This window comes from Myripristis murdjan, chromosome 11 (assembly GCF_902150065.1).
Source record: "Myripristis murdjan chromosome 11, fMyrMur1.1, whole genome shotgun sequence".
Classification (NCBI taxonomy): Eukaryota; Metazoa; Chordata; class Actinopteri; order Holocentriformes; family Holocentridae; genus Myripristis; species Myripristis murdjan.
In genome coordinates, this window is record NC_043990.1 from 4,670,133 (window position 1) to 4,720,683 (window position 50,551).

Consider the following 50,551-nt stretch of genomic DNA (forward strand, 5'->3'; position numbering starts at 1 on the left):
ACTGCAATCTATTTACAAATATGAACAAAAGGGGTAAATAAAATAACTTAAACATTTTTAAAACACTTAATATTAACCAGGAGATCCTTCAATCTCAGTCACTTCACAAGAAGTGTAAATGAAATTTTCATGTATTTCCACATGCACACAATACATACAGTTTAGACACAATGACACTGTTGAATAGCAGTGTTCTGTTGCTCTTGATCACTTCATTACAAAGGAGGAATAAAATTTTGCATCCCTCAGAAACAGTGGAGGGTTAAATCATGCACACATAGAGCCATGTTTGCTGCCAAACATCAAAGCTTTTTACTCTTGAACCTTCCTCTCTATTTCCCCTGCTGTCTCACTCAATAGTCAATAAATAGCAGCAAACAGCAAATAGCAGCAGCTGCTCAGTCTCCTCAAAAAAGGACAAAAAAGACTAATTTAAACAAACATATTATGAATATGTTTCAGTTCCATTTATACTAAATACCTTTTGTGAAGCACAGCTGTTATCACAACTATTATGAATGAAATTAATCTCATTTTACTGTTTACTGCCGAGGAGGCAAGCACTTGTGATGCGTCCACTGCTGTTGTTGTATCAGGTGTTGTTGTTGTTGTTGTTGTTGTTGTTGTTGTTGTTGCCACTGCTGCTGTTGCCGCTGTAGCTGCTGTAATTGTTGGGACTGCTGATATTGTTTCCATTACTGTTGTAACTCTGAAGCCTGATGCTGCCATTGCAGATGCTGCTGCAGAGGTTGCTGCTGCCACTGCTGCAGCAGATGCTGCTGCTGTTGCTGCCGCTGTTACTGCTAACCTGGCCGCTGCTTCTTCTGGTGTTTCTGCATGTGGTACTGCAGCTATTTTTGCTACCATTGCTGATTTTCCTGCTGCTGTTGCTGCCGCTGCCGCTGCTGCTGCTGCTGTTGTTGATACTACTGTTGTTGCTTCTGCTTTTGTTTTTAATTCTGTCGCTGCTATTACATTTGGTGCCATCGCCAATGCTATTGCTGTGGCTGCTACAGCTGCTGCTTTATCTGCTGCTGTTGTTGCAGTTGATGCTGCTGTTGATGCTGCTTCCATTGCTTCTTCAATTGCCACTGGCATTTCTGCCTTTGCAGCTTTTTCTGCTGCAGCAGCTGCTGCTTTTGCTTCGGTTGCTGCTGCTGCTACTGCGTGTGCTGCTGCTGTTAATGTTAATGCTGTGTCTGGTGTTGCTGCTGTGATAGTTGAAGCTGCTCTTTCTGTTGCTGCTGCCATTGCCAGTGCTATTTCTGCCGTTGATGCTATTGTCATTATTGTTTCTGGTATTGCTGGTATGATGGCTGAAGGTGGTGTTGCACAAATTGCTGCTGCTGCTGCTGAAGCTGTTGTTGCTGCTGTTGCTGCTGCTGTTGCTGTTGCTGCCATTTCTGCTATTTCTGCTGTTGCAACTGGCTCTGCCGCCCTTGCAGCTACAGTCGCTGCAACAGCTGCTGCAGCAGCTGCTGCGGAAGCTGCTGTTGCTGTCTCTGCTGCTGTTGTCAGTGCTGTTGGTGCTTCTGCCTTGGCTAATTCTGCTGTTGTGGATACATTTGCTGTTGCTGCCTCTGTTGCTGCCTCTGTTGCTGCCTCAGCTGCTGCGGCTGCTGCTGTTCCTGCTATCTTTGCAATTGCTGCTAATGTTGTTGGTGTTGATGCTGTTGCTGCAGCAGTTACTGCTGCAGTTGCTGCTGCAGTTGTGGCTGCTGTTGCTGCTGCAGTTGTGGCTGCTGTTGCTGCTATTTCTGCTGCAGTTACCGCTTGTGCTATTGCTTGCTGTGCTGCAGATTGCACTAATGCTGCTGTTTCTGCTGCTGCTGCTGCTGTTGTTGCTGCAACTTTTGCTGCTGTTACTGCTGCTGCTGCAGCAGCCATTACTGCATCTATTTTTGCTTTGTCCTCTGTTGTTGTTGTTGCTGTTAATACTGCTGATGTTGTGGTTACTGCTACGGCTGTCGGCATTGATGGGGCTGTTGCTAAGGCTGCTCTTGCTGCTGCTGCTGTTGCTGTTGCTGCTGCTATTGCTGCTGCCATTGCTTCTCCTATTCTGGATTTTGTTGTTGCTACAGCTGCTGCTGCCGTTGCTGCTGCCATTGCTGCTGCAGTTTCTGCTGTCACTGATATTGGTGTTACTGTTGCTGCTGCTGCTATGGCTGACAATGCAGTTGCAGTTGCGGCTGCTGCTGTTGCTGCTGCTGTTTCTGCTGTTTTTGTGACTGTCACTGCTGCTGCTGTTTCTGTTGGTGTTGCTGTTTTTTCTGATTCTGCAACTGTTAATGCTGTTGTTGCTGCTGTTGCTGCTGCTGCTGCTGCTGTTGCTGCTGTTACAGATGCTTCTGCTGTTGCTGCTGCTAATGCTGCTGTTGCTGTTGGTGCTGTTGTTACTGTTGCCATTGCTGCTTTTGCTGCTGCTGTAGAAGCTTTTGCTGCTGTTGCTGTTGCTGCTGCTGCTGCTGCTGTGGCTGTTGCTCTTCCTGTCCCTGTTGTTGCTGTGGCTTTTACCACTGTAGCAGCAGCTGCTGCTGCTTTTGTGGCTGCTGTTAATGCTGAGGTTGCTGCTGTTGCTGCTGTTAATGTTGGTGCTGTTAATGCAACTGTAGCTGCTGCTGTAGCTGCTGCTGTTGCTGCTGCTGTTGCTGCTGTTGCTGCTGCTGTGGTTGCGATTGCTTCTGCCATTAACTTTACTTTTCCTGTTTTTCCTGTTGCTGCATTATTTGCTGCTGCAACTGTGGGTTTTGCTTGCACTGCCAATGTTCCATTTGACACGGGCGCTGCAGCTAATGCTGCTGTTGCTGCAGCTATTGCTGAGGTTACTGCAACTTTTGCTGTTGCTGCTGCCACAGCTGCCATTGCTGCTGCTCCCTCTGCTGTTGTAGCTGCTGCTGTTGCTTTTGCTGTGTCTGCTGCAGTTGCTGCTGTAGTTCCTGCTGTTATTGCCATGGCTGCTGCTGTTTCTGCAGCTGCTATTGCTGCTGCTAATCTTTCTGTTGTTATTGTTGCTGGCCCTGCTGATAATGCTGCTGCTGATAATGCTGCTGCTGTTGATGCTGCTGCAGTTGTTGCCACTGTTGCTGCTATTTCTGCTGCTCTTGCAGTTGCTATTGCTGCATTTGCTGCTGCTACAGGAGTTGCTGCTGTTGTTACTGATGCTGCCACTGTTGCTGCTGTTTTTGCTGCTGTTGCTGCTGCTGTTGCTGCTGTGGCTGCTGATACTGATGCTGCAGCTGTTGCTGCTGCAAATTCTGCTGAGCTAACTGGTACTGCTGGTGCTGCATTAACTGCTGCTGTTGCTGCCACTGCTGCGGCTTCTGCTGCTGTTATTGCTGCTGCTGCAGCTGTTATTTGTTCTGCTTCTGATGTTAATGCTGCTGCAGCTGTTACTACTGCTGCTCCTGCTGTTGCTGCAGTTTCTGCTGCTGTTCTTGTTGCTGCTGCAGTGGCTACTGTACTGGCTGCAGCTGCTGCTACTGCTGCTGCTGCTGTTGCTGCTGCTGCTGAAGCTCCTGCTGCTGCTCTTGCTGCTGCTCTTGCTGCTGCTGCTGCTGCTGTTGATGCTGTATCTGCATTTTCTGTTGTGAATTTTGTTGTTGCTGTTGCTACTGTAAGCGTTGTTGCCACTGTAGGTTGCATGGCTGTAGGTGTTGTTGCTGTCCCTTGTGTTGTTACTGTTCTTGCTGCAACTGCTGCTGCAGTTGCTGCTGTTTTTGCAGTAGTTGCTGCTGCCTTTGCTGTTGTGTCTGTCACTGTTGCAGCCACTGTTGCTATTTCTTTTGTCGTTGTTGCTGCAACTACTGCCGCTGTCTCTGCTGCTCTGTCTGCTATTGCTACTGCTGTTTCTGCAGCTGCGATTGATGATCTTATTGCAGATCGTGTTTCTGCTTTTGCTGCTGTTTTGAGTGTTGTGGCTACTGCTGTTAGTGCTGCTTTTACAACTGCTGTTGCATTTGCTGCTGCTGTTGCTGCTGCTTTTGCCTCCTTTGCAGCTGCATTGGCTGTTGTTGGTGATGGAGTTGCTGCTGTTGATGCTGCCTCTGCCACTTGTGCTGCTGTTCTTGCTGCTGTTGCTGCTGCTGTTGCTGCTGTTGCTGCTTTTATTGCAGCTGAAGCTGTATGTGCTGCTGCAGCTGCTGTTGCAGATTGTGCAGCTGCAGCTGCTGTGATTGCTACTCTTGCTGCTGCCTCAGCTGATGTAGCTGCTGTTGTTGCTGCCGCTGCAACTGTTGCTGGTGCTGTTCCAGCCAGCACCGCTTCTGCAGCTGTTGCCGCTGCCTTTGCTGCAGTTTCTGCTGCTGCTGATACCGCTGCTAGTGTGTCTGGTGTTAATGTTGCAGTAGCTGCTGTAGTGGCAGCTGCTGTTGCTGCTGCGGCTGCTGTTGCTGCTGCGGCTGCTTCTGCTGCTGCTTTTGCAGCCTTTGCTAATGGTGTTGCTGGAGATGTTTCAATTGTGGATTTTGTTGTTGTTGCTGCTGATATTATTCCCACTGTTGTTCTTATTTCTGTACTTGCTGTTGTTGTTACTTGGGCTGCTACAGCTCTTGCTGCTGCTGTTGCTGCAACTGCTGCAGTTACTGCTGCTTTTGCTGTTGTTGCAGTTGCTCGTGCCACTCCCGCTGCTGCCTCTGGTTTTGTTATTACTGACGTTGTGTTAGCTATTTCTACAGCCTTTGCTGCTGTGGCTGCTGTTGCTACTGCCAATGCTGCAGCAGTCTCTGCTGCTATTCTTGATTCTGCTATTGCTGCTGCATTTGTTGTCTGTTCTGCCCCTGTAGTTGCTGTTAATAATGCTGCTGCTGTATCTGCTGCTGCTTTTGCAGTGATTTTTGCTGCAGCTACAGTTTCTGCTGCAGCTGCTGCTGTTGCAGCTGGAGTTGTTGCAGATGTTACAGCAGTTACTGCTGTGGCTGCTTTTATTGCTGTTACTGATGCTGCAGCTGTTGCTGCTGCTAATATTGCACTTTCTGCTGGTGCTGCTGCTGATGCTGCTGATGCTGCTCTATTTGCTGCTGTTGCTGCTTCTGCTGCTGCTATTGCTGCCTTTACTGCTGCTGCAACACCATCATTTACTTGTGCTGTTTCATTAATTACTGCCTCTGCCAATGTTGTTGCTGCTGCTGCTCTTGTTGCAGCTTTTTCTGCTACTTCCGCTGCTCTTGCTGCTTCTTTGGGTGCTGCAGTGGCTGTTGCTGCCGCTGTTGCTGCTGCTGTTGCTGCTGTCGCTGCTGCTGCTGCTGCTGTCGCTGCTGCCGCCGCTCCTGTTGCTGCTCTTACGGCCATTTCTTTTGCTCTTTGTGATGCTGCTGTTGTTGCTGCTGTTTCTGTCATGTCTGCCTTTTCTGTTGTGAATTTTGTTGTTGTTGTTCCTACTGGAAGCGTTGTTGCAACTGTTGGTTGCATGGCTGTAGGTGTTGTTGCTGTTCCTTGTGTTGTTACTGTTCTTGCTGCAACTGCTGCTGCAGTTGCTGCTGTTTTTGCAGTAGATGCTGCTGTTTTTGCTGTTGTGTCTGTCACTGTTGCAGCCACTGTTGCTATTTCTTTTGTCGTTGTTGCTGCCACTACTGCCGCTGTTTCTGCTGCTCTGTCTGCTGCTGCTACTGCTGTTTCTGCAGCTGCGATTGATGATTTTATTGCTGATAGTGTTTCTGCTTTTGCTGCTGTTTTGAGTGTTGTGGCTACTGCTGTTAGTGCTGCTTTTGCAGCTGCTGTTGCTTTTGCTGCTTCTGTTGCTGCTGCTTTTGCCTCCTTTGCAGCTGCATTGGCTGTTGTTGGTGATGGAGTTTCTGCTGTTGATGCTGCCTCTGCCACTTGTGCTGCTGTTCTTGCTGCTGTTGCTGCTGCTGTTGCTGCTGTTGCTGCTTTTATTGCAGCTGAAGCTGTATGTGCTGCTGCAGCTGCTGTTGCAGATTGTGCAGCTGCAGCTGCTGTGATTGCTACTCTTGCTGCTGCCTCAGCTGATGTAGCTGCTGTTGTTGCTGCCGCTGCAACTGTTGCTGGTGCTGTTCCAGCCAGCACCGCTTCTGCAGCTGTTGCCGCTGCCTTTGCTGCAGTTTCTGCTGCTGCTGATACCGCTGCTAGTGTGTCTGGTGTTAATGTTGCAGTAGCTGCTGTAGTGGCAGCTGCTGTTGCTGCTGCGGCTGCTGTTGCTGCTGCGGCTGCTTCTGCTGCTGCTTTTGCAGCCTTTGCTAATGGTGTTGCTGGAGATGTTTCAATTGTGGATTTTGTTGTTGTTGCTGCTGATATTATTCCCACTGTTGTTCTTATTTCTGTACTTGCTGTTGTTGTTACTTGGGCTGCTACAGCTCTTGCTGCTGCTGTTGCTGCAACTGCTGCAGTTACTGCTGCTTTTGCTGTTGTTGCAGTTGCTCGTGCCACTCCCGCTGCTGCCTCTGGTTTTGTTATTACTGACGTTGTGTTAGCTATTTCTACAGCCTTTGCTGCTGTGGCTGCTGTTGCTACTGCCAATGCTGCAGCAGTCTCTGCTGCTATTCTTGATTCTGCTATTGCTGCTGCATTTGTTGTCTGTTCTGCCCCTGTAGTTGCTGTTAATAATGCTGCTGCTGTATCTGCTGCTGCTTTTGCAGTGATTTTTGCTGCAGCTACAGTTTCTGCTGCAGCTGCTGCTGTTGCAGCTGGAGTTGTTGCAGATGTTACAGCAGTTACTGCTGTGGCTGCTTTTATTGCTGTTACTGATGCTGCAGCTGTTGCTGCTGCTAATATTGCACTTTCTGCTGGTGCTGCTGCTGATGCTGCTGATGCTGCTCTATTTGCTGCTGTTGCTGCTTCTGCTGCTGCTATTGCTGCCTTTACTGCTGCTGCAACACCATCATTTACTTGTGCTGTTTCATTAATTACTGCCTCTGCCAATGTTGTTGCTGCTGCTGCTCTTGTTGCAGCTTTTTCTGCTACTTCCGCTGCTCTTGCTGCTTCTTTGGGTGCTGCAGTGGCTGTTGCTGCCGCTGTTGCTGCTGCTGTTGCTGCTGTCGCTGCTGCTGCTGCTGCTGTCGCTGCTGCCGCCGCTCCTGTTGCTGCTCTTACGGCCATTTCTTTTGCTCTTTGTGATGCTGCTGTTGTTGCTGCTGTTTCTGTCATGTCTGCCTTTTCTGTTGTGAATTTTGTTGTTGTTGTTCCTACTGGAAGCGTTGTTGCAACTGTTGGTTGCATGGCTGTAGGTGTTGTTGCTGTTCCTTGTGTTGTTACTGTTCTTGCTGCAACTGCTGCTGCAGTTGCTGCTGTTTTTGCAGTAGATGCTGCTGTTTTTGCTGTTGTGTCTGTCACTGTTGCAGCCACTGTTGCTATTTCTTTTGTCGTTGTTGCTGCCACTACTGCCGCTGTTTCTGCTGCTCTGTCTGCTGCTGCTACTGCTGTTTCTGCAGCTGCGATTGATGATTTTATTGCTGATAGTGTTTCTGCTTTTGCTGCTGTTTTGAGTGTTGTGGCTACTGCTGTTAGTGCTGCTTTTGCAGCTGCTGTTGCTTTTGCTGCTTCTGTTGCTGCTGCTTTTGCCTCCTTTGCAGCTGCATTGGCTGTTGTTGGTGATGGAGTTTCTGCTGTTGATGCTGCCTCTGCCACTTGTGCTGCTGTTCTTGCTGCTGTTGCTGCTGCTGTTGCTGCTGTTGCTGCTTTTATTGCAGCTGAAGCTGTATGTGCTGCTGCAGCTGCTGTTGCAGATTGTGCAGCTGCAGCTGCTGTGATTGCTACTCTTGCTGCTGCCTCAGCTGATGTAGCTGCTGTTGTTGCTGCCGCTGCAACTGTTGCTGGTGCTGTTCCAGCCAGCACCGCTTCTGCAGCTGTTGCCGCTGCCTTTGCTGCAGTTTCTGCTGCTGCTGATACCGCTGCTAGTGTGTCTGGTGTTAATGTTGCAGTAGCTGCTGTAGTGGCAGCTGCTGTTGCTGCTGCGGCTGCTGTTGCTGCTGCGGCTGCTGTTGCTGCTGCGGCTGCTTCTGCTGCTGCTTTTGCAGCCTTTGCTAATGGTGTTGCTGGAGATGTTTCAATTGTGGATTTTGTTGTTGTTGCTGCTGATATTATTCCCACTGTTGTTCTTATTTCTGTACTTGCTGTTGTTGTTACTTGGGCTGCTACAGCTCTTGCTGCTGCTGTTGCTGCAACTGCTGCAGTTACTGCTGCTTTTGCTGTTGTTGCAGTTGCTCGTGCCACTCCCGCTGCTGCCTCTGGTTTTGTTACCACTGACGTTGTGTTAGCTATTTCTACAGCCTTTGCTGCTGTGGCTGCTGTTGCTACTGCCAATGCTGCAGCAGTCTCTGCTGCTATTCTTGATTCTGCTATTGCTGCTGCATTTGTTGTCTGTTCTGCCCCTGTAGTTGCTGTTAATAATGCTGCTGCTGTATCTGCTGCTGCTTTTGCAGTGATTTTTGCTGCAGCTACAGTTTCTGCTGCAGCTGCTGCTGTTGCAGCTGGAGTTGTTGCAGATGTTACAGCAGTTACTGCTGTGGCTGCTTTTATTGCTGTTACTGATGCTGCAGCTGTTGCTGCTGCTAATATTGCACTTTCTGCTGGTGCTGCTGCTGATGCTGCTGATGCTGCTCTATTTGCTGCTGTTGCTGCTTCTGCTGCTGCTATTGCTGCCTTTACTGCTGCTGCAACACCATCATTTACTTGTGCTGTTTCATTAATTACTGCCTCTGCCAATGTTGTTGCTGCTGCTGCTCTTGTTGCAGCTTTTTCTGCTACTTCCGCTGCTCTTGCTGCTTCTTTGGGTGCTGCAGTGGCTGTTGCTGCCGCTGTTGCTGCTGCTGTTGCTGCTGTCGCTGCTGCTGCTGCTGCTGTCGCTGCTGCCGCCGCTCCTGTTGCTGCTCTTACGGCCATTTCTTTTGCTCTTTGTGATGCTGCTGTTGTTGCTGCTGTTTCTGTCATGTCTGCCTTTTCTGTTGTGAATTTTGTTGTTGTTGTTCCTACTGGAAGCGTTGTTGCAACTGTTGGTTGCATGGCTGTAGGTGTTGTTGCTGTTCCTTGTGTTGTTACTGTTCTTGCTGCAACTGCTGCTGCAGTTGCTGCTGTTTTTGCAGTAGATGCTGCTGTTTTTGCTGTTGTGTCTGTCACTGTTGCAGCCACTGTTGCTATTTCTTTTGTCGTTGTTGCTGCCACTACTGCTGCTGTTTCTGCTGCTCTGTCTGCTGCTGCTACTGCTGTTTCTGCAGCTGTGATTGATGATTTTATTGCTGATAGTGTTTCTGCTTTTGCTGCTGTTTTGAGTGTTGTGGCTACTGCTGTTAGTGCTGCTTTTGCAGCTGCTGTTGCTTTTGCTGCTTCTGTTGCTGCTGCTTTTGCCTCCTTTGCAGCTGCATTGGCTGTTGTTGGTGATGGAGTTGCTGCTGTTGATGCTGCCTCTGCCACTTGTGCTGCTGTTCTTGCTGCTGTTGCTGCTGCTGTTGCTGCTGTTGCTGCTTTTATTGCAGCTGAAGCTGTATGTGCTGCTGCAGCTGCTGTTGCAGATTGTGCAGCTGCAGCTGCTGTGATTGCTACTCTTGCTGCTGCCTCAGCTGATGTAGCTGCTGTTGTTGCTGCCGCTGCAACTGTTGCTGGTGCTGTTCCAGCCAGCACCGCTTCTGCAGCTGTTGCCGCTGCCTTTGCTGCAGTTTCTGCTGCTGCTGATACCGCTGCTAGTGTGTCTGGTGTTAATGTTGCAGTAGCTGCTGTAGTGGCAGCTGCTGTTGCTGCTGCGGCTGCTGTTGCTGCTGCGGCTGCTTCTGCTGCTGCTTTTGCAGCCTTTGCTAATGGTGTTGCTGGAGATGTTTCAATTGTGGATTTTGTTGTTGTTGCTGCTGATATTATTCCCACTGTTGTTCTTATTTCTGTACTTGCTGTTGTTGTTACTTGGGCTGCTACAGCTCTTGCTGCTGCTGTTGCTGCAACTGCTGCAGTTACTGCTGCTTTTGCTGTTGTTGCAGTTGCTCGTGCCACTCCCGCTGCTGCCTCTGGTTTTGTTACCACTGACGTTGTGTTAGCTATTTCTACAGCCTTTGCTGCTGTGGCTGCTGTTGCTACTGCCAATGCTGCAGCAGTCTCTGCTGCTATTCTTGATTCTGCTATTGCTGCTGCATTTGTTGTCTGTTCTGCCCCTGTAGTTGCTGTTAATAATGCTGCTGCTGTATCTGCTGCTGCTTTTGCAGTGATTTTTGCTGCAGCTACAGTTTCTGCTGCAGCTGCTGCTGTTGCAGCTGGAGTTGTTGCAGATGTTACAGCAGTTATTGCTGTGGCTGCTTTTATTGCTGTTACTGATGCTGCAGCTGTTGCTGCTGCTAATATTGCACTTTCTGCTGGTGCTGCTGCTGATGCTGCTGATGCTGCTCTATTTGCTGCTGTTGCTGCTTCTGCTGCTGCTATTGCTGCCTTTACTGCTGCTGCAACACCATCATTTACTTGTGCTGTTTCATTAATTACTGCCTCTGCCAATGTTGTTGCTGCTGCTGCTCTTGTTGCGGCTTTTTCTGCTACTTCCGCTGCTCTTGCTGCTTCTTCGGGTGCTGCAGTGGCTGTTGCTGCCGCTGTTGCTGCTGCTGTCGCTGCTGTCGCTGCTGCTGCTGCTGCTGTTGCTGCTGCTGCCGCTCCTGTTGCTGCTCTTACGGCCATTTCTTTTGCTCTTTGTGATGCTGCTGTTGTTGCTGCTGTTTCTGTCATGTCTGCCTTTTCTGTTGTGAATTTTGTTGTTGTTGTTCCTACTGGAAGCGTTGTTGCAACTGTTGGTTGCATGGCTGTAGGTGTTGTTGCTGTTCCTTGTGTTGTTACTGTTCTTGCTGCAACTGCTGCTGCAGTTGCTGCTGTTTTTGCAGTAGATGCTGCTGTTTTTGCTGTTGTGTCTGTCACTGTTGCAGCCACTGTTGCTATTTCTTTTGTCGTTGTTGCTGCCACTACTGCCGCTGTTTCTGCTGCTCTGTCTGCTGCTGCTACTGCTGTTTCTGCAGCTGCGATTGATGATTTTATTGCTGATAGTGTTTCTGCTTTTGCTGCTGTTTTGAGTGTTGTGGCTACTGCTGTTAGTGCTGCTTTTGCAGCTGCTGTTGCTTTTGCTGCTTCTGTTGCTGCTGCTTTTGCCTCCTTTGCAGCTGCATTGGCTGTTGTTGGTGATGGAGTTGCTGCTGTTGATGCTGCCTCTGCCACTTGTGCTGCTGTTCTTGCTGCTGTTGCTGCTGCTGTTGCTGCTGTTGCTGCTTTTATTGCAGCTGAAGCTGTATGTGCTGCTGCAGCTGCTGTTGCAGATTGTGCAGCTGCAGCTGCTGTGATTGCTACTCTTGCTGCTGCCTCAGCTGATGTAGCTGCTGTTGTTGCTGCCGCTGCAACTGTTGCTGGTGCTGTTCCAGCCAGCACCGCTTCTGCAGCTGTTGCCGCTGCCTTTGCTGCAGTTTCTGCTGCTGCTGATACCGCTGCTAGTGTGTCTGGTGTTAGTGTTGCAGTAGCTGCTGTAGTGGCAGCTGCTGTTGCTGCTGCGGCTGCTGTTGCTGCTGCGGCTGCTTCTGCTGCTGCTTTTGCAGCCTTTGCTAATGGTGTTGCTGGAGATGTTTCAATTGTGGATTTTGTTGTTGTTGCTGCTGATATTATTCCCACTGTTGTTCTTATTTCTGTACTTGCTGTTGTTGTTACTTGGGCTGCTACAGCTCTTGCTGCTGCTGTTGCTGCAACTGCTGCAGTTACTGCTGCTTTTGCTGTTGTTGCAGTTGCTCGTGCCACTCCCGCTGCTGCCTCTGGTTTTGTTACCACTGACGTTGTGTTAGCTATTTCTACAGCCTTTGCTGCTGTGGCTGCTGTTGCTACTGCCAATGCTGCAGCAGTCTCTGCTGCTATTCTTGATTCTGCTATTGCTGCTGCATTTGTTGTCTGTTCTGCCCCTGTAGTTGCTGTTAATAATGCTGCTGCTGTATCTGCTGCTGCTTTTGCAGTGATTTTTGCTGCAGCTACAGTTTCTGCTGCAGCTGCTGCTGTTGCAGCTGGAGTTGTTGCAGATGTTACAGCAGTTATTGCTGTGGCTGCTTTTATTGCTGTTACTGATGCTGCAGCTGTTGCTGCTGCTAATATTGCACTTTCTGCTGGTGCTGCTGCTGATGCTGCTGATGCTGCTCTATTTGCTGCTGTTGCTGCTTCTGCTGCTGCTATTGCTGCCTTTACTGCTGCTGCAACACCATCATTTACTTGTGCTGTTTCATTAATTACTGCCTCTGCCAATGTTGTTGCTGCTGCTGCTCTTGTTGCGGCTTTTTCTGCTACTTCCGCTGCTCTTGCTGCTTCTTCGGGTGCTGCAGTGGCTGTTGCTGCCGCTGTTGCTGCTGCTGTCGCTGCTGTTGCTGCTGCTGCTGCTGCTATCGCTGCTGCTGCCGCTCCTGTTGCTGCTCTTACGGCCATTTCTTTTGCTCTTTGTGATGCTGCTGTTGTTGCTGCTGTTTCTGTCATGTCTGCCTTTTCTGTTGTGAATTTTGTTGTTGTTGTTCCTACTGGAAGCGTTGTTGCAACTGTTGGTTGCATGGCTGTAGGTGTTGTTGCCGTTCCTTGTGTTGTTACTGTTCTTGCTGCAACTGCTGCTGCAGTTGCTGCTGTTTTTGCAGTAGATGCTGCTGTTTTTGCTGTTGTGTCTGTCACTGTTGCAGCCACTGTTGCTATTTCTTTTGTCGTTGTTGCTGCCACTACTGCCGCTGTTTCTGCTGCTCTGTCTGCTGCTGCTGCTGCTGTTTCTGCAGCTGCGATTGATGATTTTATTGCTGATAGTGTTTCTGCTTTTGCTGCTGTTTTGAGTGTTGTGGCTACTGCTGTTAGTGCTGCTTTTGCAGCTGCTGTTGCATTTGCTGCTGCTGTTGCTGCTGCTTTTGCCTCCTTTGCAGCTGCATTGGCTGTTGTTGGTGATGGAGTTGCTGCTGTTGATGCTGCCTCTGCCACTTGTGCTGCTGTTCTTGCTGCTGTTGCTGCTGCTGTTGCTGCTGTTGCTGCTTTTGTTGCAGCTGAAGCTGTATGTGCTGCTGCAGCTGCTGTTGCAGATTGTGCAGCTGCAGCTGCTATGATTGCTACTCTTGCTGCTGCCTCAGCTGATGTAGCTGCTGTTGTTGCTGCCACTGCAACTGTTGCTGGTGCTGTTCCAGCCAGCACCGCTTCTGCAGCTGTTGCTGCTGCCTTTGCTGCAGTTTCTGCTGCTGCTGATACTGCTGCTAGTGTGTCTGGTGTTAGTATTGCAGTAGCTGCTGTAGTGGCAGCTGCTGTTGCTGCTGCGGCTGCTGTTGCTGCTGCGGCTGCTTCTGCTGCTGCTTTTGCAGCCTTTGCTAACGGCGTTGCTGGAGATGTTTCAGTCATGGATTTTGTTGTTTCTCCTGGTATTGTTCCCACTGTTATTTTCATTTCTGTACTTGCTGTTGTTGTTACTTGGTCCACTACAGCTCTTGCTGCTTCTGTTGCTGCAATTGCTGCAGTTACTGCTGCTTTTGCTGTTGCTGCAGCTGCTCCTGCCACTCCAGCTGCTTCTTCTGGCTTTGTTCCTATGGACGTTGTGTTAGCTATTTCTACAGCCTTTGCTGCCGTGGCTGCTGTTTCTACTGCCAATGCTGCAGCAGTCTCTGCTGCTATTCTTGATTCTGCTATTGCTGCTGCATTTTTTGTTTCTTCTGTTCCTGTAATTGCTGTTAATAACGCTACTGCTGTTTCTGCTGCTGTTTCTGCTGCTGTTTTTGCTGCAGCTACAATTTCAGCTGCAGCTGCTGCTGTTGCAGCTGGAGTTTTTGCAGATGTTGCAGCAGTTGCTGCTGTGGCTGCTTTTATTGCTGTTACTGACACTGCAGCTGTTGCTGCTGCTAATACATCACTTTCTGGTGGTGATGCAGCTATTGCTGCTCTATTTGCTGCTGTTGCGGCTTCTGCTGCTGCTATTGCTGCCATTGTTGCGACTGCAGATCCAACATTTGCTGGTATTTTTCCTGTAATTACTCCTTCTGCTGCAGCTGCAGCTTCTGCTGCTTTTGTTGCAGCTTTCTCTGCAGCTATCCTTGCTCTTGCTGCCTCTATGGGTGCTGTGGGGGCTGTTGTTGCTGCTGCTGCTGCTGCTGTTGCTGCTGTTGCTGCTGCAGCTGCTGCTATTGCTGCTGCTGCTGATCCTGTTGCATTTGCTAGAGCTGTTTTCTCTCCTGCTTCCGTTGCTGTTACTACTTCTGTTGCTGTTGTAGACTTTGTTGTTGCTGTCAGTGTTGCTTCAACTCCTTCTTCCACTGTTGTTTCTGACATTCTTCTTGTTGATAATACTGTTACAAATTTTGTGGTTTTTGCCGCATCTATTTTTGAGGGAGAGGTATTTATGATAGTCGTTGTCACACCTGTGGTGCTACTTGTCACAGTTTTAGTCGTTTTGGGAGCAGCTGCTGTAACTTCTGGAGCAGCAGAGGTGGCTGAGACTGCTCTGGTAGGTGTTTGGCTAGCTGTATGTGCTCCTGCAGTTTTATTGGTTGTTTGACCGTCTGCAACAGTTCTTTCCTCAGTTGTGGATGTAGGAGTATGCGTGATAGTGGGAGACACAGTTGTGGTAGTTGCTGCAGCAGCTATGGTACTAGTTTCCACAGATGTGTTTGTTTTGGAAACAGCTGTTGTAGTTGCTGTAGCAGCAGTAGGTGTTGAGGCTACTGTGCTAGGTGTTTGTGTGGCTGTAGTTGTTGCGGCAGCCATGTTGGTTGTCTGACCAGCTGTAACAGTTGTTTCTTCAGCTGTGGATGTTGGGGTAAGGTTGACACTGGAAGACACAGTTGTGGTAGTTACTGGCACAGCTGTGGTAGTAGTTTCAATAGCTGTGGTTGATTTTGGAGCAGCTGCTGTAGTTGCTGGAGCAGCCATGGTTGTTGAGACTGCTCTGGTAAGTGTTTGGGTGGCTATTGTTGTTGCAGCAGCTGTGTTGATTGTCTGACCAGCTGTATCAGCTGTTTCTGCAGCTATGGATGCTGTAGTTACCACAGTTATGATTATTTTTGGAGCAGCTGTTGTAGTTCCCGGAGCAGCAGTGGGTGTTGTTGAGGCTACTGTAGCAGGTGTTTGAGTGGTTGTAGTTGTTGCAGCAGCTGTGTTGGTTGTTTGACCAGCTGTAACAGTTGTTTTTGCAGCTGTGGATCTTGTAGTTACCATAGTTGTGGTTGTTTTTGGAGTAGCTGTTTTAGTTCCCAGAACAGCAGTGGGTGTTTTGGAGGCTACTGTAGCTGGTGTTTGTGTGTCTGTAGTTGTTATGGCAACCGTGTTGGTTGTTTGACCAGCTGTATCAGCTGTTTCTGCAGCTATGGATGTTGTAGTTAACACAGTTGTGATTGTTTTTGGAGCAGCTGTTGTAGTTCCTGGAGCAGCAGTGGGTGTTGTTGAGGCTACTCTAGTAGGTGTTTTTGTGGCTGTAGTTGTGGCAGCCATGTTGGTTGTTTGACCAGGTCTAACTGTTATTTCTGCAGCTGTGGATGCTGTAGTTACCATAGTTGTGATTATTTTTGGAGTAGCTGTAGTTCCTGGAGCAGCAGTGGGGGTTGTTGAGGCTACCGTAGTAGGTGTTTGTGTGGCTGTAGTTGTTTTGGCAGCTGTGTTGGTTGTTTGACTAGCTGTATCAGCTGATTCTGCAGCTATGGATGTTGTAGTTAACACAGTTGTGATTGTTTTTGGAGCAGCTGTTGTAGTTTCCGGAGCAGCAGTGGGTGTTGTTGAGGCTACTGTAGTAGGTGTTTGTGTGGCTGTAGTTGTGGCAGCCATGTTGGTTGTTTGACCAGGTCTAACTGTTGTTTCTGCAGCTGTGGATGCTGTAGTTACCATAGTTGTGATTATTTTTGGAGTAGCTGTTGTAGTTCCTGGAGCAGCAGTGGGTGTTGTTGAGGCTACCGTAGTAGGTGTTTGTGTGGCTGTAGTTGTTTTGGCAGCTGTGTTGGTTGTTTGACTAGCTGTATCAGCTGTTTCTGCAGCTATGGATGTTGTAGATAACACAGTTGTGGCTGTTTTTGGAGCAGCTGTTGTAGTTCCCGGAGCAGCAGTGGGGGTTGTTGAGGCTACTGTAGTAGGTGTTTGTGTGGCTGTAGTTGTTGCAGCAGCTGTGTTGGTTGTTTGACCAGCTGTAACAGTTGTTTCTGCAGCTGTGGATGTTGTAGTTACCACAGTTGTGGTTGTTTTTGGAGCAGCTGTTGTAACTCCCAGAACAGCAGTGGGTGTTGTTGAGGCTACTGTAGTAGGTGTTTGTGTGGCTGTAGTTGTTGCGGCAGCTGTGTCAGTTGTTTGACCAATTGTAACAGTTGTTTCTGCAGCATTGGATGTTGCAGTTACCACAGCTGTCGCTGGTTTTGGAGGAGCTGTTGTAGTCTTTTTGTATATTTTCCCTTTTGCATGTCCAGCTTTGGCACACATTTGTCTCTGACCATTTGCATTTCCCTGAAGCAACCTGGTGTTCCCAGCTGCAGTAATTGTCAGATCAGATGTTGCTGTTGTTGAAAAGGTGTCCTCAATGGCTGTATTCATTTGAGAATAATGGATCAGTGCTACATTCAGTCACACAATCCAGCATTTACTATCTTTCTATCTATCTATCTATCTTGAGAGAGAGAGAGAGAGTTAACTTACCAATAAATAGAAGGGAGATGACACAAATCTTGAAAATCATCATGAATGATTTTTTTCTGTCCCAAACCTGGACTGTTCATCTTCATTAGGTACATGTAAAACAGTAGATTGGGGAATGTTAAATTCTGCATCACAGGTAAATGAGTCATGTCAGTTTTGACTAACGTTTGACTTCTAGCTGAATGTATTGTGTTCCTGTGTTGTTGTACTGGAGGAAACCACATTCTGATAGACTTTGTCTCTTCCTGCTGCAACTTGCTGAAATACTTGGATGTGACTTTGTCTCTGACAATCATGATTTGTTATTTCATTTCAAAACCAGAGGAGTACACAGTGAGAATTTTACATAGTCCTCAGGATCAGGATGCTGAACTCCTGGCACAATAATAGCGGTTATTTCATAAAAGCTGAAATGCAGGCTAAACACATTGAGCAAATTTCAGTATAATATTCGTCTTTATTACTGTGAGGGCTCAATGTGTCCATCATACTTTACAGTGAAATTGTGGTTGGTGGGTATCACTGAATTACCAAACTGCTACTTTGGCACAGTGATCATTCACTGAAACTTTCAGCTTCGACACAAGTACAAAGAAAAAAATGTCCTGTGCTTAAGTGGAGTTAAAAATATTTAACTTACTAATTGCACATTTTGTTTTGTTTAGTCACAGCTGATATGAAATTCGAGCCCATGGCTATTGAAAATGACTGGATATTATATATTTTAATGTTTAGGATATTTTTTAAAAGTTGATAATAGTTTAATAACATTTTTTTTTCATCACCCAACCATAAATGACGTCTTAAATTGAACAGGAGTATTGTACCATTGATTTCCACCAGCATAAAAAATCAGTTACAATGGTAATTAGAGAATGCAATAAGATAATACAGCAAAAACTGTAAATAAAAGCATATAAAGTTGCCTTTGTGCTTACTACCTTTAGAAAAGACAAACAGTGTTCCATGTAAGAATAATTCTAAAAGATGAAGAGCACGGCGTAAGTTGTTTCAACTGCAAAAAAAAAAAAAAAAAAAAGAAAGAAAGAAAGAAAGAAAGAAAGAAAAAAATGGAGATTACAATTTTTCATAGTCCCAATTCTTCTGTCTCTGTTGGCAGGGGGTGTTGTTTTGGTGTTTCAGTGGACATTGCTAATTATGCAGCAGTATTGTGAAGATGAAGCACCTCTGTATGATTAGAGGTTGATGGTATTTAAGAAATGTGAATTAATTCATGTTTATCTGTAAGCATGCTGAGGAAGGCTTTCCCAAAACCTATGCGCCAATAAGTCTTGAAAACCCCAAAATGAAGCATTGTGTTAGTTCAGTCAGGCTGAGCAGAAGATCTGAGTTCTTCACATGCAGTGAGCAGTCCTGAGCAGGTCCATATTTCATTGGGATGAAAAGGCTGGAACTAGTAAAATATTGATGATATATGTAGAATTGATATGTGGACGTTTGGCCTAAATTGTCTGTATTGGAAACTCGATCCCTAATATAGCAATGATCATGAATTGGACTTGATTTTTTGTGATGCAGGTCTTGACTCAGTTTTGACAACCTCAAAGTCTTGACCAAGACCAAGACTTGAACTTGGTCTTGACTCAGCTGAGGTGGTTTTGAATGCAACACTGCTGTGCAAAGTTGGAAGCAACCTTTTTTTTAAAGTCAGCAATTTTACTTTTGCCTCATTGTGCTTCTGCTGCAGTGTTGCACTTGACTCCACTGTAAAAGTCCATCCATTCCTGAGCATGGATTTGACATCAGAATGTGATTTAAGAAGCTGTTCCCACCTGGTTTTAACAACCATCCTGAGAAATGTGAATGCACGTGGACAGCTGCCAGTCCATCCTTACACACCTGGCATTAACATGCGTCTCCGGATCTCACTTTCCCGCTCTATATGCAATAAACCCGTAACATTTCAGGGAGAGAGAGAGAGAGAGAGAGAGAGAGAGAGAGAGAGAGAGAGAGCATAAAATCTAATTCCCATTGTGCCAGTCCTCTTTATACGCAAATAAATAAATAAGTAAATTAATAAATAAAATTAAAAATCAAAAGGCATTTAACATGGAGCAAACATATGCAAACATGCAAAATTATTCCAGCGGGTCTGAGAGGGTCGGGTCCTCCGCTCAGGTGGATACATCAACCTGTAATATTTCTGTGGTATTCCTGGAGTAACTGCAACGTGCACATCCATACAGCCGCTATAATATTTCTGCAGTATTCCTATAGTAACTCTGTCATGTCGAGGGTTAGAAAGAATGTTTAATTGCGTCGGGGCATAAAATTTGAGAACTGCCACCGCCTTTTATGTGGAAGAAAAAACCCTGCATGTTGTCAATACATATTTTAGAGACCGCGTAAATTTATTGCACCATGTGTTTAGGAGAGCTCATGTCTCATTAACGTGTGTTTTTTTTTAACCAGCTGCTTTATAGACATTTTCTCTGCTGGAAACGTGACGGTCTGGTCGCTGTCTGTGGTGTTGGGCTGGATTGGACAGAGGACATCAGGTGAGTGGGCTGTCCTTCTATGCGTCCTGGGACACATGTCCGTTTACACCGCTAATGCAACGTGGACACAAACGATCCGATCTCCCAGGACGCATCTAGGACGCACACTGCTGCTGTTTACACCTGAACTCAGAGGCATCAGCTTCTGTTCGGATTTCACAGGACGGATGTTAATACCCGGTGGGAACAGGCCCAAACCTTGTTTCCATGCAGTGAACAGCCAATCTGCAGAGAGGGAGTTTCATTTCTACACTTCAGAGAGTCAAGTTTGAACTCTGTGCAGTCATCCCTTTAGAATTACATGGAAAAAAAACAACAACAACAACAACAACAACAACATGGAGCTCTGTTGTCATTTCTAAAAATGAACCCAATAACTTTTATCACTACCACATTTTAAATAACACACTTTTTACTCTCACTGAAGGACTTTTCCACAGCAGTACGACCTCTACTTAAGTAAAAGGTTTTATGCCGGCTAATACATGGTTTACATCAATAGGAGGTAATATGAACTTGCTTTATATCATCAGTCAGCGCTACATGTGACATGCTGTGTATGTTTCATGTTTTCTTGTGCTGTTGTTTGGCAAAAAGCCACAGCTGATGAAATATGCCCTCAGCAAACATGGTGGTGTCAGAGTCTAAAAGGTTAAAAAAAAAAAAAAAAAAGTGATCTAAAGTTTGTAGAGTTTTACTTACTTAGTTTGGATCAGACAAAATACCGCATACAAGAAGTGTTTTACATGATCCTCCTGGAGTCTTTTTGTGTCCTGCAACAGCAGTTTGATTTCTCTCATTACATATAACAAACACAGGCCATAAAAAATATGTTCATCTAAACATTAAATAATTCCAAATGTAAACTACAGAGAGACAGCATTTACACTGCAAAATATTCCCATCATAACAAGCAGCTTAGTCTCATAATCACTGTTAAAATCTGAAAAAAAAAATCTGATAGTGATGATGATAATAATCTCACTTGGTTCGAATCCAGTTTCAGTTGTTTCAGGAATTTTTCTGGGAGCAAAAATTAATTTGTTGAAAAAAGGCAGAATGAGGCAGATCAGCCAAGAAAATGACACTTCTGGAAACAAGAGGGATTATCTCATCCCACTGGCACATTTTTTTTTTTTCTTGTTTGAAGAAAAAATAAATGACCTGTTATGTTGGAACTATTTTGCAGTGTAATCAAGCTTTGAAAATTGCATTAATTGAGATTAGACCTAAACTCATAATATTAATTCTTACCTAATAATGTCTCCCTCAGTGTGAGTGGATCTGCTGGTACAGTTTTGTCTCCTTCTTGTGTTTCTGCCTTCAGACTGAGTCTGTGAGTCAGCATCTGAGTAACAACCCTGTCAAGTACTGACACTTCTAGCCTAATTAATAATAATGATTCTAATTATAATAACAGAGCGTTTCCCCTCCCAGGTGAAATAGGTGTGGCCCGTTATAGTGCTTGCTGTTTCCTCTTTTGTTTTGTAATTGGCAGGTCTGTTGCTGCATATAGGCGACGGTGAAGATGAGAAATGTGCTGAGTGACGCTTGTTTATATGTTTATTCGTTTATTTATTCGTGTATTTGTTTGCATTTCAGTCCAACCTGTCATTATAAATCGATTGTTCTTGGTTCGCCATGCAGTCAGGCGATACAGCCATCATGATTTTGTTCCCTGAACTTTGATTTTTCTCTTTTAATTTCCCCTTAACATCAGGGAATACAAAACCCTGAATTACTTTAAATTAGACCACACTCCTTCATGTGCTCTTCATTTTAGGATTGACCCTTAATTTCAAATAATTGAAGGGAAATGACTTCACATAATTTAGGTGTATGTCAGTGCATTTTTTTTTCTTTGTTTAAACTAAGGGGCATTCAAGGGTTTAATATCCTTTAATTAAACATTTCAGTGGAATGTGAAATGCAATCTTCAGTTTAAGGTGAAAAATCAAGTCTTTACGTTTTAAGGGGCATTTCAGGGATAAGTAATGAGTAATACAATAAAATGTATCAAATTAAGGTCAAATCAATTGATTTACTGTTTCAGGAATTGAGTCCCATTAAAGTTAAGACCCCTTGAAATTACATGAATGGGATTTTTAGTTGCATTTTATTGCATTCTAGAATAAGTTAAAATGTCTTAATCCATGCACAAATTAATTTATTTTTTACTGGATTCAATTAAGAATATTTTAAGGTGTTACACTTAAGGGATCCTGTTTCCTAAGATAAGTGGCTTAGAAGTTACAACAGACATTTTTTTTTCCATATTTTATTCCATATTCACTGAAACTACAGTCGGCTACACCAGACTTACATTAAGTGAAATATTCCAAGCCAAGAGCACCACTAATAAATAAATGATTGAAACCATAATAATAAAAAAAATCTATATGTTTTGTGCACCATTGCATACTAATTTACCCATAATTCATTTTCCAGTTTGATTTTGTTTCGTTTGCTTGTTTGTTTTGTACTTCAGTGTGGATAGAGTCACACCTGAACTGCAGAAACCTAAACCTGATTTTGATTTGTGTGAATTCACGTTTTTCTCCTCCGGGCTCATGTGGACAGACGCTGCTCTGAGCCACAGCCACATCTTTACTGCCAATCTCTTTATTGCCAATATTATGTAACAGTGTCGACAACAGATTCTGAGGCTGTTACATATTTTGTTTTTATTAGATCGTATAAATGTTACTTATGTCACCACCACACCTAGAAAACCTGCCACACACTGCTATGTCATCGCCATGATCAAAAATAGCAACAACAATTCCGTTTAGTACCGCACAAAAAGAGGCTCTAGCTCTGATTCATATTTCATTTTATTTAATAGACTTTCTATTTTCTAGACTTTCTGTTACCTGATACTTGTTTCAAAAGAAATTGCATGTCTTTACTTTTTCAGCCCCTGAAATTCCACTGTGTAGAGCTTGAAATTTGATGAACTTCTGCGGAAGGGAATGATACCTTTTGACACTGATATCCAATATCACCCACCATAATTCACCCACCACAGCACCACCAACAGGCCAAAGACAAAGATATTTCCATTGAATTTTGTTAAAACTGGCCTGCAGAAGTTGAGAAATGATAAGTTGATGGATGGAGAGAAGGAAAGGGCCCTGATCCATGTCCCACTCCTCGATCTTTGACTGCAGGGGACAAAAATGATGTGCAAATAATCAGGGAAACCAAAAGGTGTCAGTGTCCAGTGTTCCTGTGATCCCTTTGATCCCTTTTTGTCCTTTCTGAATAAAACCACAGAGCCAATCAGACTTTACAGCCTCTCAACTGGCTCAGACCTTCCATACACTGATCTAGTATAGAGAAGAAGACATCGATGACGCTGCATGGGATCTTTGCTGTTACATGTAGAGACAATAAGCAAAGTTAGTGCAACAGCAGCCCAGAAAGCCCAGGACAGTCATCAGGAAATTAAAATATGTTGGCATTTTACGTTTCTGAAAACCCAGGACAGTTTAAAATGTCAGTGTTTTCAATGTTTTGTGGAGGATGGTTCAATCAGCAGGACTTTCCCTTGACAGATCGAGGCTCAGTTCCTGTGTCAGGCAAGAGCTATGTTTGTTTTTTAGCGGGCCAGCCTTAGCTGGCTGATATTAACTGATGTTTCCTAATGTTAACCATGACCTTTCCCTAACCTTAACCAAGTAGTTTGGTGGATAACCAGGCTAACCAAGCAAATGAAAGTGGCTAAAAGTAGCTACCAAGCAACGTTAGCTAATGCTTGTTAACGTTTGTTCATGCATGAATGTTAAGACTCACATGATGTTGATGCACGCTGCACCACATTGGCTGTAGATTGAAATGTTGATATGCAACGTAGTTTTGGGTTCAGAAATGCAGACGTTTGCACAAATATGTTGGTTTGCAGAAACAGTTGAAATGGCATGTGAGCATTAATTGCACCCTGTTCCCCTGAATATGTTGTCCTGTGTATCATTTGCCATATTTATCAGCAAATGGCTATTGCATGGCCATCCGAGTGAGCTTCAACAATGACTTGTCTTTGCAACGTGTTTAATGATTTGTTTCATGGTTTATTAGAATATCATTTGTTGCTGTTGTGTTTTGAATCTGCAGGAGGATTCTGCAATACTACCCGCATCACCAAATCTAGAAATTTTTATTTTGTTGATATTTAGAAGGATACAAAACCTATCAACAACTTGGCATGAAAGTTGGTGAAAATCATGAGGAATAAGGAGAGTAAAGTAAAGTAATAATGATAAAAAGATAAGTACTCAGGTTGCACATAAGTAGAGATTTTTGTAATTGCTGTTGCCTCGGTGTGTGAATCTGTGCTCGTGCATTAAGCAACAGAAAACCACAGACCTCTTGCCATCACATCTTACCTAACTCCCTTGGCTGTGGAGCTTCACTGGCGCCTTTTAAAAGTCTGATTGTGTGATGGCACATGGATTTATAGTCGGTGTTGCCTTGCTGTCCTTTTTCAAACCTCCTTAGTTATAGCTCAGCTGATGCATGTTATGTAATTTGTTCAGTTTTTAATTTCTTCACATGCCCGTGTCAGCTTTACCTTGTTTGGTATGCCAATATGCCAATGTGTTGAGGTCTAACTTTGTGGACTTTTTTAATATATAGTGTATCTTGTCATTGTAGTGGTGAGGTGCACAAAGCAAAATAACAAAAATCGTGGGATAAGCATGTTTGATCATTGAGTCATGGTTCTTGTCACAGAAAAATCACATGCTTATTCCATGTTCTTTGGCACTAAAGTCTCAGCTTAATTTGTTTCCTCAGCAATTTTGCACAATGCAACATTAAGAGCAATATTCATCACCAAGTGCCTCCCCAGGCCCATTAACTGTGCAGAGCCTCACCGTATTCATTCTTCAGTGTTAGCAAAGATTAATGCCTTGATGGGATCACTGACAGTCTCGACTGGCTCACCTACCCCTATAGGCCAAGTGAACAGCTGCGTCTTTGTTTTTTTAATTGCTTATTTCATTCTGTGTGTTTGAAAGTGAATGGGGGACTCCTAGACCTTTACTGCACATACAGTGAGATAACCTTTTCTATCAGCTTTTATGGTTTAAAGTTGTGTGACACCAAAATGTCTGCACGTTTATGTGTGTAAACATGTTGGAAACAGTTTACAGGTTGTTGCATGCATCAGGTTTACCATCAGCTGCTGTAAAATGAGATTTTGTTGTTGTAAAATCAACCTTCCTAAGACTGCAGATAGAAATGAGCTGTTCAGGTAAATCTGGTGCAAAGCATCTCTTCTCTCTGAGTTTAATGTATTTCATCAACGTCCTGGATGAAGTAAGATGAATAAAATGAAATAAAATAAAACAAGACAAAATCACTTTTTGGTAATTTGGTCATATTTGGTATTTTTTGGGTTGTTCATGTGCCATCACTTTGTGGCATTTTCTGCATAACTAATAGACAGCATTTGGTCATTTCTGTCACCCTCCTATATATTGTGTCTCTAAATTTAATACCTTTTATAATGTATAGTATGATGGTCTGAAAGCCCTCAACAGGATGTGAAGCGGTCACATGTGTATCAGGGACTGGGTACACACACACACTGTAACATCATCAGTTTGGGGTGTTTGAGTGTGTGTAGGTATAGCCCCTCCTTTGGCAGTCCTGCTGAGGTATTGCATGAATGCAAGAGCACAATAAAAACAGCCAGCTCTCCTGTTGCTGTGCTGGCTGATGTAAGGGTGGAGTGCATAATTAAGATTTTTTCTTAATGTAAATTAATAACGTATACGACTGTGTTCCCTATGTCGCTCACCACGCCTAGATCATATTTCAGCAATGGCTCATGAAACCACCAGAGCAGGAGCAAAGGCTCAACCAACATTAACAAGTCTTCACACAGTATTTAAATATCAATATCACAATAATAACAATATCAGCTTTTTACATAAAAAAGTCTATTATTTGTTGCCCCATTTCAATTGCATTACTTATTTGAGTCCAGTAATTTGTTATGACTAGTCACTATATTTTTTTCAGTGATGATGATGATGATGTTTTTTTTTTTTTATGAATGTGTCATGCTGCACTGTAACCCATCCCAGTTGGGAACATACCTCCATGCGCTCTGCACTTTGTTATCTGATATATGGGTGTGTGTTGCTTCAGATTAAAAGACTTAGATTAACAACTTAATTTTCCACATTAGTTTCCAAATATGTATTTTTCCACATTAGTTATAGTACTCCACACTATAATTATTTGTTCCTGGCAAAATAAATAATGTCCATGTAAGCTTTACTGTCCCAGGGCCAGCTAATGTAGGAGCAACTGATGCATAAGAAATCATAGCAAAGGCAGCTCACATCATCTTACTTTATTAGAAAACGGCCTGTGCATAAATAATGTCTAAATGCATAAAAACCAAACATGAACATGAACCAGTTGGACCTCAGTGATGGAGCCAGGTGTGGTTTCTAGGAGTTGCTGTCATGCACCTTCACAGCTTTTTAACTAAAACTCTCTTTAACTCAAATTCTTGCCCATCTTTCAGTCTGCAATGTCTTCAAGCAGGGAGTATGCAGCAGGTTTGAACCAAAGTTCATGTTTATCAGCTCTGCAAAAGTCTCCTACAGCTTCATGTGGCAGTGCTCACACATGCATGGACAGACGCGGCTGACTGGGCCTTGTCGGATCATTTTCCGGTTTGAAAATCCATCCTGATGCCCTCATCGGAGAATTTAGCATCTTCATTATAAAATCTTTCCCAGATCACACCTCAGTCTGTCCTCTCCACACAAGCAGAGTCACATTTTACAGATAAAGAAGAAATGGTGAGAAAATAACTGATGACACATTTCTATTTTCTTTGCAACTATAAAAAATAATTAACCTAAAAAATGTTTTTAAAAAAATGGGTTGTCATGTGAGCTGTGCTCTAGCTGCAGAGTTTTCCAGCGGCTCTGCCTGAGCGCTGCAGAGACAGACTGGCAGCAACGTGGCAACGTGGAGCCACGTGATGAGCTCTGTAATGGATAATTGGGTGCTAATTGGTGCAGTTAATGTTCAGTTTGACATAATATTACCATGCGCGATTATGTAAGTCTACCTCAGCCTTTACGACGCTGACAGTAAATGTAACGTGAACCTTTAGATGCCTTTTATATTTTTTCTATCTTCCTATCTTTCTGTAAATAACTTTAGTTGTAACACTGATAGTCAAACACCTATCTTGCCCATAGAGCAATGTGTAATTGTATAATTGTATAATTATACTGACACCTGTTAATGTACATTCATTATTATTTGCTAATATTTCAGAACGACAGACAACTTCATATTCATTTTTTCATTCTTTTCATATCTCAATAAATATTCCAGTCAACCGGTTTTCAGTTTGAAGTAGTTTTTTTTTTTTTTTTTTTTACAGCAATGCAAACAATGCAACTTTAAAAATACTCCAAAGTGAGACTTTGCAGAGAGAGAGAGAGAGAGAGAGAGAGAGAGAGAGAGAGAGAGAGAGAAGGAAACTAATTCTGATTTTATTTCTGAATATGAAATAATTGCCGTGGTTCTTATAGCCTGTTATAGTGCAGCAGTGCACACTGGGAAAGCCTCTAGTTCTCCTGTCATTTACATATGTTCTTTGTGTGTGTGTGTGTGTGTGTCTGTGTGTGTGTATTGTTATCCTTGACGTTAAAAAAATCTGCCAATGGGATGAGATAATCCCAATTATTTCCAACGCTAATCAACTTGTTTCCAGAATTTTCTTGAATCAAGTGTCATTTTCTTGATCCTAGCAGCTGATCTGCCTTATTCTGCCTTTTTTCAGCAGATTTATACTTGTTCCCAGAAAAAAAAACATTGAAACAGTGGGATTATCTGATCCCAATAACTGCCAGAGAGTAAATGACTTGTCAAGATGGATTTTTTTTTTCTCTGTTCCATCAAAAACATGCATACTTTATTACTGCAAAGGTCTCGGTCACTGACTTCTTCTCGGCAGTACACTGTGGATGACAAGGTACACATACAGCCTCATGACATCTGCAGTGCATCTAAATGAAGAGGAGACACTGTGAGGAGATAAAAGGGGGAAAAGAACTGAATTCCAACTCTATATTCTGCATCTACATGAACTAACTTGCAGAGTTATGAAGCACAGCCTGACAGAGATGATGTTATTCTGCTACAACACAGCCACTGCCTGAACTGGGCTCTGACAGGACATTTAAGAAAGACTGAGATCAGGATTTTCCAAGAAAGGCCGAGATGTCAGCAAAGCAGACGCTTCACCTCAGAAAATGTCATCAGACCACAGAAAGTGAGCTACACCCAGCCTGGCCTTTAAGGTGCAGCCTCAGGGAGTCTCAGCCTGGCCAACGAGCGCACCAAGAGGAAAAGGTTGAAGGACTCTAAATCAATCAGAGCTATCAAACTGGAATTTTTTACCAAGTAGATTCCAATTAAAACCTAGATAGGCCTAGTTGGTAGTCTGATCCGGCACATTGTGCTGTCACTGCAACTCATCTCTGTCGTGACATTTCCTTAAGTCTCATATTCAGTGGCAAAATCTTGCTTTTGTTCAGACAAGGTGAATAAAATCTGCCAGCAGGATGAAATAATCCAACTTGTTTCCAATGCAGTTTCACTTGCTTCAGGAATTTCTCTGATGATTTTAATAAAGAAATATTAGAATAAGGCAGAATGAGGCAGATTAGTGCAGTAGGATCAAGAAAATGACACTTGATTGAAGAACCTTCTGGAGACAAGATGATTTGCGTTGGAAACAAATGGGACTATGTTGTCCTACCGTGTTGGAGGAAACACTGAGGATGACCCTGCATGACTTGTTAAAATGCAGACATTACAGACACATGGGCTGCACTCAGTCATCGTAGGTGTTATTATACGAAGAGCAGCTATGGGTTAACACAGTGCCTGGTAATTACCATTCAACAGAGAGCACTGAAATTATTATTATCACCTTTTGTTATTATCACCTTCCATCTAGCGTCACAGGATCCGCCTACGTCTCTCACCCTGTCTGCCAACGTCTGTGTCTTCAGTGAGTGTGTGCTTCATGTGTGTTTGCTTGCTTTTCCAGTCCATTCCCTTGGCCCATCATAAACAGTTGGAGTTGGATAATTACAAGAGTAAAAAATGAAAACAATGAGATAATAAAATAACGATAAAATCACTAAAATGATAACGACAATAATAAGATCACAGTAAAGGACATAAAAGTAGGTTTTAAGAAGTGACTTAAAAACTTGGTTGAAACCTGACTCACAGATGGAGATGACTAGTTTGCTTAGCCCACAGAGTTACATCAGTCTAGTCTGGAGGATATAAAAACATGTATTACTTTTTCAGTGTCTCTTGAGGATAAAAAAAGGTCTAACTTTGGCGCTATCCCTAAATCTCTCTGTTTACGGACAGGATCTCTTGGAAGAATGGAGCTGCATCCCTCCAGGTGAGTTAACAACACTTGGAGAATCCATGCAAAGCTGCATTGAAGATGTTCTGGCCCCTCCTGGTGGCTCAATCCCTAAGACTAAGACACTTTATGCCATTTTTTCCCTTTAACTTGTGATCCATCTCTTTGTTGGGGCCATCTTCCTATGGTGAAGTGAAACGTCTGGAGGGAGATATCTAGTTTAACAGAAAACAGTCTCTTTTTGGGAAAAGAGGACAGGAAGAGAATTCAACTAAAGATCCTCCAGGTCCAAGGCATGGTGGAGACTCTAATCTTTAATCTCAACCAAACATTAACCATAACCTCTTACCTTAATGTTAACCTTTGACAGAATGACCTCAAGGCAAATATGACCCTGTGTTTTCATTTTTTTGTACTTCCAACACGCGTCGGGTATCTTTCTGCATGTCACACAGCTGATGTAGGTCTCACCCTTTTCTCTGGCTCCCTCTGCTGGCAGCCATGCAGGAGTAATGAAGGGACACGTTGCTGTAAGATCCACTCTTCTGGAGAAACTGCTGATCATTTACTGTGTACTGTCCTTCTCTCCATGCATGAATGCTTCATCAGAGAGAACACTGAACTGACTAATGGCAACACTGTCTTTTTTTTTAGTTGTATTCATGGCTGACCTGCTTCTGTCTGATGTAACCTGACTAAAGAGTTGTATTGTTTCACCTCCTGGTTTTTCTGAACTCTGTGTAGCAGCCGTGAAGGCCTGCAGATCTCAATCATCTCTCATTCTTCTCCGCTCTTTGGCAACATTAACCAACATCAACTGGAGCCCCAGCTGACATCTTTAAAGACCAAACCCTATTTTGCTCAACTAAATAGCGAAAAGCAACATTCCTCTGGGCCATAAATTCTTGCAGTGCAGACTCTGCATTCAACTTTTTGACACAGATTTTAAAAAAACACTTGATTTATATGATCATACGTGCTTTAATGAACTCCACATGTTTTATCTGAATAAAGTTTCTAACATGTTTTATGTCTAATATTGTAGGGATTATTATAATGATTAGCTGGTTTGGACAAAGTTTCATGTTTGATATAATTTGATAGAATAAATCATGACTGTTTCAAAGACACCAAAACCAACTGTGTATCGAGATATATCAAAATACTTTATATTGATTATTGGACCCCACAAATCGGTGCATTATTGAAAGGACCAGCAGATAAACAACTGCCGGAGCAAAAGCTTGCGAAGACCGAGAAGCATCAAGAAGCAGTTTCATGCCTTTGAGTAGTGTGACTCATACAGGTCATACAGCTCAGTCATTGCTAAACATCTTGCTCTCTATATACACTCAGTGTCTGCTTTATTAGGCCCACATGTGCAATCTAATGCACTGCAATGCAACAGCTCCGTCATCAATTCTACCTTTTAAGGAAATGTATAATGTTCAGTTGTTGTTGACATTGTGGAAAATATGTAGATTTAACTCTGTGTTTATTATTGAAGTTGTAGTTTGCAGAGGTCTTGTACTGGACTACGTTATATTGAGAGGTGTTTCTAATGTTTTGTCCTCCATGTTTATATACAATGAGGGGGGACAGAATAGTGGAAACAGCTCTGAATAAAATGCAGTCCAGTCCAACAGCAGCACTAAGTATGAGCTGAGCATTATAGGCAGCAGAAAAGGAAACTTTAGCAGTTGGATTTTATTGTATTAGATTGTGCAGACAGACCTGATAAATTGAACACTGAGTGTATTTTGACTGTATAGTAAATACACCACTGCACTAGAGCAGTGGTTTGTTGTTTGGGTCTTTTCTTCAAAGGTCACTGAGCATCCAGAGAATCAGAGGGGGTTGAATGTCCGATAATATCGATTCCCAAACCCGCATTTATCTGACTTGCATCGCTCTGCTGGGTGTGTTTGCTTGTACACGGCAAACAATCTCCTCGTTAAAAAGTCTTTTAGAACTTCCTGTTCCTGTTTTTCATTTTCTTGATCCACTGACCTGTGTTGCACAGATGCTTGAAATTCAGAGGCTGCTTTGGGTGTGTTTACTGTTGTTGCCTGTAACCCGCTGTGTTGTATCTGGTATCTTATCTTGTTTATATTTTATCTGCTGCTTTGATGTGTTGTGTTTTATCTTACTTTATGTCATGTTTTTATTTGCTGTTTTATTTGCCGAAGTCTTTTTTTTTTTTTTCCACTTAACCTCTTAACGGCTTGCAAAGCAGAAAATATTTCCAATAACAATAAAGATCTATTGTATATTCTATTGTTATGCCTTCTTTCAATATATTTATACATGTTCCCATGAAAATTCCTGAGACAAGCAAAACTCATTGGAAACAGTCAGTACTGTCAGAGATAGAAAGAGTCCAAGTTCATCGGTCAACTAGCCAGCAAAACAGGATGACAGGAGAGGTCTTTACAGAGGATTTACAATCAGGTGAGGTCAAGACAGACATGCGTTCACTCCAAAAATGTGAAAAATTCAAAAGAAAACAAAAAATGTGAGAAGTCCCCCAGTGAGAAGTTCAAAGTAGAAATTATCTCAGGAGAAGGACACTGCTAATAGGCTGCACAGTATGTCATGACCAGCCACAGCCTAAAGAACAGGGAGGGACACACACACACACACACACACACACTTCTGCATACCTCTTTTGACAATTGTGATTGTAATTCATTTTATATGTGCAGTGTATTCTTGCCTCTTTGAGTGTTTTTTTTTTCTACATTTCTTGATGTTGCATGTGGAAATCTACTTTTTGAATTATTTTACAGTTACTTGTCAATATAAAACATTTTTTTTCCCATGCCGCTGCTTTTATAAACATTGAAGTGAGTGTGTATTTTGGCATTAAGTCCTGTATGCTTAAAGTGTACCAATTTGTGGTCACAAGGGGGCGCCAAACAATTAAAAAAAAAAAAAAAAAAAAAAGAAGATTACAAAAGTGCTTTAGTTTTTTTTGGAGATACTCCCACCAGATGTAGAACTTTTTTTTTTTTTTTTTTTTTTTAAAGTATCCGTAAGGTCTCCCATAAATGAAATAGGGTCTTCTATATAAACATTTTACTGCAAAATTGGGTAAATTGACCCATATTTCCATACACCCCATGGCTGTAACAAAAAGAAGTGCAACCTTAACCCTAACCCTAACTCATGTAGATTCATAGCAGAAGGTCAGAGAAGCTCTCACACCTAAAATGGTAGCCAGGATTTATCTCCACACTCCACGTAAAGTAGATGTGAACAGCATGATGTATGTTGGAAATATAGACTCATAAACACAGATTTAAAGTTGGCAAAAACTGAAAAAAATGAGGTTTTATGACAAATGTAGGCAATATCACCTGTGTAACTGTCTGTTCATTCATTATGTTTACAGAGAGAACTGAAACTCACCTTGAGGCACTGTTGCTCAGAGGATATTTTACCACATTTTATTACACTGGTATCCAGATTACAAAAACAGCAACCGCACACTCAAACACTGTGCATATCAAAATTTACTGCGAGTTTTCGGTCATAGACCTTCTTCAGGCATAGAGACACTGGTAGTTAGTTGTTCTCAAACTGCGGTATGCATACCACTTGTGGTATGTGTACCACGCCCTGATGGTATACCTGTAGACTCTGAGTATTTGCTTTCAGCACATTTCAGGCAAGTTTGAAGAAATGAACAAAATAACTTGAATAATTAATACTGTATATACGTAAATATATGTCTCATGTCTGTCAATGGCACATTTTAGAGATCAGAAACTGCACCACAGAGATCTAATGAACATCTGTTAACAGCTCAGTCTGTACACAGGTGATACTGCGAGACTCCTGAGGGAAGTTCACTTGTTGTAGAGTGTATCGACTGTGTATCGACTGTGTATCGACTGTGTATCGACTGCGTGTCCACTGTGTGTCCACTGTGTGTCCACTGTGTCCACTGTGTCACTGAAAAGGACCTCTCCATTATCAGTGTGTTCACTGTCAGGCAGTAGATGCCTCTTTCAGACCAGAGCTAAATAAATGTTTTTGTGTTTTTTTTTTTTTTTTTTTTTTTTTATGATTTCTGCTCAACCGAAACAAACGCTGCAAGCTTTAAAATATCACAAAACCATACAGATGGTCCCTAGAAAATACAAATAAATGTACACATATGTACTTAAATCATCATCACAAACTTCCCCAGTCACAAATACACAAATAACAAATCTGATGTTAGCCGAGCTAGAAAAGATATCAACTAGTTATAAAAGAGATCCACTTTATCAAAAGAGCGAATAGCAAAATATGGCCAAATAAGGGGTCAGTGCATGCATGCAGGAGGGTGTGGCCCTGAATCCAAATCTTTAAATAACAAATTAAAAAAATGGCCAAACCAAAAGCACCACTACCTGGACCCTGACATCCAAAAGATGTGCTGTCAAACATTAAGACCGTGCACACACTCATTAAGATCAAAGAAAAGAAATTATGCAAAGTATTACAAAATGGTATAGCAGGTAATAAATATGAGTTGATCGAACTATGTTTTCAGAAAACAAACTTAGAAAAAAATGACCCCATAGATTGTTTGTTCAGCAGCTTATTACAGCCAATAGTTGAGTTTTAAAGTTAAGCGACCTCTAGTGGTCGTGTAAATAACAACACTGTGGTGTTTACCGGACGGAGGTTGGTGAGTTGGCGAGTGGGACAATCCAGATGCCTTTCACACAGCCGACTCAGGTCATTAGTGAGTTAACATTAGCAGAAAACTGTCCCGTTGGTCGTATTAGGGGGTTGGATCGAACGCCCCACGTGGTTGCATGGGTTGAAATGTTCAGCTTTCTTCGCTCAAAAGCGAGGAGCTGGATGAGGCTGGAGCCTCAGTCCAAAACCGTTCAATAGTTGGCCTCACCCTGCAACATACAGAGGTTAAATTTTTGTTACTTACAGAAGACTTGGTCTTGTTATCATCCACTCCACAGGGGTTACAGCAACACCTTCAGCTCTTCAAAAACTGTTGCCAATACTGAACCCTGGCAGTAAACTGGAAAAAAGACATATGTAATGATTTTCCCAAAGAGGCCCAGACGCCAGGAACACAGACACCGGGTCAGTAGCACCACCTTCCACCACTGCACTGCACTTACCTTGACCTCCCCATTACTGCATCAAGAAGTTCCTCTGTGGCTGTGGACACGCTAAAAGAAAAAACTCAAAGAGGTCTATGTTGTAAAAAGAAATTTCTGCAACAGAGATACACCGGTGTGGTGCAAACTATTTGGTAGTGTCATCAAGTGCATTGCATTGTGTGGAAGGGAGATGTGGGGTCCACTGAGTCATGAGACGGTGCAAGCATCCAGTTTAAGTCCCGCCTGCAGATTTCTGCAGAATGATTTTGAAAAAAATCCTTGAAAAACACAATCAATTGCATGCAGAGCTGGATTAGGAAGATTGCCACTAATTATAGATATACAAAACAGATGTCTAAAAGTTTGGGTGCATCTCAACGCCAGTTCCAGTGAAGCATTAGGCATTAAGAGTCTTAAATCAGATCATCAAAAAATGTTAAAACAACTATCTGGACCACAGGGAAAGTGTCATCGAATGCCCTGCAAACAGGAGAGCTGCTAATGAAATACCATCCACAATGGAGAGAGGACCAACTTTACAAAGTATATGAAAAATCCACGAAATGGAGAGGGGTTACAGGACCAAATTAACAAACCAAAGACCAGGCGCCCGACTTTTCACCGTTGGAGGTCAGGCTTTGCACAGATTTGGGATTGGGGGTTCGGGGACAGGCAACTTAAAAACAAATGTCATTGTCAAAATAGGAAAAGAGTCATGCAAGTGTTACTTCAGGCACTCGGCAGAGTATAAATGAGTCAGTCACCCACAGCACTGAGTGTGGAGAGGCGGTATTGCAGTGTGTACCTCCAGGTTACAAGGTGGCTTTTTCCCCCAGGCTGTCTTATCATACCTGTGCTGCCACACCTCTGCCACCCCTCAACCTGTTAAAACTGCACCAGCAACAACATTAAAACTTCACATTGCACTAATATACACTCCTCTCCTGTTTTTAGGGGGGGATTTACATACATAGAGTTTTCTTGATATCAATTTTATTTCATTTATTTCCTTGTTTTTATACATGGCAACCAGAGCGGACTGCAATGTAAGAATTGCATTGTGCAGTGCAGCGTACATCTCTGTGTGACAACAAAGCCTTCGAGTCCTTGAATCCTTGAGTGATACAGTTTATAGTTGAAGCAAATGATTAATCTCAGGACAGTTTATGATTTTATGAGATTTGTTCATGTAATGGTCCGGTTTGTAGCTCCTCTTCAAAGTGGAGCTGCTGGGATTTGCTCTTGGCATACATGGTGGTCCTCAATCCCATCAGGATGCAGAGTTTGGATAATCCCATGGTGTGTCGTAGAGAACTGAAGACGCTGAGCTGTCCATTAGAGGTGGGGATCATTTGAAAAAAACATTGCAGAAGGAACCCAGCTTGATTTTCAGCTTTAATGCTTTTGTATATCCATGATTGAATAAGGAAATGTAATTTGTACATGTAATAATCTTATAGGATAGGCTTATCATAGGCTTATAGGCTATATCTACAATCAATAGGAATATCTAATTAACTGTCCAATATCTAAATGTATGTCTATATATACAGGAAAATATGCTCAAGTTCACTGAAATAAAGTTTTTATGCCTTAACTGGAAAGAGCCGATAAAATGTCCTTCTTGATGCATGAGTGAGGCGAACCTCTTTTTCTATTCTGACAATTTCCAATATTGTAGTAATTATAATTAGGGCTCCCATTATCTATTGTATCCTTCATTTTCTGTATCTGTCTCTCTCTCTTTCTGACTTACACACACACACACACACACACACACACACATACATGCAAACACAGAACAACAGTAATTAAATTATGACTATTTACAGTGTCTAACTGTAATCATTTTCAATATCTTGAAAGGAGCACATTTGCTACGGCAATCAAAATAATTGAAATGAGGCTGGTTTTGCTATTGATCGAGGAGGAACCATCAGTGGTTGCTTGAGTTAGAATGGTTGCCGCGGTGGTGATGGTTGCTGCAGTCGTAGCGGTTGTTGCAGTCGCGGTGGGTTTAACAATTATGACTGATGTAGCAGCTGTCTTCAGTGTACCGGCTGTGGTTGATGCACGAAATCTGGTTGTTGCACGAGCCTTGGTTGTTGCACGGGGTGTTATTGCTGCTGTAGTTGATGGACGACGTTTGGTTGTTGCACGAGGTGTGGTTGCTGCTGTAGCTGATGCATGAGGTCTGGTTGTTGCACGAGTTGTCTTTGTCGCCGTTGCTATTGTTGTTACACGGGGTCTTGTTGTTGCAAGAGGTGCCATTGTTACATGAGATCTGGTTGTTGCAGGAGATGTGTTTTTTTTTGCCCTTGTGGTTGTTGCAGGAGATGTGGTTTTTATTGCCCTTGTGGTTGGTGCAGGAGATGTGTTTTTTATTCCCATTGTGGTTATTGCTGCCTTTGTGGTTGTTGCTGCTTCTGTGCCTGTTGCTGCATCTGTGTGGCCAGATGCAGTTTTTAGTTGAGAATGATGGATCAGTTTCACATTTAGTTTCACAGCTGTACATTTAAAACTTGCATAACAGGTTAGTTGGGAATAAATTAGTTTCACATACCGATAAACAGAAGAAGGATGACACACGTTATCCCAATCATTGTGGAAGTCTTTCCTCCTATTTGGAACAGAATAAATCATCTTCAGTGAGTAAATGAAAAACTCTGAAAAAGCTAAAGCACTTTAGAAAGCAGTAATACATAATCACTTTAAGACCTGCATCACTGGAACTATTTTAAATGCTTCTCTATACCATCAGGGCTAATGTGGATCAATGCATTGTGAAAATGTAGTGCTTAACTCCAGTGCCGGCTCTGCCTATGTTGGCGCTCTAGGGAAAATTGCTCCCTTGCGCCCTTCCATGCCCCCCCTCAATGGGTTTCTGAATATTTTAAGACCACTAGTGTCTAACCATTTCTATCAACAAACAAACAAACAAATAGGCAATCACAGACCAGTCTCAAAGCTACCCTTTGTGTCAAAAATCCTTGGGAAAACTGTTTCAAATAAGTCGTTAGAGGTCTTCTATACATTTTTGAGAAGTTTCGATCAGATTTCCAGCACAACACTGAGGTGCTTCATGCTGAAGACATTTTCTGTTTCTTGAAGTGCCTTTGCTGCGGTCTTAAATTTGACTTAAAAATGTGCAGGAACCCGTACAAGCTGGGCATGATAGTTTCCAGTGGAGATGGGGTGTGTGACTCCTTTTACTGACTGCAGTTTGAATAGGTCACCTACTAAAGAGAGTCAGTCTAAGGTTAAAAAATTAATTAACTTGATGGTTGATTGATTGTAAGATTGGCACAATAGTGACTCTTCACCTCAGCTTTGTAGTTCGCACTAGCTAGCTTGTAGGGGTGTGCAGAGGCATCACTATTTGTATTTGTATTTGATTTGGGGCAACATCATTTGGATTTGGGAAAAAAGTCAATGGATTTTAACCACAAATAAATATAAAATGACTGCTTATTAATATTATATAGGTTTAGGAAATCCACTTTAATGACTATGTACTCTGCAAATCAAAACAAATATAACATCATTCACATTGCTTGTGCACTGTGACTGTTATTGTCTATTCTTTTGGTCTGTATCCATTTGCTGGGTGGATTGAGATGTAGTTTCTAGGTTAATGCTACTTCAAATTAAAGTGATGGATGCCAAAAATAACCAAAGTAGCAATATCTTCCCAGGAAAATTCAGATTGTGAAGAAATTGAAGCAATCATGTAATGCTGAACTTAAAGAAAAATGTTCAGAGGGGTAATTTATTTGGCAGAAAGCCATTATTCGTTACTAGCTGAAAATGGATTTGGATTCGAGTGCATCTCTATGAGCTCGTAACAGGAAGGAAGGGGCGAGTTGGTGAACGGACAGGAGGATTCGACACTCCTGAGTCAGTGAAAGAGTTTTGAGACTCTTCTTACTTTTCGTTCATGATTCGCACATCGCCAGTTTAGATGCCAGAGACTGGTTTGTTTGGGCTGTAGAGGCTGTAAACAGCGGCAGTGAGGCCGACATTAATCTCTTAAAGGGGCCGTCATCCGTCATCTGTGGGAGAAATTGATGGGGTTTTCCTAATTACTTCAAAATAATTCAAGTAACGACAGTCAAGTGTGTGGCCACCCGTCATGACCAACTGGACATCACCAGAGTTGTGATGCCAGTGATTCTCCTCCTTTTAGCAAATACTTTTATTGTCATTCCTGAACAAAAAGCACAAATCAGCCACAGAAATAGGCATGGCGGCTTGCTAACCAGATATTTTTTATGGCTCAGCAGAAAGCGGATTAATTTATGACATATTATTTATTGCGCATGCAGTAACAGAACAGCCGGCTAACATTCACCCGTGAAAAATACTCACTGACCCATTGAAGAGAGAAACATGCAGATAAAAACGCCCACATTTTAAATAACAGTGTGTCTAATCATAGATAGATAGATAGATAGATAGATAGATAGATAGATAGATAGATAGATAGACAACAGTTGGTGCTCAGTGTTATGTCAGGCCGGTAAAGAAACGAGCATAAAATGGATTGTTGTCAGTGTGCAGAAAATTAATATAGAACTTAACTGATACTGGGATGAGCCAAAATCTGTTAGAGAAAACTTTTTTTTCAAGGTATACAAATAAAATTTAACAAAATTTTGAAAAATAAAAATGCAACAAAGTTGGAGGAAGAATTATTTATTTAATTAAAGTTTTATGTAAAATATATCTGAGCAAACAGTAAAGTTGACTAAATTATGTGAAGCCTCATTAACACATGTAACCACATGAACATTAGCTTTAAACAGAAAATAATTAAGTTGATGTCATTTACTATATGAATGTAGAGATAACTACGTGGTACGTAATCTACCTTAAAAGCAAACTGGATTCACTTAATCATGTCTAATTAAATTTAACTCCATGACAGCTCAAACAGCAAATAATTAAATTAAATTTACTTATTAACTGTATGAATTTTAAGGTTTAGAGTTAAGTCATTTTTACTCGATGTCACACCAGTTAGATTTACCTAAAAAATGCTTGTACAAATTGTTTAAGGGTTTTCTTGTCTTGACTGTTGTCATGCTGTGTTTACACGCCTTGGCCAAAAGATGATTGTATGCGACTCTAAAGTGTCCAAATGGTGGCTGCCAGACTCAGCTTCCCCTCACTCATGTTGAAGGCGCTGCCCGGTAAGGAACCCACCCACTGGGCTGAATTTGTAAATTGTCACTAAGCAGCCCGTACAGCCTCAGGGCCTCTGATAAGACCCGGCTGGTTTTTCTCCCAAACCAGGCTAAAGGCAGCTGGCGACATCAGCTGGAGCATCAGCTGAGCTTATCAGTCAATCTCACGATGAGTTTTTACTGTATGGCTTTACTCTTAATCATTTTATCTGTCAGTCATTTTATCTTTTACTTTCGTTGTCCATTACTTTTTGTTAGTTAACATGCTGGTTGTGATGTTGTATTTTATTGCTCTGCTCCTTGTTTGTCCAGCACTTTGTCTTGCCATTTTAAATAAAGTTAGCATTAGTTGCAGAAGTATGTCAGATGAGAGTTAAAGGGTGAACAAGGTTGGAAAACAGATTGGTTGAAAGCAGATTTGTTGAAAGCAAAAATTGATTGGTTGGGTAGAAGAACCTCAGGGCTACTCAGGTGTGACTACACCCACTTTAGCAAAGCTCAACAATTCACCACCAGCAGCAGCAGGCCATGTAAGGCAAAACATTCTGAAATTAAAGTAAATTTTCTCAAAAAGAACAAATAGTTTAAATATTTTAAATAGAGGCACTAACTTCCTGAATGAGCAAACGCTGTTGAACAAGTTTGAAGACACTTCAAGCTTAAAGTACGCAGCAGCACTGAGGAGGATTGGAGTGAAAAACAAAAACAAAAGCAAAATGCTAGAACAGAAATGTGTTGAAATGTGTTGTCTGATTAATTAAGAAATGAAAGAAATTTTAAACACATTTTAGTGTCATAATTGTCACCTGGCACCGTTTTATTGTTTATGTTTATGTTTCGGAAAAAGTACATGAAAAAGTACTTTACTATATATTGATTTAAATATGGCAGCTAAATGAAGTGATAAACAACTTAACATGAAAACCTAACATGAAAAAAAAAAACAACACTGTGAATGTGAAATACACAAAAAACTATTTTAACCAATTAAAAAAACAAACAAACAAACAAACAAACAAAAAACAGATAAGAAATTCAAACTCCAGGCTGCTCCACTGTTTTAGTTTGAAGTTAAAGTTAAAGTTAAGAGTAGATATAATTAAGTTTCCATTAGTGAAATACTTACTGATTTTGCAGGGTCTTGAATTGGTATCCGATACAGTGAGTGAAGCTGTCATGTTGTGGCTGGGCCTGTGTGGTCAGTGATCCTCGTCTGCGACCACAGCAGCTTTTATAAGCTCTCCTCCAGAAGGTGGGATGAGAGTGAGGACAACGACACAAAATCAAACTGTAAATGATGTTTTTTTTTTTTTTTTTTTGGCTGTCTAGCTGAGGGTGGGAGCTCTTACCCATTCATGCTTCTTTTTGTACAGGGGCTGTGCCGAGGTATGTGTGCTGGACGGGAAGGAGGAGGAAAAACTCGTCCAGTGACATTTCTGCCTTAAAATGATGCTTTGGCTTTTGACGGCCGTCCTGCTGCTGTCACACCACAGTTTAGGCCTTTTCTGGTGGTGCTAAAATTTCTGATTCCCCACTGAACTCTCAGGGAATGCCAGGCTGTAAACCCTTCATTAACTGGCAGTCCATGTATGATGGGATGTACTGGCAAGGCGATAAAGTTCCTTAAATCTTTCAGAGCCCTGACATCCAGTTACTCACCCAAAAATCTGGTCTGACCGGTCACCAAAGCTGATCCAGGCAGCTCTCCACTGTAATAAATCTGAAAGAATGCACTGACTGACAGTGTACAGTCCAGTGAGAAAAGATGGCCTGAGCAATATCTAGAAAAATACATTTTACTGAATAATTCTACCTGGCCTGTCACATTTTTGAATACTCCTTGTTGCCCAGCTGATTGGTTAAAAAATAAGGCAGGACTGAACAGAAGAATCTTTTACTTTGCAAAGTGGAAGCCACAGTTTGAGATCAACATTTAAGGCTTGGCATCTCCATACGGTGTAACCCTTTGAAAGACAGGATTGCATCTTAAGGTGGCCTTGGAGAATAAGAGGTTACTTGACCTGTGACCTTTCCCTCTAAGCTTGTGTAGAGCTATCATGGAGCGTCTAACTGTAGATCAAGCAGTCATACATGCTGTCAGGTGAGCTCACAGGTGCAGTTAAACAGTCTGGCCAGTCTGTCAAATACATGATAAAACTTGACTGCAACAAAATCAGTACAATTTCTGAACACAGAAGAACAGGGCAGCTGCTTGCTCATGGACTGCTGTAGAAATCACTGGGCCTTACAACAACAACGATTGCATCCAATTTACATCCAAATATATCTGGCCTGCAAGATGATTTTTGGTTCCATGTTGCCCATGATGCAGATACTACGATCCTTAACATGCACTGCAACGTCCTGCGCTATCGGCACCTGAAAAGACCTGCATGGCCCCGAGCCCTCCTCCTCCGCCTGCAGATGCTTGCATCAAGACAGTTAAAAGCAAAGACCGATCAAAAAGTGGGGGAAAAAAGTGTTTTCAAGACAGATGGGAGGTGGAGTGCCTGTTTTGTTGCAATAAGGATGAACCTGCCTGTCGCACCTATGGAGCTTCTGTGGCTGTGATGAAAGAATATAACCTCAGGAGACATAATGAGACTGTTATTGTGGTGTATTGCTATGTGGTTTTTGTTTTGCTTTGTTTTTCCATTTGTTTTTTTATAATCACAAGTCAATCTGCCTAGATTTTGATGCCATATTTTAACAAAATTACTATTATATCTAGGTGGATTTGCATGTCGGTCATGTGTATGTATGAATAAAAACATTAATGACTGTAGATTCCTCTTCATCAGTAATTTGGTTAATTTTGGTTCAATGTGATGAAACAATTTGTTAGTCAAAAGGATTCAGGGTAAGTTTGAGAAGAGAAAAGGGAATGATGCAGTGGATTCTTTAAATGTCATTTCCCATTTTCCATTTCTGTTGAGTTTGGTTTTTAGATATCCTTGTTTTGTTTTATTGAAAGACATTTCTATAGGGATATATTTTGATCAAAAGAATGACCACTGTACGTCAGAAGTATTACAGGCCCCATTTTGCTCTCGAAATAGTTGTGATTTTTTTTGATAAGGCTCCTTTAGTGATTGAGTTTGACACCCCTGTTCACCACCATGGAACCTGATGATGAGAACAAGGGAAGTTTAGGAGGAAATAACTTGCCAGATTTTGTAATTGTGCAGGATAGTGTAAGCTTTGATGATGAAACACCGAGTGGAATCGCACCTCCACAAACCCTCTGGGCAGGTGCAGGGCCAAACAAGATAAATGTAATAAGGGACAAAAGAGGTCTGCACGCTGTAGCTCCCTTGCTGCTTATTTACGGAACACCAGAAAATAAGTGACCTCAGTCTGTGGAAGAGCCTTTGGCTGCTCACTTAGTTTCAGCCTCTAAGTAAAACATCAAGTGAGCTACAGTGTTCATTCCACCTTTGCTCCATATAGTGTTAACTTTCCCCACACAAATGTCATCAGGGAATGGCCAGTCAGCCCTCCAGTGCCTCTTACCATGGCAGTGATGGCACCTTCTCACAGTGTCAGGGTTGACATGTGAGTTATGGTCAGGCGTACGACATACACCAGTATTCCTCGCCTGCAATCATTCTGGAGAATATCCATCATCCCAAAAAGCACCACGGTGCCGGCCACGATCTTCACGCCCCTTAGCGATGTCCAAAACTGCTCTTATGGAGCACAAACTCATCGGCCAGCAATGCAGCACCTGCAGCAGTACTCACCTTCTGCTCAGTGACATATGTGGTGATTCTTCCTGGAGCAGAATTTTTGAAATGCTCAAGAATGATCAAGTTCATCATTAAATACATCTGATGCACACAGCCAGTGCTTAAAATGATTATGTATATCCCTTGCAAACTCAGCGTATGTCTGCGAAGCTCCTTTTCCCATGTTGTCTGCGCATATTCTCATTTGTCCAGGTCATAGGCATCTCAAGGAAATTGAATCAAGCCAACTGGACTTAGTTATATGTCTGAGACGTTTCGCCCCTTATCCAAGTGGCTTCATCAGTTTCATCAGACTAAGCAGTCTAGTCTAATGAATAGCATGGACTGATGAGGCCACTGGGATAAGCGGCAAAACATCCTCTAGACATATAACTAAGTCTAACTGACAGTTTACACATCAAAATAACAAAGGCATTTAAGCAAAGCATTTAAGCATTTGTATCACTTCAGCCAAGATAAGATGCTTTCTCTAGATAATCAGTGACTCCAAAAACCTTGTATTCAAAGAGCCATTCAAGTCTCTCTGTGTCATTTAACCCCATCAGATCTGGGTTTTGACAGCTATTAAATAATTTTAAGTGCAAATCATGATATAAAAGAACATTTCTCCATAACCTGTCTCAAGGTGCAGGGGCAAGATCCCAGATCGAAGTTGAACACATAGCAATCTTTGTCTTTTAGATAATGGAGCACAAACACAATTTTCACAGCCATATCCCATTTTTTATGGTGCTAAATGTTCCAGGTTTATATAATATATCTTTAGCCCATTTTCCCTGATGTTCGATAGACAAAATTTGTTCATCCAAGGAAACGCCTGCGATACATTTTCTGCTGTAACAGAAAGCAAAGATTAACACCAAATGGGCTGGACACAGAGCAAGGGAGTGAGTGAACCCAGGTTGCTAGACTTTGAAGCCCCTGGGGAACACAAGGTCCAGATGTCCCCAGGTAGCCCAACGCCCAGCTCCACTTTCCAGGTACAAAGATAATACACACTGCCTGCAGAAAGAAACACACCCTGCCTGCAGAAAGAAACACACACTGACAGGCAGAGCAGGGCTGTCACAGTGTCCAATAAAAGATGCTGGTGGAGTTCCTCACACTGTACTCTCTCATATTTGGATCTAAGTGAGGAATTCGTTTCTGCAGGAAACTGGAAATGATATGATCATCGGCCTCAAGAATGAAAGGGATTTCTTTCTGCAGTGGATCCTAAACTGGGCAGATTTCATTCCTCTGACTGTAGAAAAACAACAAAGAATAGCCCATGACAACTAAGATAAAATAGCTCCCTACTCTATTAATACTTTGAACACAGCTCCCTCTCTTTTCAAGACTTTTTACCTCTACTTTTACTATGCATTTGCAGTCTGATACTTGGGTTAAAGTCTTTTGAATATGACATTTAGAATTCATTAGTCACTTGCTTATCTGTAATCCTAACATTAGCATACAGTAAATAGCATGATCTGGAGGACTAAGGCATTCTGAGTGAAGTGGAGCAGCTCCACTCCATTCATATGCTCTGCTTTCCAGGATGTCCAAAACCTTAATTATAACTTTTAATTTAGGAATTTAATACATATATAAATACATAAATAAATTAAATAGACAGATAGATTGGTAGATCTCCCTCTCACCCTTTTTCAGGTGGTGTGTGTCTTCCTAAAGCTCGGGTCCTGGGATTTTTAGGGTTTTGGATTGTATCTTAGCTGTTCTTAGCACTACACTCTGATTCCAACATCAGACCCCAGATGTTGGAATCAGGAATCTGTCCAGGAATCTGCTGGAGCTTCTCTCCCAGTTTGAGGTTCACAGCCTCTACTGCTCATGTTCCCACTGGGACTACTGTGGATTTCACCTTCTGCATCTGATCTAGTTCTCTCTTCAGCCCTTGGTATTTCTCTTGCTTCTCATGCTCTTTCTTTCTGATGTTGCCATCACTCAGGATTGCCACATTGATCACCGATGCTGTCCTCTGTTCCTTGTTGACCACCGCAACGTCTGGTTGGTCAGCCAACACCTGCTTGTTAAGACTTAAAGAAGAACTTGAAGTACCACAGGATCTTTTCTTCCATTCTTCCATTCTCAACCACCTTTGGGTTGACTTGGGGTCTTCCAGTCTGTGCGCAGTACAGATGTTCTTGTACAATATCCCAGCCTCTTGGTTATGCCTTACAGTGTGTGCTTTCCCTCCTGCTCCTAAGTGCTGGACTGTCTCAGGGACATCTTTGCACAGCCTGCATCTTGGGTCTTGTCTGGTGAGGTTGACCCCTGCCTCAACCAATCCGGTATTGAGTGCCTGCCATGATCAGAGCCTTGGTGATGTCCTCCAGTCCAGTCTTTTCTAGGTAGGATTTCAAGATACCTGTCGATGGTATAAATCCCATGGAGGGGCTCAGTCTTCCATGTAAAGCACTCCAGTAACCATGTGTGGAACACTGAAGACATTGTGGTCAGTCTAGGCTGTGCTCAGGAGAGGCAGGATATCAGGCGGTGTGAAGGTGTTGCACACCTGTACAACACAACACACACGTCCTTACCCAGTCCTAGTATACATATACACACATAAACCTACAACACAATGTCTAAACTTGATTTGTTTGGTTTGAGTGCTGCCAAATTTGCACTTCGTTTGCTATACTATGTGTAGTAAACTGGCAATGTGAACCTGACAAAATAAAATACTCAGCTTTATGTTGAACTTATTCACTGTTATTGCACAATGTGACCTTATTTTTGATTTTAATGAGGCACAATTTGACCATAGAAACAATTGCAACTGTTTTTTAAAAAATAATTTATAATGACAGTTCCCACTATTAAATCATCCTGACATGTTACTGAGTGATGTTTATTTTTTTTTCATCACAGGAAATATTTACTTTGTCATGCCTGCTTATATCAATATCAATATCATATCAATATCAATTTGGACTGTCTGCTGGGGAGCAAACAACATCAGTGAGAATACAAACACACTCTCATTCCCTGGTCATCAAACACCGTAGCTTGGTCACATCCCTTTTGCCTCTCCATGAGCTTTTTGTCTTTTGTCACGTGTCAGTGTCACATGGTTAGCCTTAGGCAACAAAACCACTTGGGTTAGGTTACTGTTACATAAGGTTAACGTTAAGTTCAGGCATAAAAACAGAAACTGGACATGGTCTTGGTCACACACAAAAGGTCTCGCTAGAAACAGGAATTGATATTTATTATATCACCATTGCCCATGTCACATACTGACGCCCTGGGAATGAGAACGGGCTGGAAAATGCATGTATACTCTCTCAACGGGAAGTAGTATACATACTGGGCATGGTGTTTACTTCATTTGCATCTTAATACACATTCAAATGTCATCACTGATACTCCACATGATTGTAAAAGATCTTGTCCATCATTTTTTTTTTGAGAAAGACAAAGATTCAAATAATAACCATGCTGTATTTTGCGGTTAAATTGTGTTATATATCAATTTAAAACACATAAAGTGAGTATGAGATGTTGTCTCATTCAACACAGCAAAGTAAAATGATCTTTTTAAGCATAATTGGGCATTACTCTGTCTCCCCTATAAAAAGCTAATTAGTGGCCTTTAAAATACGACCTATCTGCAATTCTAATTTGCATCTGATTCTTATGGAGAAAAATTATGCACATAACAGGCTGGGAACTGAGAATGTAGGATTATAAAAGACAGCACATAATAGTCAGCAGATAATGTTTAGATTGTGTGTACACGTGTTGTTGGTGGTTGCTGCCCACCCACATTATGTTGTAGAGAAAGCCCTCTGTGAATGAATGTGACCGGTTGAGATCTGACCGTCCAAACAGACGTAGATCCCAGTGTGTCATAGTAAATAGTGTATTCATCAGCTTGCTCCACTCATCAGCTGGTTCCTCCCATGAGGTGTGTCCTTTGTACGTATTGTCCTCGAGTAACTGTGCAAGCAGGCATGAGAACAATGACAAGGTGTCATGATGATTCAGTGTGAATTAGTCTTCTTGAATGGGGAGGAGTAGGGGTTGTTCTGGATGATTTAGTGTCATGGTATGAAGATTTTTTTTTTTCATCTTGACAGTTATCAAATTGAGGAATCTGATCGGGTTGAAAATTACAAATATTTGGGTATGGTTTTTGACAGCAATACACACGCACAATTTTTCTTATTAACTCTTTCAGTAATTGAAAGAATATCAAGTTGAGTCTGTGTCTAACCAAACCATTACTGATGTGACTACAGTTAAATTAGCCTTTCGTGTACACATCCAAAGCTTATACCCAAACAATATACAAATGCCTAAACGACAATACTTTTTAAAAACTTGAAAGGGCACAGTTAGAAGTGGTATTTGTCTTCATAGCATTTCACATTGCAATGTAAAAAAAAAAAAAGCCAAACACAGAAGGAGGAGAAACATTTTATTTATTTATTTATTTAAAAGGGGAGAAATTACATTGATCACATGCATTGCATAAATTGTACCAGCCATCACACTATTTTGCATCTGTAGTCCCTGGCAGGTTGACACAGAAACATATAAATATTGTTGTCGTCACTAAAATATGTAATATGTTGTGTTTATTTCCATGAGGCTTTGGACCAGCTACTGGAAGACAAAACACAATCAGTGAGAACAAAAGAACTGTGGCCCACACCTTAAAGAAGGATGTCATACATACAGGGCATGGTTTTTTTTTTTTTTTTCCTTTTACGACTGAGTACGTATTCTGATGACATCAGTCATGCTGCACATGATTATAAAAGAGCCTCTGAAGAGTTGATGAAACTACAAAGCACAGAGCAAAGAAGTTCATCAGGAGGAGAGAATACCAGCTTGACTTCACCGAACCAAAGAGAATCACAGCGTTCAATATAGAGCACATCACCGAAGCTCAGAGAAAACCTGTAAGTATTTCACTGATTATTTGTGTAATTTCTTTTTGTCTAATTCAGAGTGAGCTTCAGGTTGCCAAAGATTATTTAAAATATTTATAATGTAAATTTTATGATTTATAATGATAATACTAGCTTTATTTATAGCACATTATATGAAAATCAGTCCTTCACAAAATGATGTAATAATAAAATACAGTAAGATTAAATTCAATTAAATTCAATTAAACAGCAAAAAAAGAAAGCGAAATAATTTGAAAGACTAAACAGTTAAAGATTAAAACATACAGTTTTATACATTAAAATCTTAGGATCTGGTCAGCTTCTCAAAATGTTTCTTACGGCATTGCTGGAAACATCCAGTGGATTCATAAGGGTAGACTATTCAAGAAAACACAATCTATCTATCTATCTATCTATCTATCGATGTGAGTCTTTTCATACATTAAATGAAGACAATGATTATGTTTCAGATCACAGAGACACCATTCAAAATGATCAGGAATATTTGTATCATCCTTCTCCTTTTTGTTGGTAAGTCACAAATCCGAGGAATTTCCAGTTGTGATTTTAGATCTCCACTGAATGTAAAAAGCATGACACAAAGTGTGATACTGATTGATAACTGTCATCCGAATGTAGCATCTGCTGGTGCCCAGTCGACTACAACAGCTACACCTGCTACAACTACTGCTGCTCCAGTGACAACAACAGCAGCCGGTGCCACGACTGCAGCAGCAACAACCGCAGCTGGTGCCATGACTGCAGCAGCAACAACCGCAGCCGGTGCCACTACAGCCGCAGCAACAACAGCAGCCGGTGCCACTACAGCCGCAGCAACAACCGGAACTGGGGCCACGACTGCAGCAGCAACAACAGCAGCCGGTGCCACGACTGCAGCAGCAACAACCGCAGCCGGTGCCACAACAGCCGCAGCAACAACCGCAGCAGGGGCCACGACTGCAGCAGCAACAACCGCAGCCGGTGCCACTACAGTCGCAGCAACAACCGCAGCAGGGGCCACGACTGCAGCAGCAACAACCGCAGCCGGTGCCACTACAGCCGCAGCAACACCAGCAGCTGGTGCCACTACAGCCGCAGCAACAACCGCAGCCGGGGCCACGACTGCAGCAGCAACAACCGCAGCCGGTACCACGACTGCAGCAGCAACAACCACAGCCGGTGCCACTACAGCCGCAGCAACAACAGCAGCCGGTGCCACTACAGCCGCAGCAACAACCGCAGCCGGGGCCACAACTGCAGCAGCAACAACCGCAGCCGGTACCACGACTGCAGCAGCAACAACCGCAGCCGGTGCCACTACAGCCGCAGCAACAACAGCAGCCGGGGCCACAACTGCAGCTGATGCCACTACAGCCACAGCAGCAACAGCAGGCAGTGCCACGACCACAGCGGCAACAACTGCAGCCGGAGCCACAACTGCAGCTGGTGCCACAACCGCTGCAGCAACAACTGCAGCCGGAGCCACAACTGCAGCTGGTGCCACAACCGCTGCAGCAACAACAGCAGCTGGTGCAACAACTGCCGCGGCAACAACTGCAGGTGCAACAACAGCATCCGGTGCCACAACCGCAGCGGCAACAACAGCAGCTGGTGCCACGACTGCAGCAGCAACAACCGCAGCCGGTGCCACAACAGCCGCAGCAACAACCGCAGCAGGGGCCACGACTGCAGCAGCAACAACCGCAGCCGGTGCCACTACAGCCGCAGCAACAACCGCAGCCGGTGCCACTACAGCCGCAGCAACAACAGCAGCCGGTGCCACTACAGCCACAGCAACAACCGCAGCTGGGGCCACAACTGCAGCAGCAACAACCGCAGCCGGTACCACGACTGCAGCAGCAACAACTGCAGCCAGTGCCACTACAGCCGCAGCAACAACAGCAGCCGGGGCCACAACTGCAGCTGGTGCCACTACAGCCGCAGCAACAACAGCAGGCAGTGCCACGACCACAGCGGCAACAACTGCAGCCGGAGCCACAACTGCAGCTGGTGCCACAACCGCTGCAGCAACAACAGCAGCTGGTGCAACAACTGCCGCAGCAACAACTGCAGGTGCAACAACAGCATCCGGTGCCACAACCGCAGTGGCAACAACAGCAGCTGGTGCCACAACTGCCGCAGCAACAACCGCAGGTGCAACAACCGCAGCTGGGGCAACAACTGCCACAGCAACAACAGCAGCCGGGGCCACAACTGCAGCAGCAACAACAGCAGCTGGTGCCACTACAGCTGCAGCAACAACAGCAGCCAGTGCCACGACCGCAGCGGCAACAACTGCAGCCGGGGCCACAACTGCGGCTGGTGCCACAACCGCTGCAGCAACAACAGCAGCTGGTGCAACAACTGCTGCAGCAACAACTGCAGGTGCAACAACAGCATCCGGTGCCACAACTGCAGTGGCAACAACAGCAGCTGGTGCCACAACTGCCGCAGCAACAACCGCAGGTGCAACAACCGCAGCTGGGGCAACAACTGCCACAGCAACAACAGCAGCCGGGGCCACAACTGCAGCAGCAACAACAGCAGCTGGGGCCACGACTGCGGCAGCAACAACTGCAGCAACAACTGCCGCAGCAACAACAGCAGCTGGTGCCACAACCGCAGCAGCAACAACAGCAGCTGGTGCCACAACCGCAGCAGCAACAACAGCAGCCGGGGCCACAACAGCAGCAGCAACAACAGCAGCTGTAGCCACAACTGCTGCAGCAACAACTGCCGCAGCAACAACAGCAGCTGGTGTCACAACAGCAGCAGCAACAACAGCAGCTGGTGCCACAACTGCAGCAGCAACAACAGCAGCTGGTGCCACAACCACAGCAGCAACAACAGCAGCTGGTACCACAACCGCAGGTGCAACAACCGCAGCTGGGGCCACAACTGCTGCAGCAACAACAGCAGCTGGTACCACAACCGCAGGTGCAACAACCGCAGCCAGGGCCACAACCGCAGGTGCAACAACAGCAGCCGGGGCCACAACTGCAGCCGGTGCCACAACCGCCACAGCGACAACAGCAGCTGGAGCCACAACTGCAGCTGGTGCCACAACCACAGCAGCAACAACT

At 43.3% G+C, this 50,551-nt stretch overlaps 1 protein-coding gene and 1 pseudogene across 1 annotated transcript in view; one reads left to right on the forward strand and one right to left on the reverse strand.

Annotated features, from left to right (window-relative positions):
* Positions 1 to 10,457: 10,457 nt before the first annotated feature.
* LOC115367956 (bromodomain-containing protein DDB_G0280777-like) lies at positions 10,458 to 37,565 on the reverse strand (annotated as a pseudogene).
* A 10,658-nt stretch (positions 37,566 to 48,223) lies between these two features.
* Positions 48,224 to 50,551, forward strand: part of LOC115367957 (putative mediator of RNA polymerase II transcription subunit 26) — a 2,418-nt gene continuing 90 nt past the window's right edge. The window contains exons 1-4 of the mRNA XM_030063896.1: positions 48,224 to 48,247; positions 48,297 to 48,914; positions 48,948 to 49,310; positions 50,406 to 50,551. The exon at positions 50,406 to 50,551 is cut by the window's right edge and continues 90 nt beyond it. Coding sequence (XP_029919756.1) covers positions 48,224 to 48,247; positions 48,297 to 48,914; positions 48,948 to 49,310; positions 50,406 to 50,551 — 1,151 coding nt within the window. The remainder of the gene's footprint in view (positions 48,248 to 48,296; positions 48,915 to 48,947; positions 49,311 to 50,405) is intronic.